Here is a 72,089-nt window from a genome sequence, read left to right on the forward strand (position 1 = left end):
GGCTGAGTGATGATCCTTGGGGTACTCCGCAGTTGATTTCCATGGGTGCGGAGAGGGAGGGTGGCAGTCTGATTCTTTAGGTACTGCCGGTGAGTAAGGAGCAGAGCCAGTCGGGGCTGTTCCTTGCATGGCAGTGTCGTGGAGTCTGGCGGTGAGTGTGCAATGGGAGACCGAGTCGAAGGCTGCAGAGAGGTCAAGTAGGATCAGGGCTGCGGTGTATCCTTGGTCAAGGATGGTGCGGATGACATCTGTGGCAGTGAGTAGGGTGGTCTTGGTGCTGTGGTTGCTACAGAATCCAGATTAAGAGGAGTTGAGGATAGAGTTTTCTTTGGTGAATTTCGTTAGTTGGACATTGACGGTCTTCTCTATGACTTTGGCTGTGATGGGGAGGAGGGAGATGAGTCAGTAGTTCTTGAGGTCTGTGGGATCTGCTGAAAGCTTCTTGAGAAAGAGTGTGACCTCTGCACACTTTCAGTCGTCTGGAAAGATGCTGGTTCGAAGGTGGCGTTGATGGTGCATCGTGGTTTCGGAGCAATGGCGCCAGCGGCTCTGTGGAAGATGTGCAGGGGACAGTGGTCCGTGGGAGCTCCTGTGTGGATGCCTTTCATGGTCGATGTGGGATCTTCAGTGGTGACTGTGGTCCAGGAGATGGTGGGCTGGCTGGCGTAGCTTGAGGAGGGAGTGGTTTCGGAGTCAAGTATCTGGTGGTTGAAGTTGTCATGGAGGCACTTGATTTTCAGATGGAAGTAGAGCCGAGCTTGTTGCAGAGGTCCTGGGAGGGGGTGATGGTCATGGATTCACTGGGAGGTTTGGTTAATTCCTGGATGAGGTCGAAAAGTTCCTTGGAGATGCTGGAGTTGGAGAGCATTTTGTTCTGGATGAAGGTCCTTTTGGTGGGTCTGATGCGTTGGTGGTATTCTGTCATGGCGTTCTTGCAGGTGGTGCGGTCTTCCGAGGATTTGCTATTTCTCCAGTTCTTCTCGAGATGTCTACAGGTGTGTCTGGATTCCTGGAGGTCGGCGTTGAGGCAGGTGGCCTTTCTGGGGCGCTGTCTGTCGGGGTTATAACTTATGTAGGGGTGCAAGTTCATCTGCGCAGTTGGTGATCTATCTGGGGAGTTCTTTGGCTGCGAGGTTGGCGTTGGTCGCGGATGTGAGGATGTCGCAGTTGAGGGTGGATTTGAGCTGCTCCTCAGTGGTCTTACTTTCTTGATTGAGGGTGGGTTGTAGGTTTTGGCAGCATGGGTTTGTTGACGTGGAAGTGTACGCAGTGTCCGATGAGCATGTAGTACATGGAGGCAATGGCATGGGGCGCAATGAGGTCGGTGATGGTGGTGATGAATACAGTTCAGGGTCTGGGAGGTATGTAGGCGAGGGTATCTCTTAGGGTTGTTCTGGGGCTGGGCTGGATCTGGAAACGGTGCTGTTTGGTGGTGGACAGGCTGTCGCACGAGATGGAGGTCATGAGTCGGAGGGAACTCTTGTGCGCGATGGCAAGTTCTCCTCCTGGGCGGTTGGGGCAGTCCTTCCTCTGGATCTTGTACCCACCGGGGAGGGTGGTGGCGATGTCGGGGCGGAGGTGGAGTTGGTCTACGTTTCTGTGAAGAAGGCGACGTCTGGCGAGATGGTGTTGAGGAGGTCCCCAATTTCTACGGCGTGTTTGTGCAAGGAGCGCACGTTGAGGAGGATGCTCTTCAGGGCTTCGGTAGTGATGGTGTCTGGCGTGAGGGTGGCAGCCATGGTGGTGCGGAGGGTGGTGAAGGTTTGGTGACAGTGACGGCAGTTGAACTGGCCGTGGGTGTTATTCGGCGTGAACAGCTGGCAGTTGTTGTACATTCCAGGTTTGAGTACAATGAGGGCAGCTGAGTCGTAGGGGTGGGTGGTCGGAGATCCTGGATCTCTGGTGCTGGTCCCGTTTGGGTCCCGGATGGGTGCAGATGGGCTTGCCTTGGGCGTGCGTTTAAATATGGAAGGGGGTGGGAAGCAGAGCTGGGAGGTAGAATGGCAGGGGGGAGGGGCCACGGGGGCAGCATGGGCGGGTAAAAAGTCAGCAAAAAAGGGGCACAGAGGAGCAAACAAGGGCACAGGCACAATAACGATCAATGAGCAGAATAAAACATAACAGAACTAGAATCACAGCAAAAGGACAACACCAGGCACAATAATAACAAAATAACAAAGAGGAAGGTAAAGTGCACAACGCGCAGACAGACAACAGCGGGGCTTGAACACCTACCAGGAAAGGTGTAGGCGGCAGCGACACAACAGTGGAGCTGCAGGGGGCAGAGAGCAGGGACTCTGGCCAGGAGGTGAAATGGGGACTAACCGGGTCCCTTCAGTTTTCCAATGAATGCTTTGGTGATGGGCAGAAGTGGAATTTAGGTATGCCACCTGGTTAACACACCCATGAAAGGAGATTTTAACGAATCAGTGCAGCACACTCCTGAGCATGAGACAGCACTTTGAAGCAGACATTGTGCATTTTCACCTGCAGGAGAAGGTTGAATGAAGGAAGCTACAATTTCTTGAAGATAAGGAAGTAAGCACGTAGCTGGATGAAGAGAGAGCTATACGTATGCAGGGAAGCCCATTGGGTAGGACGGCGAATTAGGCTTGGAATTCCTTGGTAGTGTTTAATGGTCGCTTTCAGTTGAGATGAGTAACATTTAAAAAGTAACACAGTTTGCACATAATTAATTCCAACTTTAGGTAGTAATCACTTTTTTTGAGGAGAGGTTAATCTAATTCTTGCCTCCTCTGCTGTTGCATAGTGTGTTCAGCGTTGGCCTGACTTTCGGCTTTGCACATCCAATCGGTGCTTGTCCTGTGGTCACACATACTTGAGCATGTATTCGGTCTGGAAAGGAGGTAGAGGATGGAAACCTCCATTGTGGGGAATTGGGAATTGAAGCATACACAAGATGATATTAATCAAGCTTTCATGAATCCAATGCAATCATATCATTTTGATAGTGGTTAAAATATGAAACTTTAACGGTTTTCTCATTTTGGACTCCAGAGCAGGAAGGTCTTACTAGCTTTTCACTGATTGTTTCATTGCTGTGCCACCTGTAGACCACAGGCTCAGGGGAAGCCATAGAGCAGCCATATACTTGTGGCAGAACAATGTGGTACTCCCAAGCCAATCAGCCCTGTTTCCTTGCTCTTTAATAGAATGAGGTGTGGTTTTATTAACTTCTTAGTTGTTGTTTATTTTTAATAGAAAAATATTAATAAATCACAATCATTAATAGTGTTTATAATAAACAGACAAAAATAGGAAAATTAATCTATTTTCTGTGTTCATCTTATTGAGAAAGCATTCTGTCCAGCACAGGAGACTTTATCGGTTTGATCCATGACCCCCTAATCTGAGTCCTGCTTTACTTTGCAACTATATATCAATAACAGTTAAACCTAACAGGATCGATACCTCTGCATGCATCTCTTAACAAGCATTTGCAATGCAATAGGTCTCACATTAATTAAGTTTGAGCTATTGGTATTGCTAAATATTGCAACACCAATTGCAACAAAAGTCTATAAATTAAAGGTCAAAAAATGTGTATTTATTTTTATAGCAATGATTGCATGCTGAGCTTTAGATGAATATGTTTAAAAGTAAAGTGCGCCATACTGCGATTGCTACAATAGTTAATTGTGGATGCGTTAACAATTGATGTGTGCACTAATGGCTGGTGGTGTGTGTGCCTGTAGAAATTGTTCACTGATGGCTGGTGGTGTGTGTGCCTGGTGGAAGTGTGCACTGCCGGCTGGTAGTGAGTGGACCTGGTGGAAGCGTGCAGTGATGGCTAGTGATGTGTATGCCTGGTGAAAGCGTGCACTGACGGCTGGTGGTGTGTGTGTGCCTGGTGAAAGCGTGCACTGATGGCTGGTGGTGTATGTGAGCCTGGTAAAAGCATGCACTGATGGCTGGTGGTGTTTGTGCCGGGTGAAAGCATGCACTGACGGCTGGTGGTGTTTGCGCCTGGTGAAAGCGTGCACTGATGGCTGGTGGTGTTTGTGCCCGATTAAAGCGTGCACTGATGACTGATGGTGTGTGTGCCTGGTGGTTGTGTGTGTGTGGCTGTGTGTGTGTGTGGCCGTGTGTGTGGCTGTGTGTATGGCTGTGGTTGTGGCTGTGGTTGTGTGTGTGGCTGTGGTTGTTTGTGTGGTTGTGGTTGTGGTTGAGTGTGTGTCGTTGTGTATGTGGTTGAGTGTGTGTGTGGTTGTGTATGTGGTTGAGTGTGTGTGGTTGTGTGTGTGTGGTTGTGTGTGTGTGCTTGGGTGTCTGCTTGTTGTTGTGTGTGGGTGTGGTTGTGTGTGTGTGTGTGGTTGGGTGTGGTTGTGTGTGTGAGTGTGGTTGTGTGTGGTTGTGTGTGTGGTTGTGTGTGTGGTTGTGTGTGTGTGCGTGGTTGTGTGTGTGTGTGGTTGTGTGTGTGTGTGTGGTTGTGTGTGTGTGTGGTTGTGTGTGTGTGGTGGTTGTGGTTGTATGTGTGGTTGTGGAGTTGTGGTTGTATGTGTGGCTGTGGTTGTGTGTGGTTGTGTGCCAAGGGTGATTCCAATCATTAATTGAGAAGCTGGAGGTCATATTGATCAACATTAACATGCAACTGCTGTCTTGATACTGCGTAAAACTCTTTTCACATTTATGGGTTCGTTGAAGGTGCAGTAATAGTTGAGTAAATCAGAAGAAAACTGTTTTACTTTTTTATGTTTTAAGCAAGCGGTGATCACGAGCACCTAGAATTAGTAACCAGTGACTTTTTAGGGAGCTGTAAAGTGTTATAGGTATGCAATTATTTGTTGTTTTGTCTGCCAAATAATGCTGAATACTACCTAGTAAATTGTGGTGTTATCGGGACTTGCCGAATTTTAGCTTTGTATTTATTTGTGGCGAATAGCCTGCACTAATGTGAATGGAGCAAGCTGTTAAGCAGGAAGACCAGTGTGATATATACACCCCTGCAATACTATTACAAATATGTCTATAATTTAAGTGTTTGTCTAGTTGGGATATGACTAGTCGCCTGTGATAAAAATTACACACCTCTTGTACTATAGGATCTTTAGGGCATACAATTCAGAATCCATGCCCCTAGTCATTTTGTGTGAATTGGAGGGCTAGAAGTTTTTTATGGCTATTAACACCAAAGGTGAATGGGATAATGTGCTTCCCAGTGCCAGGACTGGAGGAGGGACGGGTGCATTAAAGAGAGGAAGCAAAACAGAGGGCGCCAAGGGGAGAGGTTGCAGGTATACGATTGATGGTTCCCTTCTAACCTAATTCCGCCATTTCCTATGCCTGCATTTTGGTATGCAAAAAGCAGGTGGGAAACGTTACTCCAGGGAAGGGGCACAAAAGTGACCTTTTGTTTGACAAAGGAACGGAGAGGGTACTTGAGGGGGGGTTGGCGTTAGCAGTGCTAAGAGTTGCTGATGTGTATGTAATCCCCTTTTGAAGCCAAGGCAGTGGGAGTTATGGGTTGATTCCTTACAGAAATAATACATAGGTGGTTGGTGTATTGATATCCTACTATGAATCGTCCCATAAGTTTGAGGACAGGGGCGAATCCCAGGTACAATTGCACAAATAAAACAGTATATAAAAATAGACAAACGTTGATTAGCTGTTGACTGCCCACCCCCAAGTTTATCCCATCTATAAAAAAAGGGGAAATAACAGGAATAATAAACCAATGAAACTTGCCTGAGGCTTGGCAGCGGGCAAGGCGTTATGAAGATGTTTTTAAACGGGTACTGTGTGAAGCTGGACAGATCACTGGCAATGCTCATGTCATGCCATGCAGGGGCTAACACCTCCAGATATCAGGGGGACCAGCAGCTCTGCAAAACAAACAAATATCAGCATGTTGGTTTGACACTGCTCGCTTACATGTTTCAACCTTGGTGATAATAAAGCAGCAACTGGAAGCCACCCTCCGCATCCATTCTAGAAAGGTTTAATCAACTGGTGCTCCCAGAACAAATGCCGACGAGGGAGGGGCTGCAATCAGATGCGGTAGAGAGTGCTGAAGTGTCCGTGGTAGAGCAAGACCAAGGTCACACCTTGCAGGACAGGAGGATGCTGAGTGGTGTGATCCTGTGCTCAGACCGGATGCATACCCACGGGGAGAACCTCTTCCACCACCTGCTGGTGGCGTTTATGCAATGTAATGGCGTTTTATTATGTGTCTGGTGGTGTTTATATGCAGAGTGTTGCTATCAACAGTGCAGCAGGCGCAGTGTCACCAGAGCATTAGGGGCCCAATGAACCCCAAACATGGCCGCATTTTACTATTCACCCAGGGGGACAAAGGTTTCCATTTCCTTGCTTGCTTTGCCCAAGCCTGGTCCGAGCTGAAATGGACTGCGGGGCTGTGATTATCCGGAGATTCCCTTGCACAGCGAAAGCCAGCATGAGGAACAGGATGTCCCCTTAGAAGAAAGAAGGTACCATTGAAGGTGGGAAATCAGATGATCAGTTACACAGGGGTTCTCAGGGATCCAGCCGTGGCATGTGGATTTTATCACATCGATAAATGGATCAATGTTAGATAAGTCGGTGTATAGGTGTTAGCTGGAGAGATTGCAAGGGAATTTCTGCTGATGGGATACTGATATGGAAGTTAAGTTGAGGTGGTGCTTGCGTTTGCGGGCCAGCCCCACTCATTTTTGGGACTAGTACTTATTATTTTAATTGGTAGACTTTAACCCAAATCAAGAGAGAGAAAAGCAGCAAAGAGAAAAAGAACAAGAAAAACACTAACACAAATAGGAGACTGGATGTGGTGCTGCTGCCGACTTTGGAACTGGGACCCTAGGTTCAGCCTTGGCGTTCACTCAACATCCTGTGTTTGTGGGCTAATCACTTAACATGCCTGGGCCTGAAAACAACAAAACAAAATCAATGTGTCCTTGTGTAATGTAAACAGTACTTGTGTAAAGCGCTCCTATAACGTTGGGTTCAGATTGGGAAATATAAAACTGCAACAACAAAAAATAGGGATGAAAACGAGTCAATGACATAAAGGGGCAGAGCAGGGTATGTCAGTGGAAGAAAGAGGCAGAGGTCAAATATGACCTTGATATTTGGCAACGCCCGACATTCGGCATCGCACTAGTAGGCTTCTGAGAAAATGTGGGCGCCGACAGAATATTCTTCTAAAAATTAGGCACAGCCTGTAGAGCCATTAGGCATCAACAGCCAGCTTCAAGAGTCCACAGGACTTAACCGGAAGTTTCTCCACAGCAGATCAGTATATGCCCAACACCTCCTTGCAGCAGCACTGGGATCAAAGCGAAATTAACTGTAACTGGCCAATGGCGTTTTCACCCAGGCGAATATAGATCTAACGTTTCTCTGCAGTGAGATCCAGCCTGTAATATCGCTGTAATCTGATCTCACGTGAAAGAAAGGGCGCACCCGTGTTTTGTCATCAAGCGGTGAAATTAGATTCAATGTGCACATTGTATGTAAATTGATCAGGTCATATATAATGTGCGCAAAACCTGTGTTTTATAAAGCTCACATAAGCTGAGCATCCATACGCATCATTAGCAGGAGACGTCCACTTGGGGGCCTAAATTAAGGACCGGTAAACTTTTCTGAAACAAGACTGGATTTGCACCAAAATATGCTGGGACTGGAGTGTATAAGAATTGTACTTTTCGCTCCGCTGCCGCGGTCTGTGTCACAGGCATTGCCTACAGTCGGTTCGAGTTCAGGTCTTATATATGTGGACGGACATCTCTGGACGTGCCCTGGGATTCAAACACAGAACCTGAGCACATGTATGTGCTATTGAACAAGGCACGGACTGTTGCTAGGAGTCCTACAAATCTGCAGCCTATCAGCTTCACACCACCACCCCATGTGACCAAGAGTGCACCCTTGCACGGAAGGAGTGGACACCAAAACTCCAATGGCATGCAGACAATAGCAATGTAAAGCCATGATTCAAACCGCTAATCTCGCCAGTCAGGCGATATGCTCGCGTAATGCCCGGGGAAAAGGCAGTGTGGTGCCGTTAATTAAAACTACTTGTGAAACCAACTGAAGCGGAAGTGGGAATGCTCAAGCGCACAGATAAAGTCCGAGAAGCAATGTGCTAAGCGTGCCATGCTGCAACGTACTCTTCTTGCGCTCTGTGCTAAACCAGCCGCTTCACCAGAAATGTAACTTTAAATATATTCCTCACAGACATGCATGTCGTCCCTTTGTTCGATAAATGCTGTAGCAATGTGGGGCTGTTAATCCAACTGTTTGTCAAGCTGACAAAAGCGGTGGCAGGATTACATAAATGCGCAGACAAACTGAGTTTAAACAAGCGGCCGGAGCCGCGCTGAACGGGGAAGGGGGCCACGCCCCCAACCAAATGGCACACTTCAGCCGCAAAGACAAGCGAGGGGAGGGGGGCCCAACCAGATGGCACTCTGCATGCAATTAAGTGCGAGCAGAGCGGAGCGAAACTGTAGTTAGGCGCCGCTGCCTTGGGACTACACAGAAGTAACCTTAGGGCCAACAGCCAACAGAAATCAGTAAAACAACAGCAATGCTAGACTTTAACCAATGGCGAGGGGCAGGAGAAATTACACGGAGTTGAAGCCAATATAGAGATTACTTTAAGTCTCGCTGAGACAGCGCATGCAACGCATGCGCTGCCAAACACGAGACCTAAAAATGAGGGCATTCTCTTCGGCACAACAATCTATGCCGATTTAATCCAAGATTCAAGAGACCTACACATTTAAATCCCCCTTTTCACTTCTCTTTTCCATTTGCAACTGTATGGTGCATTTTCTAAATGATACCAATTTTAATAGCAAGGAAGCCATTGTTGTTAGGTTGCAGGATCAGGATTTCGAGCAATAACTACCGCCACAAAAGTTGACATGCTGAGCAGTTTTAGCTGGAGCCATTCTGTCTAGCCCAAGCAGAATAAGTTGTGGTATAAAAACCATTTCTACATGCAGTCATTTACCCATAAATTCAGCTGTTTCGCCCCAGGAGATTCTCACAAGTGTATGCATTATATCAGTTTCTTCCATGCCGCAGTGGGAACAGTCAGCATTAGGCCTTCGCCCCAAACAAACACTACATATATTTTTTTATAATGCTGGATCTCAAACTTGGCCAAGAGTAAAGTCAGATTCCCCAACTGTATAGATTAATCAAATTCAATAGTCTGTTAATATACATTCAATTTCCTGCACCAGTTCTGCAATGAAGTTCTATGTCATCTTGTTCCAAATCCGAAAAACGTTTGTAATACACTTTGAATCTGTTACTTTTTGGCTGGCTGTCGCATGTAATAAAGGAATTTGCTCCAATGAGATCTGATTAGCTTTCAATGTATTCATAAAGTCCCTGATTTTCAAAATATTTGAAAAAAGCCTCTTTAGGAAAGTCATATTTCTACTAGGGACGGGGGGAGGTGTGTGTGGGTTGGTGGGGGTGGGGGTGGGGGCAAGCACCGAGTTATTATTCCAGATATCGCCAATCCATTTCTCACCCACCTTCTCCCATATTTTATAATAGCCATCATGGAATATTCCCGGAATTGAACGTCTTAAGCATAACAGTTATAATTTGTAATTTTACACGTTTTAACCCATTTTTCCAGACCCTACCTGCTATCAGCACGACCTTGAGCCGCGCTTTATTTTTATAGTAGCTCTATTAAGTGAACTTGACTAAAAAGCTGTGTGGGTGTTTTGCCAGACTTAATTTATACATGGCCGGATGACCTGCAGGACCCGACTATGCTCTCTGCTGTCTAGTAATAGAAGCCTCATATTTGTTTTTCATAGAAAAACAACAATAATATAAAAAATGTGGTAAAGCCCATTGCCTGCCGCAGGTGATAGCCTATTATATTTTAATGATCTTCTAGATTGTTCCTTAGGGTCACAAAAAGCTATTACATCTTGGATCCATTTTCTAGAACCATGACATATTCAATTCAAGTGTAATTGTCCTAAATAAAAACAGAAGATTTGTCAACATTATCATATCGATTGCAATACACTAGCCAGTTAAAATTAAATGTGAATTGGTCAGACTACTCTTTGTTTTGGCTAATAAAGGTTCATAATTCTCAGATCCTATTCAGCCAACTTATTAATTACTAGCTGGATCCGTCCACGCGTTGCTGTGGCTCAGTCAGGTTAAATGGAAGAGAAAGAAAATGAGTAAGCGCACGTTTCTAATATGTTTAATTTCACAATGCTTGTGGGTATACAATATGTTTTTGTGACTATTGTCTCTATGCGTCCCTTGTAGTTGTTGTGCAGCAAGCAAACTGATAGGGTCTGTTCGGCCTTTTGATTAAAAACACCAGCGTGTACAATACGATATATATTCGAATCCAACGTTGTGTATCTATAAACACGCGCTAATGTTGCAAAGTGAACCAACTCCTCCACCCACTTCCCGGTCTGCCATCCTGACACCAACTGTCCATCCGAATATATGTAGACTATTGTTTCTATGCGTCCTTTCTTAATGTTGCAAAGTGAACCAACTCTTTCCCCCTCCCTACACCCACTTCCCGGTCTGCCATCCTGACACCAACTGTCCATCCTAATATATGTAGATTATTGTCTCTTTGCGTCCCTTGTAGTTGTTGCGGAGCAACCAAATCAATAGGGTCTGTTCGGCCTTTCGATTAAAAACACACGGGTATTGGACATGTGCATATTCTAATCCAACGCTGTGTATGTATAAACACGCGCTAATGTTGCAAAGTGAACCAACTTCTCCTCCCTCCACCCACTTCCCGGTCTGCCATCCTGACACCAACTACCCATCCTAATATATGTAGACTATTGTCTCTATGCATCCTTTCTTAATGTTTCAAAGTGAACCAACTCCTCCTCCCTCCCTCCATCTACTTCCCGGTCTGCCATCCTGAGACCAACTGTCCATCCTAATATATGTAGACTATTGTCTCTATGAGTCCCTTGTAGTTGTTATGCGTCCCTTGTAGTTGTTGCGCAGCAACCAAATCAATAGGGTCTGTTCGGCCTTTCGATTAAAAATACGCGCGTATTCTAATCCACCGTTGTGTATATATAAAAACGCGCTTAGTCGAATCCAACGTTGTGTCAAAATTTCAAAGCAATCTGTGAACAACTTTCAGGGATTTAAGATTTTGAACAAACGAACATTTACATTTTTATGTGACTGTTCTGGCTTTTGATTAAAAACACGCGCAAATTCGACACACGCGTATTGGAATCCAACGTTGTGTATATAAAAACACATGCGTATTCGAATCCAACGTTGTGTCAAAATTTCAAAGCAATCAGTGAATTACTTTCGGTAGTTAAGATTTTGAACAAACAAACATTTACATTTTTATTTATATAGATTGTTAATGTTTACGTCTCAACATTGTGTCATTATAGCGCCAAAAAGGGAGAAAGGAATGAAGGGTTCCTTTTGACCTCTTGCAATAGTGGCCGGGCCAGTGTCAATCGATTGGAATGTTGAAAATGTTCTGGCATGAAGTAATGCTGCGGCTAGCTTTGGCATCACACATGGACTCTACAGGCAGAACCTTGTGCATTTGCCACAAAGTTGCTTACATTCCAGAACATGTGCGTACCCTGCCAAAAAAGTGTGTTATAAATTGTGTATGCTTACAGTTTTACTTCTGAATGTTCCTAATCTTGCATTCTAATGCCATATTAGTAATCAAAGCAATGTACATTCTACTGGTTGTCAATTGATGTTTAGACGAGCTGCTGTCAAGACCTGTGGGGTCTTGCCTGTGCATTTTTCTTCTTATAAATCTTCTAACGTCACCTGGCTCCTGATATGTTATGTGCCATAATATAAATCTGGAGATGAGGATTGGTTTGAATCTTATGTCCCTATTATGAGTCTGATTCAGAAAAGGGGGTGGTGATGAACAGAGTGTCTGAATTAAGTAGACCACTCTTACCCAGTCCAAAGATCAGGGCTTGATCCATCACCGTTATTTAGCTCACTGCCCCATCCCAGCTCAGAACCTGTCTATATGCAAATTAGTCTGTCCCTGGCCCAGTGCATCATGGGAACAGGGCAGACCAAACTACCAAGCCAATTCTTCTCCAGAAAGGAGACAAGCTTCCGGGGACCGGTTTCTGCCATTCCAGGCATCGTCGGCCCGGCTTGCTTGAATCCTGATGGAGCAGTGAGCAAGGGACTCATGTCTGAGTATACCCTTCCACGCTTATGGTGGACAAAATGATTCAGAAAAGGGGTGGTGATGAACAGAGTGTCTGAATTAAGCAGACCACTCTTACCCAGTCCAAAGATCAGGGCTTGATCCATCACCGTTCTTTAGCTCACTGCCCCATCCCAGCTCAGAACCTGGCTATATGCAAATTAGTCTGTCCCTGGCCCAGTGCATCATGGGAACAGGGCAGACCAAACTACCAAGCCAATTCTTCACCAGAAAGGAGACAAGCTTCCGGGGACCGGTTTCTGCCATTACAGGCGTCGTCGGCCCGGCTTGCTTGAATCCTGAAGGAGCAGTGAGCAAGGGACTCATGTCTGAGTATACCCTTCCACGCTTATGGTGGACAAAATGATTCAGAAAAGGGGGTGGTGATGAACAGAGTGTCTGAATTAAGCAGACCACTCTTACCCAGTCCAAAGATCAGGGCTTGATCCATCACCGTTATTTAGCTCACTGCCCCATCCCAGCTCAGAACCTGGCTATATGCAAATTAGTCTGTCCCTGGCCCAGTGGGAACAGGGCAGACCAAACTACCAAGCCAATTCTTCACCAGAAAGGAGACAAGCTTCCGGGGACCGGTTTCTGCCATAAAAAACGGTGACGGGCCGACGACGCCTGAAATGGCAGAAACCGGTCCCCGGAAGCTTGTTTCCTTCCCAGTATAAGAATTGGCTTGGTAGTTTGGTTTGCCCTGTTCCCATCATGCACTGGGACAGGAACAGACTAATTTGCATATAGCCAAGTTCTGAGCTGGGATGGTGCAGTGAGCTAAAAAACGGTGATGGATCAAGCCCTGATCTTTGGACTGGGTAAGAGTGGTCTGCTTAATTCAGGCACTCTGTTCATCACCACCCCCTTTTCTGAATCATTTTGTCCACCATAAGCGTGGAAGGGTATACTCAGATGTGAGTCCCTTGCTCATTGCACCATCAGGATTCAAGCAAGCCGGGCCGACGATGCCTGAAATGGCAGAAACCGGTCCCCGGAAGCTTGTTTCCTTCCCAGTATAAGAATTGGCTTGGTAGTTTGGTTTGCCCTGTTCCCATCATGCACTGGGACAGGAACAGACTAATTTGCATATAGCCAAGTTCTGAGCTGGGGTGGTGCAGTGAGCTAAAAAACGGTGATGGATCAAGCCCTGATCTTTGGACTGGGTAAGAGTGGTCTGCTTAATTCAGGCACTCTGTTCATCACCACCCCCTTTTCTGAATCATTTTGTCCACCATAAGTGTGGAAGGGTATACTCAGATGTGAGTCCCTTGCTCATTGCACCATCAGGATTCAAGCAAGCCGGGCCGACGACGCCTGAAATGGCAGAAACCGGTCCCCGGAAGCTTGTTTCCTTCCCAGTATAAGAATTGGCTTGGTAGTTTGGTTTGCCCTGTTCCCATCATGCACTGGGACAGGAACAGACTAATTTGCATATAGCCAAGTTCTGAGCTGGGATGGTGCAGTGAGCTAAAAAACGGTGATGGATCAAGCCCTGATCTTTGGACTGGGTAAGAGTGGTCTGCTTAATTCAGGCACTCTGTTCCTCACCACCCCCTTTTCTGAATCATTTTGTCCACCATAAGCGTGGAAGGGTATACTCAGATGTGAGTCCCTTGCTCATTGCACCATCAGGATTCAAGCAAGCCGGGCCGACGACGCCTGAAATGGCAGAAACCGGTCCCCGGAAGCTTGTTTCCTTCCCAGTATAAGAATTGGCTTGGTAGTTTGGTTTGCCCTGTTCCCATCATGCACTGGGACAGGAACAGACTAATTTGCATATAGCCAAGTTCTGAGCTGGGATGGTGCAGTGAGCTAAAAAACGGTGATGGATCAAGCCCTGATCTTTGGACTGGGTAAGAGTGGTCTGCTTAATTCAGGCACTCTGTTCATCACCACCCCCTTTTCTGAATCTTATTATGAGTCTGGCAGTCCACAGACCGCCAGACTCACGGTGGCAGTCTCCTGACTGCCTTATTATGACTGTGGTGGACCGGCCACCCTGGGATCCGCAGCAACCATTGCAACCGCCAGGGAACTGCCATTCCATGGTGGTTGCGCAGCGGTTCTAAGGCTGCAATTTGCTTGGCGGGACCGCCGCACTCCCGGCAAGCACATTATGAGTTTCCTCTCTGCCACGGTTTTTATGGCAGTGAGCCTGCCATGAAAACCATGGTAGAGAGGAAACCCCTTCCTGGTACCTCACGCTATGTGGATGCACACAGGTGGCACACCAAGTGCCCCCCTGTATGCATGCAAACCAGTAACTGCACGGCATGAACAGCAGCAGTCCATGCCGTGTAGGTACTGCCTTTGATGTTCCCATTTCGGCACCGCCCTGGGAACACTAATGAACCGCCCGCCAGACCTGGAGAAAACTCCTATTCTGGCGGGCGCTTCCTACATGGGTTTGGCGGAGCAGGAGCGGGGCATCCAGCTCCCTCACGGCCAAACTCTTAATAAGGCTCTAAGCCTTCCAAGAACCCACTGTGAAACACAAACGAAGTACACTGCTTAAGGAGCCTTCAACCATGGCGCATGTGTCTGCATATCGCAGCGCACCTCAAGAGGATGGTCAGCAGTCATCTGTTAATGCTGTGTCGTACCTTTCCCCAATTATGTTCATTTTGCCATTTGGGTGAGCCCAGCACTTGATGTGCAAGTGCAACTTCCTTTAGAAACAGTAACCCCTCATTTGGCCGCCATTTTGGGAAGATTAGAGCAAAATGGCCTTCTTCCCTTTAATTATCACCTCTATAGTGGTTCTGCCGGCCATCTTTTCAAGTTGGTTCCTCATGTAAAGAATTCACGCCCTACCAAGTGCAAAGAACACGTATTTTTGTGTGCATTGCAGCCACTTTCACTCGTTGAAGAGTTTGTACCGAATTTATAGAGTTTGTGAGTTAGCAGTTCTATATAGTTTCTGACCATGAGTGTAGGACATTCTTTTAGTTGGTCAACTGTGTTCTGTCAGAAGTGATAGGCACACCATTCACAACCTATTCTATTTTTGTTTTGTTTTAAAGATTATTGTGGCAGCTCTCGCCTGTTTGGAAAAGGTTATTGCAAGCCTTTAGTACTCAATGCCAACATTCTTGTACCATCAAGTGGATTTACTCAAGTCTGCATTATTGCTGTCTAGCATACTGTGGATAATTCCATCTACAGGTCACAACTTACTTGTCTTTTTAGAAAGGACTTTGTTTCTGCATGGTTTTGTCAGTTGGCAAGTCCCACTTTGTGTGAAGTCTGGACACTGTTCTAAATATCGAGACACACAGAGCATATTCTGACTTGCATATATGTCATTGGAATTAGTACAACAGAGAAGCACTCATCTATTTTCTTCATTGCTCATGTCTAGTTTTTGCATGATTATGCTTTTTGTGTACCATTGATTATATCTTTTTTGTGTGACATTTATTATGAAATCTTTAAATCCACTACCCCCTTTTCTTTAAACTCCTGGTGTGCCACCAATTCAGTGGAGACAACGGTATGCTGTCTTTCAAATGTATTTGGGAGCTATTGGTGCATCTAGTTTTAGGCCAGAAAGAAACAACATATTTTGCTTTATTCTCTAAGTTTTGAAGGTCGGGAAGTTTACAAACATCTTGCAGATCTGGTAGTTCCTGAAGGAGAATTGGTTGATTCACCAAGAGGGAGTGAACAATTTAGAACATAGTTTTGATGTACAGCCCAATTTAGTGGTTTTGCAACAGACTTTTTTAAAAAGAGCACAAACACAAGCTTAAAATATGGATACTTATGTTAGTGCTCTGCGAAGACTTAGTTCATAATATCCATTAGAAAATTTTACTGATCAAATTGATTAAGGATCAATTCGTAGGACACTGTTAAGCTAAACACACTCAACAAAAATTACTCACTGTGGGTAATCCTTCTTAAGATGATATCAAAGAGGCTGAAAAGAGTATTAAACTTTCACAGATTTCGATACAAGAACTGAGCGAAACACACAAGAAAGTGGCTGCATCCATCCAGAGTAGTAACTCAACAAAGAAGGAGTTGAAACCTAAAGAAAATCATTTTTTAGGTTATGAAACATTTGTTTTAGATGCAGCAATGCCACATATGCCAAAAGAGATACACCATGTCCAGCTTGAAATGTTTCATGCAGAGTTTGCTCTACGTTTGGGCATTTTGCAAAGGTTTATCAAACCATTCTTAATTCTTCTTCAAATGTAGCTAGTGTGATTGAATGGTATGACCAAGTCCATTGAAAGGAACAGTTGAATCATGATTCCCAAGAAATTGCTATGTTGGACTAGGAGTAAGGTGTGACAAAGGGTAATCCCTTCAACTGTGTTGAACCGTACGTAGGCATAGTAGTAGATGGAAAAAGTCTACATTTGTTAGTAGACTCTGGTGATAGGATCACAATCATTACAACAGACCTTTTTCATGAGATATGGGGTGAGAAAAAGCTACTTCCTCCTGACAGATCACCAGTCTCATAAGAAGGCAGAACATTAGAATTAGAGGGTTTCATAAAGGAAGTTCTTGAATTCAAAGGACACAGGATCCAGGGTGAGATGTATGTTGCTATCAACTGGCTCAACACTTAGGGTTGGTTCCACCAAGGATTATTTGATAGGGTGTTAGGGCTGGGTACCAAGGAAAAGATTATGGTCATTAAGGGACAGACAGCAGTAGAAAAGCTTTCGCAAGAATTTCCAAGTGTTTTTCGAACATACTAGGCAAGATTTTAGGATTTAAGCACATAATCAAGGTTAAAGAGGGTGCCTTACCTGTGAAGCACAAATTGCAAGCAGTCTCATTGAGCTTAAGAGAGGATCTGCAAAAGGAGTTGAGGTTGTTGCAGTAAAAGGGAGTAACTGAACCGGTGGAATCTTCACTGTAGTTATCTCCTTTTGTTGTAGCTTGCTAGCACAACGGGACATAGGAATCTGTGTAGATTTACGCAGTTTTAACAAAGCAATTTGGTTGGAAGCTCACCCCCTTCCCAAATTAATGGATTGTTGGAGAAACTTGAGGGTGCTGAATGGTTTCAAGGACTAATGTAGCTTCCGCTTACTGTCAAAATGGAGTTATAAAAGTAGATAAAACATTTAACTGTGTTAAACTTTCCATAAGACAAATTTCAATTCTGGTGCATGCCGTTCGGACTGATGTAGTGGACATCAGTCCGAACGGCATGCACCAGAATGTTTTCACTCCTGGGTGGTGTGCACAGTGTTGTGGTCTTTCCTGATGATATTTAAATCTTTGCCAAGAATCTTCAGGAAATGAAATAATTTTATGTACTCAAGATCTTTTCTGAAAGAGTCATAGTAGTGAAGAAGCAGAAATGTAAATTTTGAAAGAAAAGAATTGAGTTTTTAGGTGATGTTGTTTCCTGTGAAGGCATTATGCCTAGGCCACAATTGGTTAAAGCTGTGGTGCATTGTCCTTTCTCACAGGACAAAGATGAGGTATGTTCTTTTATTGGACTCTGTGAGTTCTATTCTAAACATTAAAAAAACTCTGTCTCTTTTCTTTAGGATGATACGTGTCAGAAAACCTTTAAGTGTGTAAAATGGGAGATGCCAAATACTAGAGCACTAAAATAGTATGGACCTAACTTTCTGTGTATCATCACAGTAGGGACTAGCAAGTAAGGTTTAGGTGCTGTGGGAGCAGAAAGCGTCCAATGTGTTTCTTGTGAGCGGAAATTCTTATTTATTATCCCCTGACAAAGGGCTACACCAGCCCAAGATGCATTGGGATGGGATAAGAAACAAATGCCACTTTTGTTGATTAATATGATATGAAGTAATCAGGTGAGATGAAGAATATTGAAAACCACCATTGAACAACAATCAAGTTCAAGACAACTTTGATTGATGCTTATTTGATTTAAATCCATGAACACAATTTACCCCTTGCTCAGGCAAACCCCAATTGGGGAACGCTACTTCTATTTTAGGCGCTGTTCTCACACAATAAATGGAGGGTGAAAAACTGCCATATGTTTTTCATCAAGAGTTCTGAGAGACTCTGAATTTCACTAATCCATCTCAGGAACCTGCATTGCTCCCCCAAGCTATGCACTGCTACCATTGCCCCTAGTGCTTCTCCTTTCTACAGACCCTAAACTGATTTTCCACTGGCCTTGTGCTCCTGCTTCCCACTTTACACAATGCTTCTCATCCTTCCACAGGCCCTGTGATGCTCTTTGCTACTGAACTGTGCTGCTCACCACAAACCATATGTTGTTCATGCTGTTATCCCTGCTGTTATCCCTGCACCCTGGTCTGATCACTCCAGTCTCTGCATTACTGAACTCTACATAAAGCACTGCTTTCTTGAACACAGAACTGCTTTGCTGGTGTGTGCAATGGCCCCCCTTGACCAAACACTGCCTCTCTTTAGGTCCTGTGTTTTTTCCTCCCATCATGTGCCCTTCAATGCTCCTCTTTGGCCCAGGTGCTGCTCCCCATTCACAGCCCTGTTCCCTGCTCACTTGACCCTATGCTGTCCTTACCCCTTCCTTTGTCCTCAGTCTTTTGGACCTTGTGCTATTCTCTACTTGAAACCTGTAGTGCTTCCCAGTACGATCTCTGCTACGCCAGAGTGTCCCATTCTCTCAGACCTGCTCCCCAACTCCTTGGCCCAGCATAGCCTCTCACTGCTCCTCACCATTTAATTCTACCTCGCCGTTGGACACTGCACCGCCCCACCGTTGAACCCCCAAGCTGCACTATCTACATTGATCCCAGAGGCCAAATACTGTCCTTTCAGTCCTCTGAATTGTGTAGAGTGGTGTTCACATAGATGTGTCTTGCTGTGCCACAGGGTGTTGTAACTTCATTCCAGACCGGAAGCCTACATGTCAGCATCTCTTCCATAAGAGCTGAAGACTTCTTACTTTAAGCAACACTCCATTACAGTATAACTCCATACTACCAGAGCAACCAGAAAATATCCCCCACTCTCACTTATCAGAATTCCTTAGTCAGTGCCTTCTCTATGTCCTCCCAGCAGTTTCTTCATATCCACAAAGCCAATCACTTTTTATCCTCACTGTAAAATGTAATCATCAACATGGGCATCAACTGTTACTCTTGTTCCTGACTGTCCCCTGTTTGGTTATCCACATCCTTCTCCTAATATTCCCTTTCACAGTCATGGATGCCCTTACAACTCCTCCACTATATCGTATACTCTACCCTCATTTTCTCAATCCGTGCCTGCCACATTCAGAACACTCAATGAAAGGATTATCACAGCTTTGCTTTATAGTGAGCTCCCCACTAGATAAGTCACATATATACTTACAAACAAACCACGCTTCACTAAAATTCAACACAGTCATAGAATGGGTCGCAATCTTCACTGGGTATGAGAATAACCATCTGTTACTGCTACCCATGTGCTTCCAACTCTATGTTTTTTTTTTTTGTTCCTCATCTCAACCATGGCAGGTCCTTCAGTACGGCGGACCAAGGAAAGTGTGACTTGAGAACTAGACATGCTGTCTCAGTGCAGGACTGGTATGGGTCAATCTTTACGGGGGTACGCCAGGACCCAACAGCAACGTCAGTTTCACAGTATATCACAGGTCCTTTAATACTCCTGGAATGATGCTTGCCATTAGCCAAATTCCACCATCTACTCATTCCACAAATTGACCTTAATTGTAAAGGACAAACATGAGTGAGCAAAAGGGGTGCGACATGGCTTCGTAATCATTGGAACTGGGGAAAAAAAACCAAAAAAAAAAAACCCCAGTCTTGACTATTGAGACCAATCAAATTTAAGCCAGAAAGCTCTTTTTTCTGGTTTGCCACCTCTAGAAAGATCTAATTTCGATATTGAAAGTATGGAGGAACTCCAGTCTTGTAGTGTCGGGGGGGATGCCTCTTTCCAGCGCCTACAAATCTCTCGTCGAGCCACCAGGATTGAGTAGAACAGGAGGTTATTATTTGCGCTGCGTTTTTTGTCCGTCACACCAAAAATTACCAGGCTTAGATCAATATTCACAGTAGTGCCAGTTGAAGAGGTTAGTTTGCTGCTTATTGATTGCCAATAGGATGTTAGGTGTGGGCAATCGTAAAACATATGAGCATCAGAGGCTGCCACCTGACCACAACGGGGGCAAACTACTGGAATGCCTGATGAGAATTTGGACAGCCTCTGAGGAGAATAATAAGCCCTATGGAGGGTAAAGAGATGGTTTCTTCGCAACCAGGCTGGTTTAATAATGTCCCATAGTACAGTGAAGGATGACTTCCATAATTCTTTTAGATTTGCCGCCGGCAACAATGATCCCCATAATTGGTCGGGAAGATGTAACACTCCATCTATTTCCTCTAAAATTAGGTTATAGAAGTGAGAAACCTGTTTTTTTGTTAAGGAATTATCCAATAAAGAAGATTCTAGCTGACTATTGTCTCCCAATAATTGTTGTTGACGGCGAGTGGAGCCGGATGTTTGCGTAGTCGCCCAGCTAGAAATCTGCAGATATTTAAGTCTAGAGAGATTGGGACCTACCTTACTCACTAGATGTTCCCAGGAGAGCATTTCTCCCTCAAAAAACAAATCTCCCCAAGCTAGGATCCCAGCATCTTTTAGCGGGCTTGTCAGAGCATCTTTAGTCCACTCCGGTGGAGCCGGAAGATCCCATATGGGAGAGCCGTTAGAATAATAGCCTATTTTGGTAGTGGTTCTAACATTGTACCAAGTTTTTGCCAGGCCTTGCAGTGTCTTCAACTTAATTTTCTTAAAGAATTTTGGGTCTCCAAACTTAAATAAGAAACCTGTCTGATTTAACCCTTCACATTTTAGCAGTGTTGAGAACATATGGCCAACTCCCTGATCTGATGGAGTTTTAAATAACATTCGGGCGTGTGTCAGCTGAAATGCCCAGGCATAAATTTGAATATCAGGGCCGGCCAAACCCCCCTTCTCCCTACGACGCCTCAACTTATTCCAGGAAATTCTTGCTGTCTTGTTCCTCCATATGAATGAGGTGATGTCACTCTGCATCTTTGTTATCATTTTCTTTTCAAAATATAGTGGTAAACTATTGAAGACATAGGTCAATTTAGGCAAAATGGACATCTTGACCAGATTAGATCGGCCTAGAAGCGTCAGTGGAAGATGGCTCCAAGAGTTCATTAAGTTCCTACAGTCTTTGGCTGCTAATGTAAAGTTTGTGTGGGCGATCTGGTTGATGTCTTGTAAGATTTTTATACCTAAATATTTCATGTTGTCCCGAGTTTGTACTGGGGGTGGCCTATTTATACTATTCCATGCCATAATCTCAGTCTTTGTGGCATTAATTTCGTAGCCTGAGATATTGCCGAAATTTTGTGCCAAATTAATAACTGATGGAAGCGTTGTGTTAATGTCCGATGTTAAGATCATGAGATCATCAGCATATAAGGCCACTTTTTTTTCCCAATCTCCATGTCTAAATGGAGCAATGCTGACATCTTCGCGGATCGATTGGGCGAAAGGCTCCATATAGATATCGAAAAGCAGGGGTGAGAGCGGACAGCCCTGTCGGGTACCTCTTGTGATGGTAAAAGGTTCAGATAGTCCGCCGTTAACCAGAACCGAGGCTGAAGGATCATGATATAATAATTCCACAGCCCGGCAAAAAGCCCGCCCCACCCCAAATTTTTCCAAGGCCCCCGACAGGTATTTCCAATTAACCCTGTCGAAAGCCTTGGCGGCATCTAAGGTTAGAATAGCCAAGGGCTGTGATGAATTAGTTGCCATGTCAATTGCACCTATCAAGTCATAAATTAACTCGTAGAGTTGGCGGCCCTTAACGAAGCCCTTTTGGTTTGGATGTAATACTAAAGGGGCTACTTGTCCCAAACGTTTGGCTAGTATAGATGCAAAGATTTTATAATCAGCATTTAAAACTGAAATTGGGCGATATGATCCACAGGCGGTAGCATCTTTACCTGGTTTCAATATTAACGTAATGGAAGCTTTGCTCCATGATGAGGGAGGCAAATCCCCTTCTACCAGTATTTGGTTTAATAGCGTGGTGAGAAAAGGTGCAATATATGCTGCAATATATTTATATAACTCAGCTGGAAGGCCATCCGGGCCCGCCGCCTTGCCAGATTTACTATTTAATATAGCAAATACTACCTCCTCAACCAAGATTGGAGTATCCAATGTAGTTGCCTCTTCTTTAGAGAGTACTGGTAGGGAAATTTTGTTGAGCCAATTTGCTACATCAAATGAGGTAATGTTGTTATCCTCTCTATAAATAGCCTGAAAAAAATCTTTGAAAACTGACCTTATTTCTGTGTCCGAAGATGCTATACCAGAATCAGAAATTATAGAGCTGATGTTATTGCGTGTTTGGTCTGTCCTAGATTTCCAAGCTAATAATTTGCCTGCACCTTCCCCAAATTCAAAAGTGGCTAGTTTACTAGCTTCCCACTTCTGCAATATGCGCTGATTCAATACAGAAGCCATTTGCCCTTTAAGTTTTGTTAACTGCTCCTGTTTTGCATGTATAACATGATCTGGGCAGTGATTTAAGTTTTCTAAGTCTGATTGAGCTTTTAATATGTTGGCCTCTATTAATGAAACCTCTTTGGTGTATTGTTTTTTACGAAATGAAGTTTTATTTTTAACGATCCCTCTCAGAGAGCATTTATAAGCGTCCCATACTACACTAGAGCGCGCCGACCCAATGTTGATTTTAAAGAATTCTTGCGTCTCCACCTTAATATAATCCAGATCCTCAGAAGATGTAAGAAAAGATCTGTCTATTGTCCACGATCTTGTCGCGGTTTGAGACTGTAGTTCAAGATTTAAGAGTACGGCCGAGTGGTCGGACAGGTGTGATGGTAAATATGTTATATCCTTCACTTGCTTGCCCAAGCTTTTGTTGACCAATATGAAATCGATCCTTGATCTGTGGCGGTACTTATAGTTTCGAAAAGAGAAGCCAGACTTCTGACCAGACCTTGCCCTCCAAATATCAATAAAACCGTATTGCTGCATATTTTTAATTAATAGATCTCTAGATTTTGAATGTGGCTGTTGGCGGCTGGAAGTAGATTTATCCAACTTCGGGTCCAGCACAATATTAAAATCTCCTGCTATAATCATGGGTTCTGGGAAATGAAGCAACTCAGAGAACAGCGTGGCCAAGACCGAGGGGTCATCGCAGTTAGGCCCGTAATAGCCTACCAATGTAATATTTGACCCCCCTATTGTTACTGCCGCGATAGCCCATCTGCCATGAGGATCAACCCTTGCTTTCAAGAGCTTTGTTGTGATAGTTTTTTTAAATAGAATAGCAACCCCTCTTGTATTGACTGTCTGGGAAGTAGAAACTGACATACTTATCCATCTATTCTTTTTTACCAAGTCTAGTATTTCTGCTTCAACCAGGTGTGTCTCCTGGAGGATAATGACCTGAGCATCAAAATCCCGAATATATTGTATAATTGTATTAGCTCTAGGTTTGGTGCGCAGGCCATTCACCTTCCAGGAGAGAATCTTAATGGTATTTATATTTGGTGGATCTATTGGTATTGATTATGGGTCCAGTCGATGCATTTAGTTTAATAGTACAAAAATACGAGAAACTAGTCCAATGTTTATTTATAAAATTATCGACCGCCATTTTAGAAGTGAGAAACATTTTACTTTTTATTTGCCTTACCCCTTCCCCTCGTGAAAACCTCCCCCCCACCCCTGAGGAACCCCTAATCATCCAACCGGAAGGTTTCCGGTTTATGATACCCCTGATACTTTATCCGGGCTCGGGCGAGGCTTATTTAACATTTAACATTTAGGGCTGAATGTATCTAAATCTATTGAGCCTTTTATTAGGGAGTCTCAGTGTAGAAATTTGACTAAATAACTTAAAGTGGTGACAATAGAGTCTTATTGGGGGGGGGGAAAAAGTTCTTACACTAGTGCTCTGGAATTTCCCATTAGGTGGTGTGTGTGTTTATTTATTTATATGTATATTTTTATTTTTATTTTATTATTTATTTATTTTCCCCCTTTTTTTCCTTTTTTCCCTCCCCCTTCCTCCCTTCTCCCTTTTTCCCTTCATTTTTTTTTTTCTTCTTCTTCCCTTTTCTTTTTTTTTAATGGGGCCTTCAAGGTTTTTAAAGTGTATAAATGCGCTTTTTCCCTTTTTCCCTTTTTTTTTTTTTATTTCTTCTCAAGTTGACTATTCTGTTTTCCTTCTATTTACTTCGTTGTACTAAGTCATTTTTAGCCGTATAGTGTTCGGTCAGAATCCAACACTGTAGACTCTGTGAACTGGTTTATAAGGAGAGCCACCAAGAATTACTTTTTTGAGGCGCCCAAACTTAATAATAATTCATCTGCTGCTAGGACTGTTCGAACGTTGAACATTTTGTTGTTTAGCATGATTTTGAGGGCTGCAGGAAAACTTAACTGGACTGATGCTCCCAGATTTCTGAATGCCTCCATCCTTCGGCCTAGCTCCCACTGTCTGTCAAGGGTCGCCCTTGACAAGTCAGAGCGGACTTGAAAGGAAAAACCATCAGCTGTCAGGGATTTTTGTTTTAATGCTAGATTTAAGATATGGTCCTTAAGTTGGTACGTGTGAAAATTCACTAGAATCTTACGCGGCTTTGTACGTTGTTGATTACGCCTGAATGGATCCCTGTGAATTCGCTGAATGTCAAGATTAAGTTCCTCCTCTGTGTGTTTTAAATTTAGAGTTTTGATTAGGAGTTGGATAATGTAAGCCTTTATGTCGGTGCCTTCGTTAGCTTCTGGGACATTCAGGATGCGAATATTGCATCGCCTCGCGTTGTTTTCCAAATGTTCTATTCTTTCTGCCAGCGCTATGTCTTCTCTTTTAAGCTTCAGTATCTCCTCCTTAGCGTTGTCTAGTTCAATAGACATCACTGCCGTTGTCTCCTCCAAGGCCCCTGTCCTTGAATATAGGCCATCAATTTTGCTGTCTAACGATTCGCAGTAGGACCTAATCTCTCTCTGGATTTTGGATGACTCCTCAAACCCCCGTTTAACATCAACTGCTAAGTTTGAAATCATGGTTAGTACCGCAGAGAGGTCTGAAGGTGGAGTAGTGATAGCGGCTACAGGACCGAGAGGTTGAGATATTTGATTTACTTGCGGTATAGTACCCTGAGAAGTCTGAGAGCTATCAACTGAAGTTGGCAGATCTTCAAGTGCTTGAGCTGGTTGAGCCGGTTCTACTCCCTGATAGTCCTTTATTGCATGATTGTTACCATTGTCAAAGCCGAGGTCTGCCGGTTCTATGGTATTAAGTGAGACAGCCATTTTTATGTTGTGCTGGGGTGCAACATTATCCTCCTTAGAGGTTACAGAGCTTCCTAATGTAGCAGTTGGTTGCCTATTATCCATGTTTGAAAGCTCAGAGACCGCGGCCATATAGCCAACTTTTGGTGAGCTAAGGTCTAGGCTTGCCTCAGAATGGGGTTCAGTGGAAAAATGGCTGGCATGTGCGAGACTCAGGACCTGTGGGATTGCCTTAAAATATGAGCGCAAGGAAGGTGTTATCTTTGTGCCCGGGTCCAAAACCGTTTTCTTTAATTTAGTTCTCTTATATTTTTTAGGCTTGGCTTCTACTGATAGGTAAGAGGAGGACTTGGAGAGCGTATTTTTTGTACCGTCACTAATACTAGAAAACGTGGTAGGCGTTAGACTAGCTGAGCTAGCTGGGACTATTATTTTAAGGTCCTCAGTTGCGCTAGCCTGGGCCTCCTGTACAATAGACTGAGAAGACTCCAGTATTGGGGCAGAAAAACAGTTAGATTTCCCTAAGGCTGACCCACCTCGGTTACTCAGTACGCTTCCTGTTTTAGTTGGTTTTCCAGCTCTACGACCTTTTCTGCGCGATTCTAGGACTGATTTTTCCCTTACTTCGGGCTTGGTGGTTACCCCACTTCTTAGAAAGTAAGACTTTTTTGCTAAACAAACAGCCTGGTCTACGACCTCCAACGTCGAGCTTATGCTACCGTGAGGGTCGGAGTGTACAACTGAGGGGGTCTCAGACTGAACCACAAGCACAGCCGCTTCTGACACTTCTGACACATTAAACTTTGCAGCCTTCACCTCCTCCCTCGCCCTTTGCAACCCCTTCACCTTCTTGGTAGAATAATAATCCAGCTGCTCGTGGCCACCAGACCCCTTGGGAGGCACTGTAATCGGTGAACCGGAACGTCCAGAGTCTTTGCTGCCTCTGCCTCCACTCGATGCCGCTTGCTGCCTCTCTGTGCCTGCTGCTGCAAGGACCGTCGGAAAAAGGTCTCTGCGTAGTGAGCGAGCCTGCCTCCCTCGGCGGTGCTCCAGGGTGGCTTGGTCCCACCTCCAAGGTGCCGGCGTGGGGTTGACTGGTGTCTGCAATGCTGCCGGAGCTGACAGGCTCAGGAAGGTATGCGCTGTTTGCGAATGCAGAGTGAGCACGCCCCCTGCGGGTCCAAGCATGGGGAATGAGCGGGTTACCGGCAGGCTCCAAGCTCACCGAGACCCACCGCAAAACGATACAGGCAAAACAAAACCGCTTCGTCGACAATCCAGAGTGAAAAGTGAAAGAAATCCGCACCGTGCTCCAGCGTGTAGAAAAACATTAATTACTCGGCCCTAACATAGCGAGTGTAACATAAACGCCCTGCTCGAGCCCAGAGCAAGGTATCGCGGCAGCTAGCCTGCAGCCGCCATGTTCCCTTCTCGCTTCCAACTCTATGTTACTGAAGCAGCAACATATAATGTTTTCCATGGGCCTTAATGCAAGCAAGGAAAAGAGTTCCTATTCCTTGTTTGGGTAGTTAAAAACAGCCATAATGGGAGTGTAGTTGCCTCTGCACCTGCTGAACTATTAATAGTTACACCCTTTCTTCTAGCTTGCGTGCACGATTTCAATATTTCAAAAAACCCAAATGGTTCAGTAGGCTCATGTTTTTTAAAGATGTCTTTTGAGTATTATAACCCAGAGTAAAGACACACATCAGTTCTAAGGCTGTTCCTTACCGTGGAAGAAACGTGCCATGAGACTCATCCATCCAAAGCCAGGCTTCAAGTAGATTGCATTTGTTAAAAGAGCAATATTATAATTCTAAAGTTATAGGCATAGTGGAAATGTACCTTTCATTTTTTACTATCATATGCATATTTATAAGGATTTTTAATATTCGTCTGGTATTTTAATGAGATTGAGTTTTGAAATTAGATGCAATCTATTATCCATATGCACATGTGCAATAGAACTATAACTGTCATACATTTTATTGGATGTTAAATCAAATATTTTATTGGCGCTCGCTTAAGTATTTGTTATTTATACTCCATACATATATATTACTAAATATTTAGAAGTTCAATGCATTAACCAGTAGTGTTATGCATTCACATTATTATAGTTCAGCATTCCTTTACTCCTGCCATTCACCTATAGGCATTCGTTAACTTAGAACTGTTTACTTTTGATCTTTTAGAATGGTAAATCATTATCTGTTCTCACCACTGATTTTGTTTTAAGTCAAACGGAATCATTTAATTATCAACTTCCCCTTATGATTTGACCCATTAGTAAACTGGTACATTTGCCAGGGCTTGCTTGTAATCTGCTGACCTGGTAAAGCTTTTGGCATTGTGATTAATGCAAATATTAAACAGAAGGACAGTGTCATATCCCTTATCTCAATCCAACTCAACCACATTACCAAGGTTTTTCATAAAACTAAGCTCTGATTTCAGGCCAATGCCCCTGAGAACTGATCCAATTGAAAGCAGCGGGAGCCTTTAGGAGCATCCCTGAACATGGCGTATCTCAGGCTGCAAGGGAGGCTCCTCCTTTGCAACTTAAGGTGGGGAAAAAAAGAGAATACCTCTGGAGCTCACAGGAGAGAGATTTCCTGCTTTTTTTATGACTCAGAGGAAGTACAGAGAACATTAATGCCACATTCTCCAATCCTAAGTGGTTAAGGCTCATTGCTACCATTTCGTGACTTCTCAGCTAATGAATTGAAGCAGAGGATAAACTCAGGTTGCTCTGCTGGTGCCAGTAGGTGCCAAGGAAGGCAGTCAAAGCAGACCTATGGTGCTATATCTTGGAGCATTTCCTTGTTGACCCAGGGGAATCCCCCCCACCGATATGTCATGCTGAGTAGGGGCTAACAGGGTACAGGCTGGCTTTTGTGTAGTGAACAGTAATAAGGCAGTAGCAACTGGGAATAACTTTGGTCAGGTGTCTGGTATTTAGTTTTTTTATGTGGGCAGAGGCGGCAGGGTAACACAATCATGAGGTAGGTGGCTGCTGAGTGGTATGTGTGCCCTTATTGCCCATAAGCAGCTTCTAGATTTTTTTAAGCTTCAGTGTATACTCGCTGTTATGGTGAGGTTCAGTGTCTACACACTTCACTAAATATGATGCCAAAAAAGAGTGGGCATTACTTCAATCTGTATTGTGACCAGGGTTAAAACGAGCAGCAGGCATAATGATTTTTACAATAGAGATAATAGAGCAACATGAAAGCTGTGGATTTAGCACACAATGGTGTAATTACATTACATCCTGCATCTCCCTGCTTACTTTTTTTCAGCAGTAGTTACTATTTGGTTTAAACAACCAGGGAGGGCTCCTCGGCTAAGGCGTAGCCCCATTCTTCTGTGAGCAGTTGAAAATGGAAAAATAAAGTGATAATAACAAATGTTATTATCCATCCATTATTTTTCCATCGTGGCTCAGCTGGTTAGAGGCGGGCCGGGCTGGACATCAGAGGAACAGGGGGGAAAGTGGTGCACTCTCTTAAGTGCGCATGATGGTTTGGCTGGCTGTCTTGAGCCGGCCAAATAGTCAAGCACACTTAGCATGTTCTCAAGAGTTTTCACTGGTGGCTTGAGTCATGAAGCTGCTGAAGCAGTACACGTTTGCAGGCTGGCAGATTATGCCTAAAAATGCCTCCTGAATCTATTTACGAAACACAGCTCTTTTCTGCTTGCTCATGGAGGTGTTCCCCTCTCTTGCACACACAAGCGATGCTGCTGAAGGAGCACTCTTTTACTCAAAGAGTTGACCTCAAATGTTTAGCTTTCTGGTGCCGGCTGAATCATGTTACTTATTCAGACAAAGGCACGCTTCCCATACATGCTACAACCTCTTCATTCAACTTGAGCTTCAAAATAGCGCTATAATGAGTTCGATCGGCTACATATTTGCACCACTGAGCGGATACCTCAATGTGTACAACTTTCTACATTAATAGCCAATCACAACCCCGGCGCATGAATTTTCCCTCCGTTTACTATGGCAAGGGCATTTCAAGCAAGCACAGCTACATAGTCCAAATACGTGAAAGCCTGCAAGAAATGTCCAGAAAGGAATGCGTTAACATGTAAGGCTTGCTGACAGCCCTGTGAATGTAATTGCTTGGGTTTTACACTATTATGCTCTCCTAAAGCATGCTGAATGGCCACTAACAAGACTGCCATTCATTTTTTCAATACAACCTGCACTGGGGTATTAGGGTCTGGGAGCTGACAATTGATTTACTGCCTAGAAAATTATTCTTTATTGATTTATATTGCATGGAGGCGACTGCAAATCTTTTTGTGGTTCTAATCAGCCAGAGCGAGGGAGACACGGCTGAAGTTAGTGTCATTCCTATTTAGTTGCACAATTACAAAATGGAAAATTGGTTTAGGAGCTGCAGGTGGCATCTACATCGAACATTATTCAAGAATGAATTTTCATGATGCTTTAACCGGAAGATATCAGAGTAAGGGCATAGAGTGTCAGTTACATGGACAGTTTCCTCACTTGAATCTGCAACACGTAAACATTTTCCCTGACATATTTCCATTTTTGCCACTCATGTGGGACTTCGTAAAGTTGTATTTTTTGTTTTACAACAACAATATACAACATTATAGCGTGGTGTTATTATATTGTTGGAATCTTTTATTAAGAGCGCTGGATCGACAACTAGTTACTCATTTCTCTGATATCAGAGCCATGAAAAAATTAACCCCTAAATCGTATTTCTGGCAGACAGTGATTTTACGCCTCCTATGACCCAGAGGAGGAGCTGTCATGGCAGATGACAGTTCACCATCTCTCCAACAACTTTATGTCACCGAAGAGCTAACAGCGGGATGCCAAGCACACCATTCCATGTCAAAGCGGAACTGAGCAGAACCACCCTGACAGCTGATTCCAGGTTGCACAGATACACCTCACAGATCACTGCCCACAGGTCATCTGCTCTCAGACTCAGAGCAGAAAGCACGGCAGTTGAGGTGGGAAAGTGCTGAGGGTTATGGAGCAGGTATTCAGGGCATCATTTATGAAGTGTTGCACTGCTGTGTGAAAACAGTTTTCAGTGTGCCCTCCGTGCGACATCATGGATGTGCCGTTTTTACCGTACCGCGCTCCATGTTGCAAGGATTTACAAGATACTTCAGTATTTCTAACGTATCTAATAGCGCAGTAATGCGGCATTACTGGAGTGTGCCGCAAAAGTGACGCTACTCCAGTAATGGGTCATTACACATTACACATGGACAAGTCCCATGTTAAAGGCGACTGCATCAGTCTTACGCCTGCTGAGAGGCAGGTGTAAAATTTTACCGCAGTGAACTCGTAGAAGTGGTGCAGTGAAAACCCATAGATTTCATTGTGCCAATCTCATAGATTTCACTGTGCCACTTCTATAAGCCTTTTTTACGCGCAAACGTCCACCCTGCATACATTATAACTGATGCAGGTATAAAGTAGCGCAGGGCTTTACACAGTGACGCATCTGCTTAGATGAATCACTTTGTAAATATGTTGCAATGTGGTGCATTTTTTACGCCACCGCAGCATCACAAAAAGTGATGCAACGGTGACGCAAAGAGCTTATAAATAAGTCCCATAATCATTTAAATATTAGGTCCGGTGGAGAAGGGCCTCCATACATCGAGGGTATATTTTGTGTTTTGAGAGAGGGAGGTTGTGTCGAAGAGAGATAGGATGCAATGCATGTTATGTGCATTTGTGAACGGGGAGGGCACTAACAGGCATACTGGAGAGGGTGACTGCGCACTAGGTAAATGTTATTTTTAAAGTACAGTTAGGGCAAAATGCTGCAGTGGCTTTCTCATGACTCCTTTGCACATCTGATCAGTTGCAGGGGGAAGAGGATTTGGGGGGCAAACATCATAAAATCTTAGTTTTGTAGTTGGCAGCACCAATGTGTTTTCTACCTTGGAGTTCCAAGTGGCATCGTAGACCAGTCATGTCTTTTTGATGAGACTTGGAACCCCAAGATGGAAAACAATCCCTTTATTAGCAGCTAATCGGCTATTCTCCACTGGGGAACATCCTTTACGACGCGGATGTTAACCCGCAGTACCTTTACAACGCGTATTTTAGAACGCAAGTCATAACTACGACTTGCTCTGGAGGGCGCTAAAGGACAAGGAATAGTAGATTTACTATTCCAACACCTTCCCTACTGTATGTAGGCTGGTGTTGGAATAGTAAATTAAACTATTACTAAGTCTGCACCCCTACAGCGCAAGTCGTGGTAACGACTTGCGTTGTAAAATACGCGTTGTAACAATACGCGTGGTAATACCACGCGTCGTAACAACGTACATCCTTCTCCACTCTACCGTCTGAAAGCCTCCTGCTTCCATCTCAGACCACACATGGAAATTCCATCCCCAATACGTCTAAATATCATTTTTAGAAATTGCTACCAGCCATCTTGCAACCTTCCTCACGACCCTGAGCACCATATTCCTCACCCCTTCACAAATATAAGACAAGTAATACTGAGCATCTTGCCACCTTCCCCGTCCTTTCCAAATATATTTCAAATCCAGTACCTGCCTTTATTAGTTAGCAGGATATCATAGAATTTTACTGGTAATATGCAGTGTGTAGGGCTCTACTGTGATATTGCGGGAAAAGCAAAAATATATGATTACAAAAATAGTTCTCGGAGAGGCATAGATCTTGGATATTGTCATTGGGAAACATGGTTAATGTTAGAGATTGGGTTGCTGGTTGACTGGGATATGAGCTATGGTCAAGCAGCAACCACAATCCTAGTTAGGGTAAGAAGCAGGCAAAGCCTACATTAACCTATGCTCACCCTCTGGTAGACTGGTACAAAGTAGTCAGGCTTAACTTAGAGACAATATGTAAAGTATTTGTGCAACACTTCAAACAGTAAAACTATGCAAACACTGCACAAACAGATCCCACACCAGGTTATAAATTTAGAGACAAATTTAAGTAAATAAAACAAGACCAAAACAACAAAAATCCAATACATAGAGCCAGAGTTGTGAATTTTTAAACAATAAACTGTACATTAGAACCTATAAACAAGAAGTGCCAACTGCGGCTATCTGGCCGCGCTAGACTGGGTCAAAGTCAAAAGTTCAGACCCACCGCAGTGGAGCGTGGTTTGAATACAGTCCCAGGTTACTCCCTCTGAAGTTTTACCTTCTTAAGTTTTGAGCCATGAGTCCCATTTGTGGGGACGAAGTTCACCAGGAGCCAGGAGAGCGTCGCTGATGATGGTCAGCGGGGCGCGAAGAGCAGGCCAGGCATTGTGACAGGCCCGGGCTGGAGCCTTGCAGTGTCAATCCACACGGGCAGATGATGCTTGATGTGCGAAGAGATGAACTTGCGGCGGCTCACGCTGGTTTCTGGTGTGATTGGCATGTTTCCAGTGCGACAGGGTTCGTTCGCAGTTGTAAAGAGCCCAAAAGCTTCACCTCAAGAGCTCGAGAACCACATCAAGGGCCCAGAATATCAGAAGTGCCTCTTGGGGGGTCAGGAACTCATTGAAGAAGGGTCCAGGAGCTGTGGGGAGCCTGTTATGTCCTGGAGGTTCAGATAAGCCAATAACCCTAACATCTCACTGTCTACAGTTCTCCCTGTAGTATGGTCAGACCATTCAGCAATCATTTTTACTATACTGGCCCATAACCCCAATCCTCCGCAATCCACTGCTCGCGCCCCAATCAGTACTAGAGCCTGGAAAAACTTGGACTATCCTCTTCTGTCTAACATTCTGACTAGATCCTCCTATGAGGCTTCACCACACCCTGCGCTACTGTCCAGCAGATACCGGGACTGGATTCTGGATGCCATTAATCAAGTAGCCCCAGCTAAAACCATTATCTCCAACCGGGCCACGCCATCCGCTTAATGGTTCACAGAGGACCTTCGGCTACAAAGGCAGTATTGCAGGAATTTAGAAAGACGTTGGCGCAAGCACTATAGGCCGTCGGATAAGCAAACTTATAAAGATGCGCTAGCGCTATGTAAGAAAGCTATAATTAAACACAAAAGTGCTTTCTTTCTTGCCCAGATTGAGTGTGCCCAGAACTCGGCCAGAAAACTTTTTCAAGTAGTCGATTCCCTTTCCAAACCCCCGACAGGGCCTCCCATTGAACCTACCCAAGATCTGTGTAATGCCGTGGCAACGTTCTTCTTCACCAAGGTCATGAATATCTATTCATCTTTTTCCTCCCCTACCTGCTTGGACCACACTGATCCTTTCCCCCGTTCCTCTCCTTTCACTCCTACCTTTCCCAACTTTCACATGGTCACGAAGGATCAGATTAGCAAGCTTATCACATCCATCAAATCTGGGTCTCCACTAGATCCCTGTCCCCCTTCTATACTGAGTGCTATAACTGAGGTTATCACCTCTCCACTCACGGACTTATGCAATACCATCTTCCAGACAGGTATATATCCCGAAATTTGGACAAAGGCGGTCATCAAGCCCTTGTTAAAAAAGTCTTCCCTGGACCCCGCTGACTCTGCCAGTTATAGACCTATCGCCTGCCTTCCATTTCCGGCCAAAATATTTGAAGCTACTATGAACACACAGCTTTCGGGCTTCATCGATTGCCATCAGCTCTTAGATGATACCCAGTTCGGCTTCAGGAAGGGCCACGGCACGGAGACGGCTTTGATAAAGGCCTCGGACGAGATCAGGACTATAATGGACCAGGGTGGGGCAGCGGTCCTCATACTTCTGGATCTGTCCGCTGCCTTTGACACGGTCGATCATTCCATTCTGATCGACCGTGTCACATCCCTGGGGGTGACCCACCTTGCCAGGGATCTCATTGGTTTGTTTCTGGCTAACCGCACTCAGACGGTGAAACTGGGCACTTTTTACTCGCCCATCTTCACCCTTCCGTGCGGGGTGCCCCAGGGCTCCTTGCTAAGCCCCACATTATTTAACATATATGTGGCGGATCTGGCGAGAGTCATTAAAGCACAGGGACTCCGCTTAACCACCTATGCGGATGACACCCAACTGGTGCTGGCGGTTCACAAGGATGGACCAGCCGTGGCCGCAAGATTTCAGGAGGGGATGTTGGCCATCGGCTCATGGATGTCAAGCAACTTCTTGAAGTTAAACCGAGGTGATGACCTTTGGCAACCTCTCACCGGAATGGTCCTCCATCTGGTGGCCCAGCGAAATGGGCCAGCCTCCCACTCTGGTTGCCAACGTCAGAAACGGTATCATGTTCGATGAGAAGCTGCTGTTTAAACACCATGTGAATTCGGTGGTCTCATCGTCCTTCTACACTCTAAGGAAGATCAAAAAGCTGTTGCCATATCTCCCTTCAGGGGCAGGGAAAACTTTGATCACCACTCTCGTGTTCTCCAAATTGGATTACGGCAACGCCCTCTTCCTCGGCACGCAAGAACAGACCCTAAATAAACACAAAGAGTCCGCCTACCACCGTACAAGTCAGAGGCCACCAAAGTCATCTGCGGCGTACCCCAAGGATCCTCGCTGAGCCCAACCCTCTTCAACGTCTACATGAGCCCCCTCGCGGCCATCGCACGCCAACACAACCTGAACATCATCTCCTACGCCGACGACACCCAGCTGATCCTCTCCCTGACCAACGACCCCGCCACCGCCAGAGCCAACCTGCACGAAGGGATGAGAGACGTAGCCGAATGGATGACGACCAGCCGCCTGAAACTGAACTCAGACAAGACGGAGGTCCTCATCCTGGGCTCCACGCCCTCCGCCTGGGACGACTCCTGGTGGCCCCCCGCCCTGGGCACCGCACCCAAACCGACGGACCACGCACGCAACCTGGGCTTCATCCTGGACTCCTCCCTCGCCATGACCAGACAAGTCAACGCCGTCTCCTCGTCATGCTTCAACATCCTGCGCATGCTACGTAAGATCTTCCGGTGGATCCCCACCGAGACGAGGAAGACGGTCACCCAAGCCCTCGTCACCAGCCGACTGGACTACGGCAACGCCCTCTACGCCGGAACCACTGCCAAACTCCAGAAGAGACTCCAGCGGATCCAGAACGCCTCGGCGAGACTCATCCTCGACATCCCCCGACGCAGCCACATCTCCGGACACCTGAGAGATCTGCACTGGCTCCCGGTCAACAAGAGAATCACCTTCCGGCTCCTCACCCACGCACACAAAGCCCTACACGACCAAGGCCCGAGCTACCTGAACAACCGGATCAACTTCTACACTCCCAAGCGCCTCCTCAGATCAACCAACCACGCCCTCGCCGCCGTCCCCCGCATCCGAAGAGCGACAACAGGAGGAAGATCCTTCTCCTACCTGGCCGCCAAGACCTGGAACTCACTTCCGACCAATCTGCGCCTGACCCAAGACCACCTCTCCTTCAGGAAGAAGCTCAAGACCTGGCTGTTCGAGCAGTAGCGGCACCCCCCCCCTCCCAGCGCCTTGAGACCCTACGGGTGAGTAGTGCGCTCTACAAATGACCTGATTGATTGATTGATTGATTGATTGACAATCAGTGCAAAATGCAGCGGCCAGAATCTTGTTAGACATTCCCAGCCGCCACTCCACCTCTCTGGCCATACGTCATCTACATTGGCTAAGAGTCAAGAGCCTGATAAAGTTTAAGGCACTATGTATTGCTTATAAAGCCATCCATGACTCAGGACCTAGGTTCCTCAAAGATGCCTTTCGGATCTATGCTCCGCAAAGACCCCTTCGTTCGGCTTGCACCCATCTCCTCTCTGTCCCACGTACCAGAACCACCAGCTGGGGAGACAGACGCTTTTTAGTGGCAACCCCCAGGCTGTGGAACTCTCTTCCTTTAGTCATCAAAACCAGTCCTACTCTTATCATCTTCCGTAAACTCTTGAAAACCTGGTTATTTAATCAATGATTCATCTGGTAGCTCTCCGCCCCAGGCAGTCTGATATGCGCCGAGACACCCTCGGGTAGTTGTGCGCAATAAAAATCTCAAAAACATAAACATAAACATAAACATAAGGAGCCCAGAAGACTAGCCCTTTGAGTCACTCTGGGGTCCTGGGTTCAAGATGGGTTCCAGGTCCAGTTTTTCTTTCCCTGGCAAGAGGGCAAGAGGCAGCAGGTAGGCACTACAAGGCAGCAGCTCCTTCAGGTGAGAGTCTAGCAGAGTGGCAGTCCTTTCAGCAGCACAGCAATCTTTCTTCCTGGCTGAGTATATACAGGTCCATAAGTGTACTGAATTTGTGATGTCTGAGGTCCAGTACTTATACCCACTGATGCCTTTGAAGTGGGGAGACTTCAAAGACATTTCTCTGAAGTGCAGAGATGGCCACCCTTCCCGTCCCGCCTCCAGGCTCAGTACAGGGGGTATGCAGCCCTTTGTTTCTGGACAGGACGCAGCCTATTCAGGTGTAAGTGGGGCTGTGCCCAGCTCCTCCCTCCCATCCTGCCAGAGGTGTCCCATTGAGACACACCTAAGCTTCCATTGTTTGTGGCTGTCTAGGAGAAATACACAAAGCCCAACTACCCACTACACCCATTCATGTGATCAGAGACAGGCTAAAGTTAACAAATGGCTAAAGCAAGAAAATGCCAACTTTCTAAAAGTGCCATTTTTAGAATTTCAATTTAAAATCTAAGTTTACTATAAATTTGGATTTGAAATTGTGATTCCAGCGACAGCAGACTTGAAGGGTTTATCCCTCCTAATTGGAAATGACACTTATAAAATGTAATAAAGTAATCCCAATGTTATCCTGTGGGAGAGGTAGGTCTTTCAGTAGTGAAAAAACACATTTGAGAGCTTTTCATTTCCAGGACATGTACAACTTAAATGTACATGCTCTGCCTTCTAAATAAATTGAACTCTGCCTTCTGGGTTGTCCATAGCCTACCTTAGGGGTGACTAATTTGTATAAATAGGGACGATTTGGGCCTGGCAAAGGATTTATTTTGCCAGGTCGACATGGCAGTGTAAACTGCACACACAGGCTCTGCAATGGCGTGCCTGAGACATAGTTAGAGGGCTACTTAAGTGGGAGACCCAATCCGTGCTGCAGGCTCACCGGTAGCATTTAATTTACAGGCTCTGAGTACATGCATTACTACTTTACCAAGGACTTATAAGTACATTAAGTATGGAAATTGGGAATGAACCACTATTAACATGTTTAGGGAGAGAGCACAAGCATTTTAGCACTGGTAAAGTGTGCACAGTACTAATACCAGCAAAAATTCATTCTGTAAAAAAGTTGATGGAGGAAAGCAAAATTTGTGGGGGTGGCTCTACAAAAAGAGCCATTTCCAACAGTAATTCATTGTCTCTTGGCCTTATAGTTTATGTTTTCCATGTATGAGGTGCAAAAATTACAAGCTTCAGTTGCACTCTGTACATTTCCCAAAGGGTATGAGGGAATACAACCATATATTTTTATAAAAACATGTTTCATACAAGAACATTTTTTGTGGGGTTTCATTTATTTTCCAAATTGTGACCTCTTTGTGCACTGAAGTGAGTTTTTTTACACTACCACAAGAATGTCAAAACATTCTTAACATTTTAACAATAAAATAATTTGTTGAAGGTCAAATCTCAGGTTTTCATTCTGTTGCGACCTATTTTTTCTTTTTGTGGTTTATATTTGGTCTATCCAGGCAGATGCAATTCATATTTTTTATTCTGCTTTTGTTTCACATGTTTTGCAATCACTTATCAAGGTTAACACATTTCATCAAAGGAGTTATTTCACTAGTCTGCTTTATGAAATTATTTGGACTTAAGGAAAAAGAGTTGAAAGAAAAAAATTGTAAGAGCTTGTGCTAACACTTTCTTGCATTTGCTGTTATAAAAATAAAAATAAACAGAGATAGACATATTAATTAACTGTTACATAATTGCAGACGTGCATTAATGTTACATGCAAGGTCATTAGTTTCATGTTTAGTTGAAAGAAAATACTGAAAGGTGCTTAGGATATAGCTACTAAGTGTGATGGCATTGGGTCGGGGACTCACAGCTTGGGTCCCTTTCTCTGAGCAATTTTATGTTAAAAAATGGGTAAGATATTCAGATCATGTGCCATTATGTGCAGAGTGATATCTTTCAAGATGAGTTGTGTGCAGTGCACCAGGCAGGGAAGATGTACTTATAGTTTGGGGTCTTGTATCTGGCATGTGGGAATCACCGCCATGGGCATGCTGCAAATCTCTTGGCGGCTCAGAAACATGATGGTGGTGGCAGGGTCTAAGTGAAGTATACTGGCTGCGTGATTATGCCAACAAAGATTCATGTTCACAGTGAGGAGGCTATTCAAGATGGCGGCCGTGCTGCACCAGCAGCTGCCATGAGATGGGCAGCCACTACCGGTGCCACCATGGTGCTCCCCGGAGAGATGCAAGGTATCCCTCAGAGGATTATGACTAGGGCGCCCCAGTAGAGACACGGACTTTTGACCACAGACGGCACAGCCAGCCCGAGATTGACTGAATGCAGACTCCTGGTAGGGCACAGCAATTGAGACCAGACTTGGAATGTTCCCTGAGTGGGGCAGGATGTCTACACCTTGCAGGGGGTGGGGTCTGGAGGAGTAGGGCTGATTGGGGCCACATACCCTGCATGGTGGAACTCGAGAACCTGGAGCGACATTGCGTGGGAGGCAGTAGGTGCCATTTACTTGCCCCAGCATCCAAGGGCACACATTAAGAGCCCACATGTGCATAACACAGCAAGGCTGATGGAAGTGGGAAGATTGTGAGTTTTGTTGATACCCTCCCCGTGGTGATTTTTTAAAAATATTTTTATTATAAAGTTTTATATAGCGCAAACTTGACCCAAGAGGGTATCAGAGCGCTTTACATTTAGGAGCGTTGCGTTACAAGTTACATCAGATGCAAGAGCATAGTAAGGTACAGTACACATAAACAATGTTTCAATAACTCATAGGAGGGGGGAAGGAAGGAGTAATAGTGGGGAGACGAGGAGGAACAATGCCCAATGTTGGTAGGTGACGGTCAAGGGGGAAAACCAGGGCCAGAATCCTCATTAGCTGTCAAGCAGCTCCACCGGTCATCAGCCATGTTTCTCAGGTCTCAGCGTTCAGGAAAAAACTATTTTTGTTTATTTGATTTGCGAGGGTTATATAGCACTATCTAGACCCGGAGATATCAGAGCGTATAACCAGGGGAACGTTGCATTAGAAGGTACATCAAAAGGATTATAAGCGCTGGCTAGACCCGTAGGTATCAGAGCGCTATAGTAGAGGAACATTGCGTTACAAATTACATCAGTTACAATAGCGTAGTAAGGTACAGTAAACAAACAACGCGCTTGAGAGAATTTATATGAAAGGAGGGGAGGAAGGAGCCATAGCAGGGAGATGAGGAAGAACGCTTCCAATGTCTGGAGAAACAAATAGAGAGGGAAAGGGGAGCGGTGGAGTGAGAGTAAGAGGACGAGGGGGAAAACAGAAAAGAGATAAAGCCAAAGCCAGCCCAAAGACCTAGTGGGTAGGTGACGGTCAGGGAGATAATAAAAGGCCAGTCTCCTCTATAGCTCTCTAGGAAGCTCCAACGGGCATCGGTCAGAAAAATGGAAAGAAATGAGACAAGGGAAAGGCAGAACGGCAGAAATATGCAGAGGGGGAGGGCGAGACAGGGAGAAGGGGAGAGACAGTGTCCAGGGCACGCCCGCCGCGGGAGATGCCTTCAGTCGAGATCACGAAGGTACGAGTGTCGTCGATTCCGGTGGGCAAAATCTTGCTGAGGGCGTCTGGGCAGACGAGGCGAGGCTCTTCCGATCCTGGGAGAGTGGTTCAGCAGCAGGTAAGCAATTGTGAGTTTTGTTGATACCCTGCCCGTGGTGATGGTGTTATATCCCAGAGCAAAGCAGGAACTGCATCATTAATAGGTAGACATAGGCCAACAAAACATCGTCTTCTGGCAACAAAGAAAAAACAATCCCTGTCAGAGAGTTAACAGATGCACAGCAGCTGCAACTGACCCATCACCAGCGGCAGGACCGTATCCCTCAACCACACTTGAACAGGAGAACACTTAGATGACTGAAAACTGGGTCAATATACCGGGCCTCCAACAAGGGGTTGCTGAATCTGAGGCCAACTGATGCATTGAGACTTCTTTAGCAATATCTGACCTCTCAAGACAAGAACTTACAGTTGATGTAGAAGTGAAAAGTCCCATCATCTGCCTGCAGAAGGGGGTAAAGGGCATTAAAGGGTTAAAGGCCATAGAAGATGAGAACGGAGTGAGGTAGGGTATTGAGAGAAGGTGGATGGCATGTATTATTAAGTTTGAAAGATGGATGAGTTCATGGTAAGAGGAGGGCAGACGAGGACATTTAGAATAGTGAAGGGAGGGTTAGTTACAAATGGAGAGGTCGATGGAGAGACTGTCCCCTTCATTTGTTGGGGTTAGTATGGAGGGGTAGGGTGTATTTTAAAGTGGGGAAATAGGTTCTTAATAGAGATTAGAGGCCTGAAACAAGGCAATATATGTGATGTGGAAGAAGGATGGTGGTGGTCTGGAGTGGGACAGGGAGAGACGGCAGGAGGAGGGTGTTAAGCAAGGTAGGAGGTGATGAAGGCAAGAGGAAGGCATATACTTAGTAAAGTCTTGACCTTTTCCCAAAAAGGACAATCCATTTCAACAGGTTCGGCGTCATCCCATTCTAAAGGGAACACAAGCAACAACAAGCACATTCTAGCCTTTACTGGATGAGAACTCTAAAGGGCAGAGAGCTGATAAACTTGGCCTTTTTGGGGTCTAGGAGAGCGATTTCAAATATTTCCTCATTCACCCTGACGGTGAAGGAGTCATTGAGACTCGCCATGTTGTTTGTCTGAAGTCTTTCTAAAAGTAGGCGGAGTTTGATGTCGGTTTTTCTATGGGAATCAAATATATCTTCTCATCTGCAGAAGATGAAAGGAAGACAGTCTGTTCTTTCAGAAAACATCTGTGTCTTGCTTGGACTTCAAATGCTGCACTAGCTTAATAATTATGGACTATTTTATTTGAGTGTAAAGAATAAGATGCAAACGCTTTTTACTTGCTTATAAAAAAACAATTCGGTTCAGAAATTTCAGCACAATTCACCTTCCTAGACAACTGCTGCTCTGTGAAAAAGCCCCAGCTTGTGAGGATTTAATTTATAAAAGAGCTGTTACCAGGATTTCTTTTTGTTTTACTTTATGAATATGCATTAATTACATGTCGCCATATGGAAACCAATAAATGACAGTAATCACACTAGCTTCCTAAATACCGAGTGCCTGCATCGGAGTCTGCATGAGGAGATTTCAAGGAACTTAACCAATTGTGATCCATGCCTCTCCCTAATACAAACAGGAATTCTGCATTGGAGGGCATAGAGACCTAAGGTATTGTGTGCCAATGAAAGGTCACAGAGGTGATGAGCCTCATAATTTTGTGATCTAACATAAGCATCAACTACAGAACCGAAAGTGACTTGAGTTTCTTTCACGTTGCTTATTCACGACTTTCCATCCCATCATTAACTATTTTGGGTAGATTTACTAAGATTTTGCGTCATGTGTGAGGCAAAACGGTGCAAAATCTTTTTTTCCTAATTTACTTTCACGCCCTAAACTTGTTTAGCCCTGGAAATAAAGTAAAAGTAATTGGAAGTAGCGCTGCTTCGCATTACTTTGCACCATGGGGGCATAGCAAGGGTGGAGCATGGGTGTTCCCATGCACCCACCCAAGGTTTGTCATGCTAAACCCAATTTTCTAAATGCAGTAGATTGGGTTTAGCTTGGGAAAACTGCGCCCTTTTAAACTATGCGCAAGGAAGGAAAAATGCTTTAATTTCTCCTTCCTTTTTCGACTTTGCATGTGTGCTGCACTACCCGGAGGCCCTGCCCCCTTTCTCCACCACCCTGCAAACGAGCCTCCTGGTGCACAGCTTGTTGGGGGATGAAGTCCCTTTGGATGCTGAGGATCCTTGGGGGCCAAAAGGCCTCCTGTTACCGGCAGTAAGTCCCACACAGCAGGATTTCTGAGAGCTGGTCAAAAACCCCGTCCCCTTTCTCCATCACTCTGCAAATGCGCCTTTAGTTTAAAAAACAATATAAATTCACTTAAAAAACAAAGGTTACAGGGATGTTATAGTTAGGAAATAGTTTTTTTAAAAGGTAGAAATATACTGAAAAAACAAAGATTACTAGGATGTTACAGTTAGGAAACAGAATTATAACAAATATAGAAAGTCACTGACCATATCATGAGTGATGTAAAGTGTGATGTCATAAGCAGTGAATTGCAGGGGTGTAAGTTGTAGTTAGTTCAAGTAACTGTATCTTCTGAATTTCTATGGTTCTATACAAGTGAAATCTAAGCTTAACTCCAACGTCCATGTAACTATTACCGACTGGCGGTCTCCCGTAGGTAGTTATAGTTAAGACCATGTTTCCATAGGAAAAGTGCTTTTTGATTTACCTATATCTCTGGCGCCGTTTTATGAATTCTCATTTTTAAAAAGCGTGTTCTAGTTGTGCATGGAAAGTGTCAGAGTGATCAGTCAAGTGGGGGTACGAAAAAAGATATGCTTACATCCCGATCCGCTGGACGGAATTACACCAAATTTGGAAAAAAGGTAGCTTTTGGTCCAGAAAGCATGCTTTGAGTTATTTGGTGTTAATCCGTTCAGTAATTTCAAATTTTTACATCTAGGGTCATAACTAAGTCAACACTACTTTGAGACAATTTGCGATTGCGCACGCCAACAGGAATGGTATGATTGTCTGGTCACAACCTGGGCGTAAAGTTGGGCCCATCATTTTAATTTATGGGCACAGTCCCGAGGGCTAAATAGAAATGTCGAAAACTGGCATAAGGGGTCAGGTTGGATGTACCCTGAACCTGTGGGTAGGATAAAGGGGATTTTCTGGGGCACATTAGAAGTCAAAAATTTTAAAGGTTTTTCGGTCCCAACTGTGATATTTGTGAATTTGCTGTAATGCTCTGCACAACCCCCTTTGCAGTGGCGCTTCAAATTTGTAAATATTGGCAAAAAATATATATATATATTTGTACAGTCATTCAGACACTAATACACTCACTCACAGACCCACTCAAGCACTGTTGCACCCACTCAGAGCCCCAATCAGACACTCACACACCAGTGCTTAATTTGTGCCGCTGCTTTGCACCGGCACTTATTTATCAGGGCCGGATCTACAATAACACCATGTGTATGTAACTCTGCAAGTGACTCATATGGCAATGTGAATGTGGCGTAGACTAGGGTGTATATAAAAGTAAATTACCTCACTGACTCGGCGTGCGCATCACATATGATCATTACTGTCTCTGACCCAGACCGTCCGAGACCGACTCAGAATTTATTTATTCCAATATGTCTGATCAGATCAGTCCACATCACATGATTCAGTCATGACAATGCGCATTTCGATTTGAATTGGCTTTAGGCGGGCCTTAGTTCAGTTTTTCTGCCGGTGGGTGGGAGCCCGGGACACTGATTGGGCAGGGGGCTGGATTTAGTTCTGCTGGAGTAGGGCTCTGCGGCAGGCAGCGTGTGCGTAGATTTTTTTCAAAATGCCATGCCCGGCCCACCCGCACGCACCCTGTGTCATCAGTGGTTCAGGCAGACAACTTTGACTGCAGGCAGCAGCAGACCTAGGCCACCCGACCTATAGAATAAAGGCAGGCAGTACCAGTGCTGCCCCCGGCCGCCCACCACCAACCGTAAGTACTGTAGCAGCCATTACCAACGCTGCTTTTTTTTTTCTTCAGAGTGGTGGGTGGCGTGACACACTGCGTGATGGCCACCGGCATGGTAGGCTAGCTCAGACTCCGCTCCACATTCCACAGTGAATATCATTGAAGTCCGGGGTTAAGCCCTGCACCGGCCCCAGCCTTTCTTGCAGCCGTCTCCTAGCCTTGGCCGCGCAGTGGCATCGTACTTACTTGCACGCAGTCAGGTGCCCCATGCCCGCGCCGGACGCATGATTGCTCAGGGCAGGCCTTGGACTCGCATGAAGTAAACTGTTCAGTGAACCACGAGTGATGACTCCGAGTCCAAGGCCTGCCTTGAGCAATCATGCCTCTATGTCTGCACGCACATTACATTCTCGCTACTGTCTATGTTAACTGCTCCCTACATCCAATAGCATGAAGAGCAAGCCAGCAAGGTGGCCATACATCGCTATACCCAGAAAGCAGAGCTCGCTTTTTGTCTGCATTTGGCCAGTGGATTCTGTCCCCCACAAGCTATACCCAGTCACCTAATGTGCAAGTGCAATGCCAATGTCTACTGTTGCGAGAGGACCCATGGTAGGGGTCCCCATTTCCACTGCCCGAGGCCTCGCAATCTTGTTTTACTGCTACAAAGACCAGGGGTAGGGGCCCCATCCTCGAAGCCATGACCTAACGCTGAGAGACCTGGGTGAGGGAAACACCTCGTCACCTAAGTTCAGGGCACGAGTCGGGGTACCACGCGGGTGGACGGCATCTTCCCACTTATTTTCCAGGGTGGACGCCGTCCACCCTGCTTATCAAATCACCGTCCACCCTGCCCTGCTCATCAAAAGCGTGATAAGAGCGTGCACCAAACCACGCATTTCCGGGGTAAACTAAAAAGCCTGGAGGCAGGAGAAAGATTTAAAAATCCAGAGGGGACAGCAGGAATGCTCTTGCAGATGATGGAGGGAGATAAGAGTGTTTAACAATAAAGACAGAAGTGGTGTTTGCTTAAAAAATAGACAATTTTCCAGGAGCAGAAGAACTTGTCACTTCCCACTGGAGGAGTGATCCGAGTAAAGAGTCATATATTTTTCATGCACTTTTTTGCTTCAAAGAAGTGAACTTTGATGCAGACGAGCTCTGGAAATGCTCACATTCTCGAAGCTGGAATGGTGCAAACTTTGAGCATTTAAAAGTTCATACCTATGCGGTGACCAGTGGATTTGAATCATTGCTGTCTTCGCTGGCCCAGAAAGCCTCTGCTTGGGAGTTTGCTCTTCGTTTTATTTTTTACAGTTAGCGGCCAGTTGAAAGCGCGAGAGAATGACCTTAGAAAGGTAGTTCTCAACTGTTCACCTGTGTTATGCTGTTGGAATTTCTTTCCTGTCTCTGAAAAATGCTGCCCGTTTGGGAAGTTTATGTTCTGTAAAAAAAAAAACAGCTACAGGGGTATCTATACTGAAACATGATATTAATTTGCGTTTCAAACACAGGTCTGTATCTGTGGTTGGCTTGCGTTAAACCATTAGTACTGTCCTGGACAGGTGCAGGACAGCAAAATATACTGTGGGGCTTTGCACCCCCCTCTTTTCACAGGGTGGACCCCGTTCCCCCTGCCAAGAAGTTGGGCCCCACAGAAATATGCTTTTATAGCGCGCTATGTCGTGAGGTCATGAGGTCAGTTGCATATTTTCCTACTTGGTCAGTTCCCCCACTTCTTTTTATAGGACTTGTCCCCTGCCTAAGTTAGTGCTTTGAGCCCCACACAGCCAACTCAGCAACATCCAGGGTAGGGATTTGCTCCAAGGCCTCACAGCCATTGTCTAGCACTGAAGTCCACGGGAGCAGACTCTGGGGACGTAGGTCCTCTTCGCTGGAACCAAACCTGGTAGCTGTAACCCAGTGCTGCCAGGTCCAGGGAGGGGAGGGCAAGTGAATGGAAGGGAAGGATCCATGGTTGTGTGCTGCAAGGATCAGGGGAGAGCGATTTCCTCCTTGCTCCTCTCAGTGATGGTTTTGCGCTGTGAGGCACACGACCCCCTTACCCTGGACATCACAGCCATGGGTTAGCACTTCGATGCTCAGGGGATGAGAGCCCCTTCCACGAGTCACCCTGCTATAACAAAGCGTTGTCAAGCCTAGTTGAGCCCCCCACCCCCTGTCTTGGTTTAAGATGTGGGTGAAGCCAATAGTAAATGGGTGGAGCCAGTGGAATAAGTGGGTGGAGCCGGGGGAAAGTGGGTGTGGCCTCTGACAATCATTTGAGCACCTGGACTTTATATTTTACAAAGTAAGCAGTGTTAACCAACTCCCTGACGCACTTCTCATAGCCACTCAAGCACAGTCAGACACTCACTCACCCACTTACAGACCCACTCGGACAGTCATGTACCCACTCACACACTCACTCAGACACTCATGCACCAGTCACAGACACACTCAGACACTGATGCACCCACTCGGAGACCCACTCAGATACTCATGAACCCACTCAGAGACCCACTCAGACACTGATGTATACAGTTACAGATGCACTCAGACACCAAAGCCCCCACTGATAGACCTACTCAGAGAGACATGGACCTACTCAGAGATGTATGCACCCACTCACAGACCCACTCAGAGGCTCACATACCTACTGATGGGGCCGAATTCCATATCCTAATTTTGCTCAGGAATGTCTGGCCGATTGGTCTTTACTGCCTGCTAAGAAGTGTGGAGGGAAGAAAACAATTTACCAATTATACATTTCCCCTCCCGTCCAACAAAATAACTACGGACTCCTAATTCAGTTTTGTTGATTTATTACAAAGCCAGAAACAACAGAATATAGACACACCTCAGAATCAAGGCGTAGAAATACATGAAAACTAATACAGAGCCCAATCTGAGAATATAGTTTGTTCAGCACAATAGGCACAGAACAATAAATTCCAAAATGAGAATACAGACAAGTATTGACTCTGCGTCCAGATCCTTTTTCATTTGTATTACTGTATTAAAGAACAATCTGTCCCTACTCTATTTCTAAGATGGCATCCCTTCCTAGTCCCCAAGAGAATTTCCCCAAAAGGTCTCAGCACGTGTTGACTTCCTAAGAAGTGCAATCACATTAAATTGGTCAAGTAGCATAAAGCTACATAGCTCGTTCTATGATGCTCTCCTTCCCCAGTCAAAAGTAGAAGTCCTGCAAATCTGTCCCTGAGCCTAATACAAAAAGACAAAGTTACACTCCTAACTGATCACAGGGTACATTATTCCGTGAACACCTTCTTTGAGTAACTTTCCACAGACTCCAATTAATTTTACAGCTCTCTTTGCCGACCTTGGTTCCCAGGTTTCACCAGCCACACAAGGTGTCCTCCCTTCTCTCTGTCTGAGCTCTTCAAAGATATTCCTCTTCTCCCATGTAACTTCTTAAATCTAAAATAACAAGGTCAAATTCCTGCACCTGCAGTACGGGTGAAAAGAAAACTTTTTACACACATACATTTTAATTAGCTTCTGACCTAAGAGCTGACTAGAGAAATGAAACCTTTAGAAAAATGAAAGCTGGGCCTACATTTCTGGTTTACCTAAGAACGTTCTTTAATGTGCACTCAGTACACAGGCCTATATATGAATCTCATGACAGAGAATACATTTGTTTTGCCTACTAAACATTATATACGTGCATAATTACATGATTTCTCTGAATACGTACGAAATGCTAATCAATCCAGTAAATAGCGTCACAATTTCATTATACAGATTTCAATATGATGATATATAAACTTCGTTTGAATATGCACAAAGGTCAACCAACTATTTAATATATGCGAGTGCAGTTTGTGCATGAGTATAATGCACCTCCTCAAATTCAAGAGTGTTGAGCGCTCTATCACTACTCAGAGACCAATGCAACCACTCACAGACCTACTCAGAGACTCATGCATCTAGTCTCAGACCCACTCATACTCACACACCCACCCACTCACAGACCGACACAGACACACACAGACACACTCTCCCAGTCACCCACAGACCCACTGAGAGACTCATAAATCCACTCACAGACCCTCGTAGATACTGATGCACCCCCCTGAGAGAACTAGTCAGACACTCATGCACCCACTCGCAGACCTCCTCAGATACTGGTGCACCCAGTGATAGACTCACTGAAACAGTCATGCACCCACTCACAGACACTTATGCAGTCATTCACAGATCTACTCAGATTCTGAAGCACCCAGTCACAGACCCACTCAAGAGTCATGCACTCACTCCCAAACCCACTCAGAGATTAATGCACCCAGTCAAAGAACCACTCAGACAGTGATGCACCCACTCAGAGATCCAAACAAACACTCATGCACCCATTCAGAACACCCACCGATAGACCCATTCAAAGACTCATACATCCACTCACAGACTCACTCAGAGACTAATACATGCATGTATAGGCTTATTCAGATAGTAGTGATGTACCCAGTGTGATGTGCAGAATCACTTATATAGTAATGAATTTTGATTGTGGTGGTGGCTATTGAATGTCTGCTTTTGTTTTGCTTATTAGCGAATTTTGAAAAAATATAAAAATATATTTTTAAAGAAAATAGACAACGTTATGGGAAATAGGATGGTTCTGAGAGGAACCTTTGTGAATGTTTATATATGACAACTACACATAAGACAAAATGCAGTTTTAAGTTGCTGAGAAACGCCCTTTTGCCTTCGTCCATAAAGTGAACTCCATCACTTCTATAGTGTCCATGCATGTCAAAATGCAAGTTATTGTTGTAGATGGAGTCCATGTTATGGTCTCTGAGGAATGCAGAACCAGTTTTATTAACATTTTTCCTGTTTTTTTCTGTTTGTGGACAGAATTCATTTGACCAGTTCAATTGCTGCCTTTTGCATATGTTGGATTACACCAAGGCAATGTAAGGGATAAGTGTCATCAATTATGAAAAGGTATCTTTCATTAAGATTTCCAGTCCTACCCCAGTAAGTGTGCATAGGTCATTGCCACCACAGTGCACAATCATGAGGTCTGAGGGAGGAAAATCTACAATGCTTTCAACCAAATGCAGCAATTGATGCCACTTTAACCCTCTCTGGCTAATCCAAGTAATGTCTACATTAAGCAAACCCAAGACCCTGTCAATTCCACTCTGTCTAGATGACTCTCTCCCCCATTACACATAGCTCTGGCCCACAATCCACACTCAATTTATTTATTTGGAAAGTTTTATAAAGTGCAAACATGAACCATACGGGTATCCGAGCGCTGTACAAAGGAGAGGAAAAAAGCATGAGTACAACAAAATGGAACAAATTAGGTACCTTAGCAAAAACAAGGTTATAGGGGGACACCGGGAAAACAAAAAGAAATTAAATGTGACCCATGGTAGACAGCCAATCAAGTGGGACATGTAAAGTTTCAGCAGAGCAATAAAAAATGAGGTCTGTAAACACAATACCCTTTAACAAGCAAAAATAGGTGTCAGAGGTGAGTTTTTCCGGACACCGTTTCAGCAGATTTTGTTTGAAGGTCTTTGCCGCTTTCTTTGAGAGGTTGGGTGGTAGACAATCTTAGGCCTATCTGAGCAAGTAAGTCAGAGGAGTGAGTAGTAGGTTGAGCCATGACGAGGATAGCGAGCAGATTAAAGGTGGTGAGAAAAGATCACAGCTCAATATTGTTCAGACCAACAGAAGGGAGGTGTGGTGGCCCAATTTTAGGAAAGCAATAATCCAATCTCAGGTTCCAAATGGGGCACACCAGTGCACCAGGCAGCACTAGCTAGTTGTTGAGATGAAATTCAAGGATGGTGAAAAATTGCACCTTCATATGAGATCAACAACATTCATTAAATAAGATGACACCATAGCATAGTGAGATGTATCAACTTGAGCTACAAAACAGACCCAGTTACTATAACATTCCAGGAAGGCCATAGCCCATACAGATGTGTTGATGAAAGCTGGAGTGATGAGAACACACAGGAGAGCACTTCAGTAACATACTGAGAATCATATATATTTTTTAAAACAGTGTATTGAGACTTGTTGCAGCAAGGCTATTCCAGGATGGCCACCAAGTCTCAAAATGCACCAACTACTTGGGCTCGAGTTGAAAGTCCTTTGCTTGGTCTAACCACCAATATCACTAGGGAGACATTTACTTGTCAGGAGCGATCCCCAATGAGATCCAAAAGGGTTTCGTGCCATATGGCATAGCCAAAAGCACAGAACAAGCAGGAACCCAGGCATCAGGGTACAAGTCACTCAGACACGCACACAAATTAGCTCCTTCCTGAAAGCAGGCAGAAGCCCGGGTAGCAGTGCATCAGCAAAGAGCTAGGCAACTCCCTAAGAGTCATGAGAGTGGTTCAGGAAGAAGGCCATAACCATTCCCTCTACCTGTAGCTCTAACCATTCTGCAGGCAAAGAGCAGTAGCACACAGGAGAAGGCTGGAGCAGAATGCACCAGTTTTCAAAATGGAAAGCAGTTGATATGGAGGACATCTCCTGGTTTAAAAACAAAAACATATTTCATTGGATGGTGCAGATATGAAGGTTAATAAAATTAGGTAGCGTCTATAAAGGATAAATAAATAGATCTTTGATTGGCTCTGGTAAAAATAAAAATAAATGTAATAGAAACTTGGATATGCTTTTAATTTTGAATAGTCAACCACACCTGTTGTAGTTCATTTTGTAACAAGTATGCTCCTTTTAGAATGTGCCGCAAACCTCTGACCTACTGGTTCTACTGGATTGCTATGGAGACTGTGCTAAGAGAGTGTTGTGGGAAGGGTGTTATAGTGTTTTTCTTTAATTAGAGGCATTTAGACTCATTGTTGAAGAATAAGGATTTGTTTTCCTTAGTAGGGCTTTCTTATAAAATGTAATGTAGCTTTACAGTAATAATTCTACCAAGCTAAATATGTATTTTGACTCCTGTAATTATTCACAAATTCATTGCAAAAATACACTTGGTTCCAAGCAGATGATCATGACTAATTGGCGAATAAGTGCAAATACCCTTCCATATTGCACTTCTTTGTTAAAGTGCATGAAAGGGTTAACACCTACTAACCATTTAGAAGTGGAGAAAAAAAACTAAAATATGAAAGGCATGTTTTTATTTGCTGCCTTCCACAGTATCATAGAGTGCAAAGTTGAAAAGGTTGACATTAATGGTTGCTATGTATGATAGTGGGTGGTGGGTCGTTCTTATGCTTAGTTTTCAAATTTTCTGTGAGTATTGCATCTATCTAACGAGCAACAACCTAAAAGGTATTTGATAACCTTAATTTTCAGTGCGTAGTGAATATGAGTGGACTTCACTCCTATCCTTCATTGGTATGAGTGCCACCAGGAGATGACTAAAGCAGAGTATTGGTGGCCGGGACTCAACCGTGATGTTGAGCTAAGCATCAGAGAATGTGCGCCTTGTGCATGGAGTGATATGTTGCAAAAGTTGGTGAAATAGTCTCTGTTGATGTCACATAAGTCTGAAGGTGCATGGAAGAAGTCTGCTGATGATTTTAGCAGAACCCTGTATGCGCTGGGAAAATGTTCCAGCGATGTCATTGTCGGGGTAGATTATTTTTTCTCTTTGGTCTGAAGTAGATTTCACTGATCATATCACTACAAACTTACTAATTACGTTTTTGAGAGTGTTGTTTGACAGAGAGGGAGTACCAGTGAGTATTGTCACCGACAATGGGGTTCAGTTTGTGTCATATGAGGACATTTTGTGAAAGTATGGAATTGAACATGTTAGTCTTCTTTGTATTATCCCCAACGTAATGGTTTGGTTGAGATAAGAAACAGAACTTCTTAAAGATGAGAAGCAGTTGGCTCTCAGCAGTGGTACTGATTGAAGAAAAGCTGTGAAAAGACTGATTTGTTCACATCACACCACACTTTATTCTGTGATGGGTAAATCTCCCTTTGAGTTGATGAGAAGTTACGAGTCCAGGCCTTTGCTGTCAAAGGGAATTGAGAGTAAAATCACTGATCCAAGTTGTGGTGAGGATGATGAGGATTTCAAAGGGCGAGACTGGGTACGTGTATTGAAGGGACAGAAGGTGAATACGTGTGAGTTTAAGTTTTCAAGAAGGAAATTGTTTGAAGGGAGAGTTGCAGAAGGACTACACAAGTGTGGAGGGACAACATAAAATGCTCCATGAGCGAAGAGAGATGAAATTGCTGGCAAATTTGATGAGTACGTTTTATATTAATTTTAGAGTGCAACAAGTTAATCACAATTGTCTTTTTTTAACACTGTTCCCGTTATTATATGTAGTTATTTTGCTTTATTGTTTTCTTAGGGTTAATGGGATCATATTTGTTTTAAGGAGGGAAGATGTGTTATATCTTATCTTGATGTAAAGTTCCTTTCTAGAATGGAACCAGTAGGAGGCTGTGGAAAGTTGCAGGCAGACTCCCTCCCAGGTCAGGGGAGGCATCTCCATTAGAGCAGAAGAGCAGCTTCCCACCAACTAAAATGCCACTAGAAAATACAAATATAATGGTAATAAAGTTAATGTATTACCATTTTATTTTTCATCAACCTATCCCAAACCGATTTTCAGGACGGGGCGGGCCTGCTAAGTGGCAACAGCAAGGAGGAGTGGTGGCCTGCCTGTTCACTTAAGTTTAAAGTGCACATACCCCTTTTACCGACTGTCTTGCGATAGCCAGCCATGCGCATTTTAAACCTGTCTAACTCAGCTCTTTTTCAGGGGCTGATTACGAGTTTGGCCCTCCTTCGGACCACCAAACTCACAGTGGCATGGAAGGAACTGCTGCACTGGTGGTCCAACAACTGCATTACGAGGGGGGCAGTCCCACCGCCACAGGCCTGACTCAACCACCGAGGATCGTTGGATCCCACAGTGGTGGCACAGCGGTGTGAGGCCTTAATATGCTGGCTGTTGCACTGACAAGCATATTAGGAGTTTCCTCACCGCCACAGTCTCATGACGATGAGCGTGCCATCAAAACTATGGCAGTGAGGAAACAAAGGGTGCCTCCGGGCTATGGGATGCATGCAGGGGGGCACATGCTTTTCCGTCTGTATGCCTGCATCCCCTGTTCCTGCATGGCATGGACATAGTCCATGCTGTGCAGGAATTAGTCTTGGCATTCCCATTGCGGTGCCTTTCTAAGACTTACTGCCTGGGACCGCCAAAGCACCACCCACCATACAAGGAGACAACTTGTTTTCTGGGTGGCAGCTGACGGTGGAGTTTGGCAGTGTGGGAGCGGGGTCATAGGAATGGAGTCCTTTTGCCACACCGTCAAACTTATAATAAGACCCTTAGATAGCTGGGTTGAGAGAAGGCATAGGCCTGCAGAACCCTCTGGAGTGCAGAGAGAGGCTGCTCCCTCTAATCTTGACGCTTCTCTCATGCTGGTTAACAGCATGAATTTATAAAGGAAAGTAAGCCTGGCCTGCTATTCAAGTGGCTGTTTCAATGAATAAACAGACTTCAGACCATTTATCTTTTTTGCAACGTCTGGGTAATTTAATAACCAACGTATTTTTAAAAAGAAGAAACTTTCACAATTCAACATTTTTTCAAGAAGTGTCAGTGGAAAGACACACACCACCTAATTCCGTAGTTTCAAAATAACATATATAACATATATTGTCAACAAAATAAATCACATGTATTAAGACAAAACATTATGAAATAACAACAAAGCCAGTCAAAGATTTAAACCATAAGCAGCAAATACTTTTCCTAATTCATCAAATTACATACAAAATACAGGGGCTGTTGCACTCCTAGGTTAACATTTTTAGATCCAATGTGCATAAAATTCAACTAACATGCTACATCTGGACAATTATTATTTAAATAACACAGCAGAAGAACGCCAAAGCGTTTCAAATCCCCTATTTCTTTATGGGATTCTCATCAGGGCTGTAGATTGGACAGGATATTTTCTTTGATTTAACTTTTAATTCAGGGAATAACTCTGAAAAATATTTGGGCAGAGGTTCGGTGGGAAAATGAGTTTTGTTTGTTATTTGCTGGCACGTCTAATGCCGTGAAGAACGAAGGAGAAGTTAATTAGGTTCCTTCCGTGTTCAGAGTTTTTTTTTTTACCAGATGGATGGATGTATGGGTTTTTATATAGCGCAATATCACCGCCAGGTCTCAAAGCGCTTTGCATTGGGAACCCGTCCTGGTTTTTCCTTGTGAGATAGCCCCTACTGGGTATCCCCAAGGTGAAAGCCAGGCATCCCGCCGCGGGGGGCCGTAGTGGAGATTAAGCAAGCTATTGCCCAGAGTTGCAGAGTGTGAACCTGTGATTCGAGTAGGCACCGAAGCAAGAATTACCGAGTCCGTGGACATTTTGGGTTCAAGACCCTGCCGCGTCGGGAATTGAACCCTGGTCCAGGGTCTGATCTCAGCGTCCGGGTCTGCCTCCTCTAACCAGTGAGCCACACTTCTCCACTTCTCCAGGTCAGTAATAATGTTCTGTAGTTCCCAGGTAGGATTCACTTTTACTTTTCTATACCAAGTTTTGTTCTCTACTTGCTTTCTACCTTCTTTCAGATACATATCTCGTGACCAAATGACCATAGCTCCTCCCTTGTCAGCGGCCTTTATAACCACTGTTTAATCATTTTTAAGATACATGTTGGGCTTTTTCCTGCCCCTTGTTATATTGTTCTTTGTGAAGAATTTATGTTGTTCCAACTTCTGTAGTGATGACATGATATGTGTTCAAATGCAGGAACTTCTTTAGGGATTAGGTTTAATGGAGGGATGGATCTCGATTTGTTATTCAGCCACATGGTCTCTTGTGAGGAGGTTAACAGGATGAGAGCAGCACCAGGATTGGTTAAGGGATTTGGCTGGGGCCTGCGCTGAACAACAGACTGGAGTGTGGAGAATGTGTTGCGCAGCATGTAAGGTAAGTGAATTTTTATTAATTTTATTTGCACCTTTCATGTAGCTCGCGATACTGCATGCATCCACCCACCACCCATTTGCCCTCCCCGCCACTCTCAGGAGATGCCAACCACAACTGTCCCAGGTTGGTTGTACTTAACCTTTCATAATAAATACCTTAATTTCCCTTGCATTGTGATACTCCTTTGACTGCCAATGTGGCTCTTTTTTTTATCCATCTCATTCCATTTTGCAAATGGCAATTTGATAAATGTGTTATTCTGCATAATGCATTCAAAAGACTGTAAGTTTCAATTAGTGACCCATGCTGGAAGAGTAATTTCAATTTCTAGTGAATTTGGGAGGAGATGTGAAAGATGTGACTAGATCCTGAATCCATCACATTTTATGTTTTTCCTTCATTTTTATTTCATTTTATTCATCCATTGAAAGATAAGGTAGAGTAGCTGTGTCACAGTGTAGAGTACACAGCTCTGCTATTGTAACACTTTCAATTATTTGGTTAACACACACAATTTTGAAACTTCCAAGGCGATTTTGCAATGTAGGGCGCGCTAAGAAATTCGTTTTATTAATTTAATTGTTTACTTACCTGCAATTATCCATATTCCGGTGTTTACCACCCCCCCCACCCTGTCCCTCCCCCGCCCCGCCTGTCTGCCCCACTGAACTCCCTCCACTGGCCGCGGCTGTGTCCCAGTATATTCTACAGTTAAAAAAATGAAAAACTGAATGTAGCAGAAGAGTTTTATGTTGTAATAATAACACTGTTTTCAGAAAAGTCGATAGTCTGCAGTAACATAAGAAGTGCTCTTGTTATTTGTGGCTGATTATTTTATTCCAATTTTCTTAGAGTACAGGGTATGTTGTGTTCCTTGAATGTTCACCTTTTTGACCTCTTGTCCCTTTAATCCAATGTATGTACCTTTGACATTGAGATTTCCTATGCAGAATGATCTTACCTTCCTGACATTGGAAAATTTTGAAATCCAGTCCTTATAGTTCTGTATAATAACTGATAGGTATGGTACACCTTTCATAACACTTCCATTGGGCATAGTTAACATTTCTGCCATGTAACCTGACATTTCAAGATTAGTTGTTGGAAATGCAAGAATAATGAATTGAATCGAATAAATCTGTATCCAGCTGATCTAGCTTCATTAAATATGCAACGCATGCTCTCCCTGAGCAATATATGAAATTCAGTCAGCATGTTTCTATTGTTGCTGTTTTTTATTTTGTATCCATATCATTAATTGTCTCAAATGGCAATTTGATAAATGTTTTATTCTGCATAATGCATTAAAAAATGCAATTTTGTTCAGTGACACGTGCCAGGGGAGTAATTGCAATCCCACATTCATTCCTTTTTTCTTTTGTCCTTAATTTTTATTTCATTGTATGTGTTCATTGAAAGAGAAAATAGAGTTGCAGTGTCATAGTATAAAGAACATGACTTTGCATGTATAACATAATCAACTATTTGGCTACCGCTCACAATTTTGAAAACTCACCTGCACACACACTTTACCAGAAGAGAAAAACAGCAAAACAAAGTGCACCACAGCAAAGCCAGGATATGATGGCATTATGTAAACATGATCAGCCAGAATAGTAATTGCAACTTTCCCACATGCCCAGATTCTATAGTCTTGGGCAATGTCCCTTTGCCTTATGTAACTTAGCTATCAACATTGTGAGTGCTGAGTAGTAGGCTAAACACAGTATAAACAAACTGGAATTTGTATGTAAATTTCTCACACAGATCCATTCATATCTTTGTATATGATGCACGATAGGTGGCATGGATGAGAATGCGGAGAGAGATCTTGACCTGTGGGAAATGAAGATTGATCGCTGATGGGGATCACAGTGAGGAGTCGACGGACTCTGACACGATCCACTTCAGATCCTCAGTGGGATCTCAGCACACCATAGCTTCCTCTGGATTGCGATTAGAGATGTGGGTGGCATGTGGATGTTTTTACGCCCTATGGTAACGAATGTAGACCCTGCTGCGATTGTAGGATGTGATCGAGAGTCACCTACTGTTATGGGTGGCATTGGGCCCTTGTTGATCTTCAGTGAGGGCCATTCGCATGGGACACCATCTGGGTTCCTCTCTCCTCCCACGGTTGATGGATATTATGTGATTGCTTACATTGCTTTTTGTACCCCTTCTATTCCATTCGTGTCCCACTCCTACACTGACATGATTCCTTTTCCTTGGAATTGGAATGTATAGTATTGTATCCTTGTAAATGAGTGTTGGAGAAACCTGCAGTTGCCATCCTATGCTCTTCTATTGTAATGTATTACCTGAAAATGTTAATAAAGAAATACAAAAAAGAAATGATGAGCAGTAGGTGAAACCATCTTCTTCCCTGGTCATTGCAGGAATTATACTCTCTAAAATTTTGAAGGATAGGGTTAGTGATATAGTAGTACACTTAATATAGTGCTTCAAATTACTTGTGCTGTTTATAATAAATATATATATATCAGAGAACCTTGAACGAGTGTGGTCCCTTCATTTGCCGCGGCGAGATGAAGTGTTGAGCTGGATATATATGTATGTACGTATATATATATATATATATATATATATATATATATATATATATATATATATATATATTCACTGAAAAAACCATAGGTTATAGACCATATATAGTTAGGAATTAGCATTTACAAAACCTTATTTTACTCACACAAAAGCATTGAAATTCCATATATAGTTAGTTGCACTAACTATATATCGCGCACCCGCAATCCACTGCTGATCATGTCACATATTACATCATTCATGACATGGTCAGTGACATCACTGATGACATCACTGATGACATCTCAAATGATGTCACTGATGACATCACTGATGACATCTCAAATGACATCACTGATGACATCACTGATGACAACATCCAGTGACTGTGTATTTCTGTAAAGTTAAAATATGTCTTACATATTGGAGAATGAGTGGATGTATAAGTGTCTGGATGAAGGATTTAGTATGTGCATGACTGACTGTATGAGTGAGTGATTAAATGTGTCTCACTGAGTGCATGGGTAAGTGACTAAAGTGTCTTAATTTGTGCATCATTATGTCTGTTGTTCTGTAAACTGCTGCATGTGTTGATCAGTAGCTATATGAGTAACTATATGGGTTATTGATTGGTTGCCCAAGTATTTGTATGGGAGACTGAGTGTGTGTGTGGGTGGCTGGGCGGTGTATGGCTCTGTGCATAGATGTGTGAGCAGTTGATTCACTAGATATATGGGTTCAAAAGTGCATGTGGAAACAGCTGTATGGGCGGTTGACTGTGTGCATGAGTGTATTGGTGAGTGAATGGATATCTCAGTGCTACATGTCAAAGTAAGTACATATGTAAAACACAGTACATGTGAGAGTTGACATATATAAATAACTGTGCATAAGAGCTAGTGAATGTGTGAGTGGCTGTATGGATCATTGTGAACTTGTATCAGGGATTGTATAAGAGAGTAAATATGTGTTAGTATATGTTTGAATAAGTAAGGTGTGTATAACTGTATAGTTGAGAAAATGGAGGTGTGATTGATTCTTTGCATGACTGAGTAGGTGTGTGAGTAACTCCATGGATGAGTGACAGTCTGTGAGTGTCTGTTTACACTGAGTTTATCTAAGGTTATATTAGAGTCTGAAGAGGTTCATCGTATTATCACATGAATGATGTCATCAGTGATGTGATCAGTAATGTCAATTGAGATGTCATCAGTGATGTCATCAGTGATGTCATTTGAGATGTCATCAGTGATGTCATCAGTGATGTCATTTGAGATGTCATCAGTGATGTCATCAGTGATGTCACTGACCATGTCATGAATGATGTAATATGTGACATGATCAGCAGTGGATTGCGGGTGCGCGATATATAGTTAGTGCAACTAACTATATATGGAATTTCAATGCTTTTGTGTGAGTAAAATAAGGTTTTGTAAATGCTAATTCCTAACTATATATGGTCTATAACCTATGGTTTTTTCAGTGAATTTCAATGGTTTTGTAAATGCTAATTCCTAACTATATATGGTCTATAACCTATGGTTTTTTCAGTGAATTTCAATGGTTTTGTAAATGCTAATTCCTAACTATATATGGTCTATAACCTATGGTTTTTTCAGTGAATTTTCAAGGTTTTGTAAATGCTAATTCCTAACTATATATGGTCTATAACCTATGGTTTTTTCAGTGAATTTCATAGGTTTTTTAATAGCAAATATCTATATGTATGAAAGTAATAATTTTTATTAGAAATTTTAAAATGTGTAAATATTTTTTTTTATATTATGTGCCCCGGTACACGCCCCGGGGCGCTCCTGGGGCACGTACCGGTGAACGTACCGGGGAGCGTTCCGTGAGCGCTGCTCCCGCGGACGAAAACAACATGATGACGTTTCGCGTAGTCACGTGATGCGCCGCATAAACGTGACGCATCGCGTAACCGCGTGATGCGTTTCTTCGGCGCGCTCCGTAAACGTACCCGGAAGCGCTCCGTGGCGCGACCCGGAGCGCGAAACGTAAGCGCGCCAGGGCGCGTAGCGTAAGCGCGTCGGGACATGTGACCTGAAAATAACACTTTTCATTGGTTCTCAACTTTTTTTTCTACAAATGATGAAAGCCCCCTCCTCTTTTCCTCATTCTTACTTTTTTCTTTGAGAAAGCAAGAGCTATCTGTGAGACATGGCTTCAGTAGTAGCTGCAGCTAGTGCACCCCCACCACCACCACCACCCAGAAAGGAAGGTCCACCACCACAGATCCTTCCAGGAGTTGAAGAAGAGGAGGAAGAAGATGATGAGGACCAACAAACCATAACATACTTGCCTGAAGAACCAAGACAAAGCCATGTCAAAGTTCATTATATATGGCAGTATTTTTCCATTCCTGCTGGGCAAAAAAAAGTGAATGCCCCGAAGGTGACATGCTTAATTTGCAAAGAGGTCATGTCCAGGGGCAACCCAAATAAAAAATATTCATTTGGGAACTACACAATGATCCGCCACATGCAGAGGTGGCACCCTAACAATCTGGCACAAGCTGAGGTACGGGATCTGGCTCAGAAAAAAAGAGACCATCAGGCCAGCACCTCATCAGGTGAATCTTCATTTACAGCACCAGAAGGGCGCGAAACAGTACCAAATATACAAGAAAAATTTGGTGTAATAAAAATGGTCTGCATTTTTTGCGGAAAGACCCTCTGCGACGGGGAACTAAGCATTCACCTTATTAATGCTTCCATCGACAACCACAACTGCAGCAAGAGAAGAAAGCAGTAGTTTTTTTTTTTTTCTCCTCTCGAGCCACTGTTAATTCCCAGTTTTTTGTTTCTTGTTTTTTGTTGAGCCCTTTATAATGGCTGTTTTTCGTTGTTTCCCCCCCAAAAAAAACAAAAAAAACCATAAAATTGTTCAAAAAATACAAAAAAAACAAAAAATGTTCAGAAAAATAAAAAAATATATAAAACAACAAAAACATAAAAAAAAGTTATTTTCAAAACTACCTCCCATTTTAAAAAAATTACTAACATTTTAAGTACTCTTGACTTCATTTTTCTCATTGGTGCGCTTCCCGGTGCGCGCACCGGAGAGCGCCCCGTTAGCGCAATAAAAAAAGAAACAAAAAAAAAACAAGAGAAGGAGAGCAAAATAAGAAGAAAAATAGTAATGGATGTGGAATGAGAGGTAGGGATAGAACCGGACTAAAAGAACAATCCTGAGGGAAAGTGTTAAGAAAACAGTGAGCAAAAGTAAATAGGAATAAAACAAGATGTATGATAGTGACTAAGGTTAAAACATGTGGAATAACAGAGAGAAAAAACAGAAAGCAGAAAAGAAGAAGTGACAGAAAAGGAATGATTGAAACAGCAAAGAAATGTAAATAACATAGGGGCATATTATCAACACAGACGATAAAATTTTCGCTGCTTTTATCGGCAGAAAACTGCCGCTAAAGCCGTTTTTGCGGCAGAAAACTGCCGCTAAAGCCGCTTTTGCAGCAGTTTTCTGCCAATAAAAGCAGCGATAATTTTATTGCCTGTGTTGATAATATGCCCCTTAGTGTGCTTGAACTACAGGGAGAAAGCATAATGAACAAGTAGTGAAAGAGTGATCAGTCAGAGACAGTGAGAGTAATAGAACAGGAGTGAGGAACTATGAGAACAGAGGGACTGAGAAAAGGAGTAGAAGGAGTAGAGTAAGTAAGTAATAGAGAAAGGAATGAGGGAAATAGCAAAGGCAGGAAACTGAGGGTTAAAGAAATGAAGCAGTGGAACTAATTGAAGTTAAATGTGATAGAAATGTAACGAAAAGAGTACAAAACATTTACCTTATAATTGTCGTTAACTTAGTCACTTGTTATTTTTATACTTTCAATCTGTGAAAGAAAGAACAAAAATTTGAAAAATATTAAAACATGTATTTAAAAATTAGAAAAGACAAGGGAAAAGAATGAAGGACAAACAGTTTTTCAACAACTTTGACACTTACAGAAGCCTCTGCTTCTCCATGCCCCCTACACAGTCCTAAATATATACATTTTAAACTAACAGTATCTTGTTGCAGATGAAGTGAGGCCTATCTTACAACATGGTGCATCTTTTGCATCACTGCTGCATCACATAAGTGACGCAACAGCGGCACAAAAGAGGCGCACGGCCAACATAAATCTGCCCCTAACATTTTAAATGATTGATTCAGGATGCCGATAAGGTGTGGCCTATCCAGGGGTTTGTTCGAGGTGAGGCCTACTCAGGGTTACAGATGAAATTTAGGCTTGTTGAAGAGTACAGAGGAGATAATACATGTGCAGGCCTACCAATGAAGTGAGTCATGTCCACTGCACTCTTGAACAAAGGCCAGACCTCTTCTGTGTCCCTGGACAGGCCTAAACCTCATCTGCACAATGTGATTCATAATGTTAGGAAACACAGGTGATGTAATTGAAAAATGTGGAATTCTTTTCCTCATTTCACAATCACATCACCTGTGTTTCCTTTGCTTAGGTATCTCATTGTGCAGATGGAGTCTAGCATATCAAAGACTACGCAGAAGGTGAGCACTGTATGGAACAATTTTGACATTTACAGAAGATTCAGCTTCTCCATGCCCCCTACAGAGTCCTAAATGTTTACAGTTTAAACTGACGGTATCTTGTTGGAGATGAAGTGAGGCCTATCTTGCAACATGGTGCATCTTTTGCATCACTGCTGCATCACAAAAGTGACGCAACAGCGGCACAAAAGAGGCGCACGGCCATCATAAATCTGCCCCTAACATTTTAAATGATTGATTCAGGATGACGATAAGGTGTGGACTATCCAGAGGTTTGTTTGAGGTGAGGTCTACTCAGGGTTGCAGATGAAATTTAGGCTTGTTGAAGAGTACAAAGGAGATAATACATGTGCTGGCCTACCAATGAAGTGAGTCATGTCCACTGCACTCTTGAACAAAGGCCAGACCTCTTCTGTGTCCCTGGACAAGCCTAAACCTCATCTGCACAGTGTGATTCGTAATGTTAGGAAACACAGGTAATGTAATTGAAAAACGTGCAATTTTTTTTGCTCATTCCACAATCACATCATCTGTATTCCCTCAGCTTAGGTATCTCATTGTGCAGATGTAGTCTAGCATATCCAAGAGTACGGAGAAGGTGAGGACTGTATGCTACAGAGCAATGTACATTACTCACCTCCCTTGACACTTACAGAAGCCTCAGTTTCTCCATGCCTCCTGCACAGTTCCCAATGTATATCATAAATACAAAAAGTACAGAATTAATTATACATGTTAAATGGTTTATTTTTGCTGTTCTCAGAATGTATCAAATTTCACTAAAAACAGTAAGTTGAAGGTATTCATCATATAACAGCGGGGAAAAAAAAACACAATCAAAATGATTGTGTTTAAAAAACCCATATAACATAACCAATCAGAAATCAGAACTCCTTAAAAGTAACTTACTTTCCATGACGTCAAAGTATGTCCTATGAACAGCTTATACTCTGTTATGCTGCTATTATTTTCAGCCCGCCACTTTCTGAAAGAAAAGCTCCATCGTTTGACAAATATGTTACATACAATAAATGAGTTCTCGCTCTCTACCGCACATTTCCTCAAGGCCAAATCGTGTAAGAGCCATTTATAACTCTTGGAATTCTTCTAAGCAAATCCAGTCATTTTCTTTTTCCGCAACTTTTAGAAAGAAAACGTTCAAGATCACTTTCACAATCCTGTACTAGTAATATCTCATCCTTCTTGCTCACTCATGTTCCACATTTCCACATTTAACTTTTTACTCTGTACTACACTTATCCTCAAGGCCAAATAGTGTAGGAGCCATTAGAACCTCTTGAAATTCCTCAGAGTAGATCCCGAGATTCTTTCCCTAAAATTTTGGTTTTAAAAACACCAGGTAAGAATTTTTAAGGTCAAAAGGCAATTGTTTTTAAAAATTTCAAACAGAATCATTGCAGAATGACCAGCCGTTTCTAGACTTTAAATAAGCTGTGTAATGTCCTGATGTTGTTGAAGGACCGTCATGATATATAATTGCTGCAGTTACAAACGTCCTTCCTGATATTGACAACTGCGAAGGCCCACATTTTTATTTAAAGTTGTCAATTTTGTTCCATCAGGCCTACATCGTTGGAACATTAAAATGACATACTGGCCATATGTTCGTATAAATAATGTGGACAGCATTGCTGACTTACATTGGCTACACTCCATGTTGTGATCGGCTGATTTTACTAGCTTATTAAAGGACACTGATTTACTGTCTGGCAAAGTTAAATATATAAATCCTTCTGAGTCTACACTAGTAGTACTTGATACCCTACAGTTCTCGCAGTCATGCTGCCATTGATAAGAAAGGCCAAACAGGTGATCTACATCTACACCTTCATCTTGCAATACATCAAGCATATACATTAAAAACTCCTGACAATCTTGCTGAATATTTTGAGAGAATTGCGTTTGACCTGAACATTTGTCTAACAGATTTCGAATTTCAGACACACTTTCTATTTTTGTTCTATCAGTGCTACATTTCTCTAACACAGAATTCAGCAAGCAGCAAAAACTTTGATCCGAATTGATCACAATCTGTTCTTTTAAAGTTTCTAGAGAAAAGACAACATTAACCACTACATTAGCATAGCAGTTGACACCAGAACTATTTTCAAATTGAAAACCAACAACATCTTCAACAGAATCCTTTTTCTTTCTGCTTATAATTTCAGGTTCATCGACTTTTCGTCTTTTTGCTACAACCTCCCTACTATTGGTCACATTTCTTCGTTTCCGGCCTACCACACGTTTCTCAAACAAAGGATATTGAGGCAAATGTGGCGCATACTCTCTTCTTAACCTATTGTATTCCTTAACACAATCTAGATCCGCACAAATGTTTGTGACATCACACTCAATCAAGTACAATCCCGATAAAGTTCTGACTCGTGACAATGCCACATATGCCATACCCTCCTTGAACACAGAACTGCCAATATTCACCAATGCACTGTCTACACTTAAACCTTGCGATTTATGGATTGTCACCGCATATGCCAAGCCAACAGGAACCTGCTTACGGCGAACATAAAAGTCTTTTACAAGCAAAAACCTAGCAGAGCAACGACCAATTAGCTGTACTTCCTCAATGCCATCAAATTTAATTTTTTAAAATTCAATTCCATCTCTATTTCTGTATTTCACAAAATCAACAACATTACCCATTGATCCATTTACCAGACCTCTTTCAACATGTAAATTCCTTCTTAAACTTATATGGCAATTTAAGCACACATTCAGAGTCTTTTCAAAACCTGCAGTTTTAGATATAGTCTTCTCGAATGAATCCAATTTTGATTTCAAATTCTCAGACAAAATAATTGTTGATCCCATATGCTCTACTCTGTCAATAGCTTCCAGTTTCACAATCTCTTGGTTTTCTAAATGCAACATTTTGTTGTTGAAGATGGCACATTCTGCAAGAGTTGGCATCAAACATATTCCAGATTTCTTCTCAGTAATTTTCCGAAAAATATTCTCAGGCACAACGTCTTCTTCTGGATACAAATTTGACAGTAATCGTGCATATAAAGCTTCTTTCCCATGCTCGGTCACTTTTCCGATTCTAACATCTTGTAGAATATTCTTGTAATCTTCATCCTTCGCCTGACGCATATTTTCCCGCAGTTCAGCATAATTGAAGTTTAACCATATATTGACGTTGCCAATGCTCCCTAGGCCCTTACTGGTATCTTCATGCGTGAGCATTTTGAACACAGGTTGGCCTTTCACTGGTGTCAGCTGCAGAAGATCACCGAAAACAATGATGTGTTTGCCACCAAATAACACATCATACTCTGTTTTGAGAACTTCTTGCATTCTCAAATGCACAAAGGCAAGCATGACATTGGAAACCATGCTTACTTCGTCAATGATAAGAAGTTTCATTTTCCTCAAGACTCTTGAAACTTCACAACAAGCATCTCCAGATAACTTGTGGTATTGTCATTTGTTATCATGCTCCACTGGCAGCATCAGTAGACGATGCAAAGTAATGCCTTTAATGTTATGTGCTGCCAGTCCAGTTGAAGCGGTGACAACACAAGACAGCAATGACTCAGTCCTTTTCTGCAAATAACATGAAATTGCTTTAATGAGGAAACTTTTTCCAGTTCCCGCTTCTCCACTCACGTACAGTCGGACAGGCTTCAACGACGTACATGAGCACTCTTTCTTCTCATGACTTAATCCATGATCTATTTGGTTGGTAACTTCGTCATATATTTTCCTCTGCTCAACGTTGAGTTGTCTTTCCAAGTCTTCTAAGTTAACCGCATCCTCCTGAGCATGTGCCATGGCTCTTTCCACTTCAATCATGACAGTGGCAGCTTCATTTTCGATAACTGGTCCTCCTAGTGGATCCTGACTCAATGAAACAGAACTCTGACTGTCCTGAGAACTGTCTCTAGCAATCTCGGCTGCAATCGTTGCTTCCTGCTCGATTTCCGCATTCAACATTTCTAGATATTTGGGAAAAACAGGACATTCTATGGTCTCCTTGGCGGCATTGAAAGAGTCTTCGTAACAGAGGAAATCTCCAAGCAGTTCCTCTTCTGCACGCCAAGGCTTGAAAAGTTGCAAAAGTGCTAAATAGAAAAACTCTTTTCTTTCAGGAGATTCGCCACTCAATTTTCGATGGTTTACCAAGTGGCATTTTCTTTGCTTGACCAGACATCCCTCACTTCCAATTACAGCATACACTCCTTTATCAATATCTTCTTTGATGTTCCTCTTGAATATGTAATTTTGTAGAACCTCATACAGACAAACATTCTCGAGGTGACTGCTTCTATTTGGATAATATGTATCCAACATGTTGGTCTTCAAAATATCTGTACTGTTTGGCTCCTTTTCCGCCAAATACTCAATTTCTCGTACAGGTTTCAGAACTCGATTACGCGTTGCAGCAAGACCAAGACTCGCCCAAATGATACTCCTGGATTTGGCATAGAGATTTACTGAAGACAACCGGTCAGAACATTCGTAAGCTCCGATTTCTCGATGCGACAACATCTTCAGACTGAAACTGTACAACTTCTTACTGAGGCTCTTTTCATGGGAAATGTCCTCCCACATATCCTTCAATTCTGTCTTTTCTTTTTTGGTGATGTAAGATGTCACATACCGAGCCACAGCCATACAGTTATCAGCCACAAACTGTATATCCATGTTAGCATTCCACATGGACAAAATCACTGGGTTGTAGTCGTTGATGTACTTGGACTCTTCGTTCCTTTTCAAATTGTACGTATTTTTGGGTGATTTCTTCATCACATTATGTCGCAGCGAAGACATCAAACTGTTCACTCTTCCTTTAGAAATCACCGGTCGTGGATAGGCGAAACGACATTTTGTGTAGAACTTGTCCTTGTTTCTGAATTTACGACGACAGTACTTTCCACAACGATGGCTTTGGAAGCTTAAAACTTGTTCTCTTAGGCTTTTGTCTTCCTTTGCCTTTGGAACAGCACATGTAGAATACTGTTCTATGAAACTCATCACTAAGTCATCCGGATCTGTTCCAAAATTGGGTGCATCTTTGATCCACAGCAGCATATGTATATGAGGAGCACCTCTTGCTTGGTACTCCTTTCTCCAGAAGAAATCCAACACCTCTCCAAGAGGTGGATTTTTCTTGTTCATGATGAAAGACATCATAGCTTCAAATCTATGATTGAAGTACCTGCATACATTCACTGGATCCAAGGAGCACAGTTCTCCGGGTGTCTTGAATTCGATATTTTCAATGTTTCCATTTGCCTCTCGTAGAAATTCAAGTAAGTCTTCCCAGCCATACTCGGCACATCTGAGAGTGAGGAACCATGTGGGAGTTCCTAAGTTCCTCAGCATACATTTTAAATCACCATGACGACGGTACCAGTACTCATTAGTACCACGCTGACACGCCATGAGATTAATCAAGTGAGAATCCAAAATACTGTCTTGCACATTGACTTTATCCATAAAGTCACTTGCCGAGATATTTTGCATGTGTACACCACTTTTCAAGATGTGGTTCACTGCATATGACAGTCCAGACAGATCGCTTTCAAACAGTAGATGAAACAAATAGGGAATGCATTGACGAAACCTAGGATCTTCTGCATACAATCGTAAAGTCCGGTATTCAGAAGCAGGAATTTGATCAGGTCGCTCATCATATCTTCCTCCTTGAACTGTTGGAAATAGCTGTGGGAAACACCGAGCTTCCAAACTTTCCTCCCAAACACTAATGGGACTTCCTTTGGCTTGTTTCATTTGAAACAACTCAATAGCATTCCCCATGACTTCCTTGGAATGCAAAGGATGAACACTATAATGTTCATATATTTCTTCATTTTTAGAGGCTTCTACTTTCTCAATTTGACCAGCACACAAATCGCTATCCTCTTCTTCACTTACTTCCTCTTCTGCAACATATACATTCTTGTAGTACTTATTGTTTTTCTTCAAATACAATGTTGCCTTTTTGACTTACCTAACATCCACTAAATCTTGCCAGATTTTCTTACTCTTTGTCGGAACCCCATTAACTTAGATAACCAGAGGTTCCTCTTCCACTTTCTCTACTCCAATTGTATTAATGTTTTTCTTCAAATCTAGAGGCAAATAAACAACTCTTCCTTTTAATCCTCTCTGTAAATCAGATGGAGGCAATTTCCCTCTCTTTGGCTCCATTCGTACAATAGCCTGAAAGGGATGGATACTTTGAATCAAAATAGATTCATAAGTATTTAAATCCTTCAATTCAGAAGGAATCTCAACCAATTCCAGATTATTAAGAACCGCTCTAGCAGGCATCCAGTTTTGATTTAATTTGTTACAACAATAAGTACACACACGTTGATCCAATCCCAAATCAAAACAATTTTCTACCATCAAGTATGTTGCAAAATCCTTCCATTCACTATTATTTTCACTTTCACTTTTCGCATATAAATCCACTAACTTAGTCTGATTCTTATAATAAGTGCGTCGACAACACACACAAGTAAAATTAGGCCTCTCACTTGATTTCACCTGAAACGTGGCAATTTCTTTCTGAAAATTATCTGTACTGGAAACCTGTACACTATCTTCCACATTACCTTCTTCTTCTGGGTCAATTTCAACATTCTCCTCTTTACTTGCAAAGTAACAAAACTCAATTTCTTCACAAATATTCTTCACATCTACTTCAGAACCATGCAAAAGAGCAGTGCATAATTGTTTAAGCATAATTGCTGGACTCTTAGCATAATACAACATTCTAACTAATTTCCTCACTTTATTATGATGCACTGCTAGCATCCTGAAATGATGAAAAACACTCTGGCATACTCTCCTGGAAAGACAAGCCAGTGAATGACCATGCAAACCTGTCACTTCTCTCACTCTGCAAGGATCTAATTCTTGCAACAACTTCATTTTCTGTTTTAAAGTTTTCTTATTAAATGTCCGTACAAAATCACAAAGCAAATTGATGGAATCCTGTCGCACACTGCAAATACTACTACACTTCCAGATATACACTGGTCCCTTAGGACGTCTTCCTAAAACCTCATTACCTAACACCTCTTCTGCCTCTGTTGCCACAAGTTTTTCTTTTTCAACTGGACAACCATCTTTCACCTCATAAGCTCGACCACTGGTGTCAACTGCATGCACCAAATCATTATCCTGGAAATAACTCTCCTCATTAAAAAATGCCTCACAACTTGAACTATGCATCCATTCTCCTGAAAAAACTTCACAAAAATTACTACGATTAACTGTTCTCTTCCATCTACTATTTCTTTTGAAATCATAAATTGCCTTGTTTAGCTTCCTAATTCTATTGATTATCAAAATAAATAACTTTCGCTTAATTTCAAATGCCTGATCAATAATTTTCTCAACTTTTTTTTTTCTCTTATAAAAAAAACACTTTCTGTTGACCTTTCTTAATATTTTTTAACAAATTGCCAATTATCCTGTTGCGGAACATTCGTCTACGAATGTCCCTAAACTGATTTTTCCTTCTACTACCATGCACAGAGTTATCTCCTGCTCTAGCAGTAACATTTTTGATTGGCCTTTCCTTTCCGTTTAAATTGGTTCTCTTTTTCTGGACTAAAACATTTTCTGTAGTACTACTTTTTTTTCTACAAATGTTTCTTAGGAATGATTTTGTTGTCTTACCCAAAGCTTTCTTGGTGACTTGACAAGTTTTTATTGTAGAGGACTGCTGCAAGCATTTAGTAAGCTGCTGTCTTTGACGTTTTGTAGCCTTTCGGTTTTGTTCTTTAGATGGCATTATGTACTTTTGAAATGATCTGCAGTTGAATCTGTGGTAAAATATAATTAAAAATGTTATTAACCACTATTACCAAACAGTAAATCAATAACAGTCGTCAAAAATTTAACACACTACTTGTCATTTTTACATACAATAATTTTTAGTGCATTGGCAAATTTAGTAGTCACAAATAGTAGCAAAGAAATGGAATGCTTCTACATTTGACCTGTGCTGTTTTATATGTGAATCTGAACTAATTTTATGAGCATATTTGACTATTTTATTAAAGACACTACACACAAGCTGTTTTTGAAGTTGTGTTTAATTTTAAATGAAACGGTTTACATGTTTACTTTTCATTTCCAGTAACTTTTAAAAATAAATGTTTATAGTTCCATAGGCTCAAGCAGGTCAGCTTCCCACCCTATGTCATACAATTCTGACAAATCGGCATCCTCATCATGTTCTTCATCATCCTCAGGATTTAAATCATCCAAGGGATCTACTTCCACTGATGTTTCAATCACAATTTCAATGATCATATCGAGATCAACAGATTGCTCATTATCACTCATGCTTGATGTTGTCGTTATCTTTAAAGAAAGAGAACAACAATGAGATGTTGCAGAGTAAGAGACAAATCTCAGAGACTATAATTGTAAATTTTTTTAACAAGAGTAACATTTTGCAGATATTATTTAACCATGTCCAGCGATGCTCTTTCAAACAGGCGTAAGGATTTGATTCAGCAATGCCATAAATGTGACTCAGTGAAATCTTCTTAATTTTACTGTGTTAGTTTTACAGGGCTTTCATGCAAATGACTGGCCACCCTACAACAAAACGCTCACATGAAATCTGACGCAGGTTTCATTTGGCACAGGACTTTACAGGATGACACATCTGCCTAGATGCATCAAGTTGTAAATATGTCGCAACATAGCAAATCTTTTGCACCGCCGCTGCGTCACAAAAGTGACGCACAGCGGCGCAAAAGAGGCACACGGTTATCATAAATCTGTCCCTAACATTTTAAATGATTGATTCAGGATGACGATAAGGTGTGGCCTATCCAGAGGTTTGTTTGAGGTGAGGCCTACTCAGGGTTGCAGATGAAATTTAGGCTTGTTGAAGAGTACAGAGGAGATAATACATGTGCAGGCCTGCCAATGAAGTGAGTCATGTCCACTTCACTCTTGAACAAAGGCCAGACCTCTTCTGTGTCCGTGGACAGGCCTAAACCTCATCTGCACAATGTCATTCGTAAAGTTAGGAAACACAGGTGATGTAATTGAAAAATGTGGAATTTCTTTTCCTCATTTCACAATCACATCACCTGTGTTTCCTTTGCTTAGGTATCTCATAGTGCAGATGGACTCTAGCATATCAAAGAGTACACAGAAGTTGAGCACTGTATACAACAATTTTGACATTTACAGAAGATTCAGCTTCTCAATACCCCTACACAGTCCTAAATGTTTACAGTTTAAACTGACGGTATCTTGTTGGAGATGAAGTGAGGCCTGTCTTGCAACATGGTGCATCTTCTGCATCACTGCTGCATTGGTTTCATGTGGCACAGGACTTTACAGCATGACACATCTGCCTAGATGCATCAAGTTGTAAATATGTCGCAACATAGCAAATCTTTTGCACCACCACTGCGTCACAAAAGTGACGCACAGCGGCGCAAAAGAGGCACACAGCTATCATAAATCTGTCCCTAACATTTTAAATGATTGATTCAGGATGACGATAAGGTGTGGCCTATCCAGAGGTTTGTTTGAGGTGAGGCCTACTCAGGGTTGCAGATTAAATTTAGGCTTGTTGAAGAGTACAGAGGAGATAATACATGTGCAGGCCTACCAATGAAGTGAGTCATGTCAACTTCACTCTTGAACAAAGGCCAGACCTCTTCTGTGTCCGTGGACAGGCCTAAACCTCATCTGCACAATGTGATTCGTAAAGTTAGGAAACACAGGTGATGTCATTGAAAAATGTGGAATTTCTTTTCCTCATTTCACAATCACATCACCTGTGTTTCCTTTGCTTAGGTATCTCATTGTGCAGATGGAGTCTA

This window comes from Lissotriton helveticus, chromosome 7, assembly GCF_964261635.1.
Source record: "Lissotriton helveticus chromosome 7, aLisHel1.1, whole genome shotgun sequence".
Taxonomy (NCBI): Eukaryota; Metazoa; Chordata; class Amphibia; order Caudata; family Salamandridae; genus Lissotriton; species Lissotriton helveticus.